Source organism: Schistocerca americana, unplaced genomic scaffold (genome assembly GCF_021461395.2).
Source record: "Schistocerca americana isolate TAMUIC-IGC-003095 unplaced genomic scaffold, iqSchAmer2.1 HiC_scaffold_136, whole genome shotgun sequence".
Classification (NCBI taxonomy): Eukaryota; Metazoa; Arthropoda; class Insecta; order Orthoptera; family Acrididae; genus Schistocerca; species Schistocerca americana.
The window spans coordinates 129,900-199,539 of NW_025725438.1; positions in this window are offsets into that span (position 1 = coordinate 129,900).

The window sequence follows — 69,640 nt, forward strand, 5'->3', positions numbered from 1 at the left end:
AGATTCGGATTGCGGTTTGCCTCGGTCGAGGGGTTGGGTCGGAAGCGGCGAGGGGCGGCGGCGCCTGTTGCGCAGGCGGCGTCCGTTTGCGGCGGGCAATTGTTGAGAAACGGCTGTGAATGTTGGCGGGCGAGAGGAGGAGGACGGCGCGCGATGTGGCCCGACGGCTGCGGGCCGATCGGGAAACGGCGGGAGGGCGACGGAAGGCGATGGGGCGGCGGAGGCGCGTTTGCACGGCCGTCATCGCCGCACGCCTCGGCTTGTGTGGCTGTGGCGCCGGCCGCGCTGGCCGGGCTGCCGCGGCGACGGTGTGGGAGTTTTGCCGAAGGTTTGGCCATTGTGGCGGGTCGTCGGCTGGGGCTGTGGGGGCGGCATTTGGGCGGGGGCGGCGATTCTCGGCGGGCCGACCCAGGCTGTAGCGCGCGGTAGCTGCAGTTTGGCCGTGGTTTGCGGCGCTGCCGTGGCGACTGGTTGGCGACTGTGGTGTGGCTGTGTGTAGCCCCATCCTCGGTGGTTTGAAAGGCGCGGGCGGTTGTGGCGCAGGTTTGGGGCTGCTCCGCACAGGCTGTCGGACGTTGGGCGGTAGCAAGCGCGGGAGGCGCGGCGCGGCGGCGCGCAGAGTGGCGGCCGCTCTCTCGGCCGTCCGCGCCCGCCCGCGACACTGGCTGGGCCTTGTGATTCTCTGCTCTGCTGCTGTGCTGTGCTTGCGTGCCTGCCTGCCGTCCCGCTCGCTCTCGCTCTCGCTGTGTGTTACGCGCGTCGTCGAAATGGCAGATCAGGCGGCTACGAACGAGACTGCTGCGGCACCCGCCGCCACCGGCACTACGAAGAAGGCCAAGTCTGCGTCGTCTGCGAAGAAGCCGCGCGCCAAGCCTGCGCACCCGCGCACCTCTGAGATGGTGACGGCCGCCATCAAGAGTCTGAAGGAGCGCGGCGGGTCGTCGCTGCAGGCGATCAAGAAGTACATAGCCGCGCACTACAAGCTGGACGCGGAGAAGCTGGCGCCGTTTATCAAGAAGTACCTCAAGTCGGCCGTCGTGGCGGGCGAGCTGGTGCAGACGAAGGGGAAGGGCGCGTCCGGCTCGTTCAAGCTTGCCGGCGCCGGCGGCGGGGGGGCGGCCGAGGGCGGCAAGGCTCGTGCTGGCGGTGCCAAGAAGAAGCGCGCCGCTCCGGCCAGCAAGGAGAAGAAGGGCGCCCGTGCGGCCGGCGCAAAGAAGGCTGGTGGCGTGAAGGCGGCGACCGGTCGGAAGGCGGGCGCCGCCAAGAAGGCGTCTGCGGCGTCGGCCGCTCCCGCGGGTGCGAAGAAGGCGGCTGCGGCCAAGCCGGCCAAGGCCAAGTCGCCGTCGAAGGCGAAGAAGGCCGCCAAGGTTCCGACGAAGAAGCCGAAGGCGCCGCGCCCGAAGAAGGCGACGACGCCGTCTAAGGCGAAGGCTTCGCCCAAGAAGAAGAAGTAGAGTAGAGGAGAAAGAGATGGGAGAAAGGAAGGGTTTGGCGCTTGACTCCGTCGTCCCCACCCCCCGTCGTCGTCTAGTGGCGCGCAAGAGACGCGCGGCCCAAAACGGCCCTTCTCAGGGCCATCAAAGCACGTCGGGGAAGGTTTTGATTGTCGTGTTGCGTTTGGTGTGGGTGTCTGTCTGGCGTTTCTGTATGCCCGTGGGGATGCTGTTTGCTTGCCGTGGTGGTTGGATTGCGGGGGTCGGTGGCGGGTGTGGGCGGCGGTAGCGGTAGCGGTAAGCGGTGTTGTTGTTGTCGTGGTTGATTGTCGCCGTGTTTGTGGCGGCGGCCGACGGTTGGTTTTCTGTCACGTTGTTTTGTTTGAATACGTTGGTTGGCTTGCCTGCGTTCGTTCTTCTCGGATGTCTGTCTTGTCTAGTCGTGTCTGGTCTTTGTTTTGTTCCTTTGTGTGTGTTATGTTTTGCAACGGGGGGCACGTTGAGATGTGGAAGGAGTCGGCGGGGATTTCGGTGGCGTGTAGAGAGAGCGAGCGAGCGAGCGCGCCTGCCTGGCCGTTGGCCGTCGGAGTGGAGTGCGGGTTTTTTTTGTTTTCGAAACGAAAGCGGCGGCCGGCCAGCCAGCCACCCGTGCGGTGTGACGTCGGCCGTTGGGTATTGTGCGCTTTGAGCGCCGGGGAGGGATGATGTGTGATTGTTGCGCGCTGCTAGCAGGCAGGCAGGCAGGCAGAGTGAGCGGGTGTGGCGGACGGACGGGAAGTGGTGGTTTTTGTTTTTTTTGGGTTGCGGGGCGAGAGGCAGGCGACCGACAAAGTTTGCTCGCGACGGAGAGATGTTAGTGGCCCTGAAAAGGGCCGTTTTTGTTTGTGCGGTGCGGTGCCGCGGCGCGGTTTAGGCGCGCTCGCCGCGGATGCGGCGCGCGAGCTGGATGTCCTTGGGCATGATGGTGACGCGCTTGGCGTGGATTGCGCACAGGTTGGTGTCTTCGAAGAGGCCGACGAGGTAGGCCTCGCTGGCCTCCTGCAGGGCCATGACTGCGGAGCTCTGGAAGCGCAGGTCGGTCTTGAAGTCCTGGGCGATCTCGCGCACTAGGCGCTGGAATGGCAGCTTGCGGATGAGCAGCTCCGTGCTCTTCTGGTAGCGCCTGATTTCTCGCAGGGCGACGGTGCCCGGCCTGTAGCGGTGGGGCTTCTTGACGCCTCCGGTGGCGGGCGCGCTCTTCCTCGCCGCCTTGGTGGCGAGCTGTTTGCGCGGCGCCTTTCCGCCGGTGGACTTGCGGGCCGTTTGCTTTGTGCGGGCCATGGCGGTAGCGGTAGCGGTAGCGGTAGCGGAGCGGCGTGCGTGGAGGTTAGGTGCGGCGCGGCGTCCGGTGCTGCCTTGACAACGGGCCCGCGCGCCTCCGTGCTGCGCTTATATGCCCTCGGTTGCGCGTGGTGGGGGGAGGGCGGGCCAGAGTCTATATAGGGGGGCGGCGGGCGCGCTGGGCGCAGACCAGACCACTCGAGTTAGCGATGCCGAGCGAGACGGACGCACGCGCCGAGCGCTCCGCTCCCGAGCCCGCTAACATGCATACGACCGCTCCAGCGGACAGGGCCGCGTCCCTGCACGCTACTGGGGTCGAGTCGAGTACGTCAGAGACGCAACCGAGCACCTCTGATAGTACTCCTCCCCCAACGAGCGTCGACGCAAGTGTAATCAACAGTGCACATGCTGTTCGCGTCACCCGCGTTAGTGAGACTGCGTTTTCGATCACGCGCGAGTGTTGTGCATCGATGCAGCAGCCGCTGGAGACGTCTCCGGATGTCCCCACCACGCAGCAGGACAGCGATGAAGCACTGCAGCTCCTTATAGGGCTGATGCCCCATGCAGCCGCTGCTCCCCTCGGCGACGACACCGACAATGAAGAGGAGGAGATGCAGGTGGAACATGCAAAGGTAACCGCCCAAGCCAGTTCGTCACGATCCTCGCGAAAGAGGCAGAAATCGGACGACGAAGCATCAGCTCCGGACGCGCGCAAATTCCGGAAGGAAAACGCGCCAAGCGGCCAAAGAACCGGGACAATGCCGCGCCGCCGCGCGCGTGCCTCAAGGGTGGACAAAGACGGCTTCACGCCAGCGCAGAAGACCGCTAAACCCAGACAACAGCTGACCGCAGCCCCCCTAGGCACAAGCAACTCCTTCGACGCCCTCAGTGACACGGAAAACGAGGACGTGACGCTGCCACCACCGCAACAGCGACAGACGCCGCCGCCGCTCGTGATCAAGTTTGAAGGGCATTTTCGCGAGCTTCAGAATGCTCTTAACTTACTGATTGGCAGGGACAATTATAGTGTTAGTGTTTCAGGCGAGGACCTGCACAGAGTGAAAGTTAAGACCAGTGAACATTTCGTAAAAGTGAGTGAAGAGTGTACCAAACGCGGATGGCACTTCTTCACTTACAGCGCCAACAGGAAGAAGCCTATTAAGGTGGTCTTCCGCAAAATACCTCGCAGCATGAAACCTGCAGAGGTTAAAGAAGACCTCGAACAGATGGGTTATTGCGTTGAGGAGGTGATTAAAATGGGACCTCATCGCACCAAAGGGCGAAACCCTCTATTCCTCGTTATTGCGGCCAACAACGCAGAAAACAGGAAGCTGTTCCAACTGAAAAGAATAGGCAACATCGAGGTGATTGCTGAAGTTCTTCGTAATAAAGCGGCATATACACAGTGCTGCCGATGCCTCGAACTTGGACACTCCATGAAATACTGTGGCATGCCCGCTTTCTGCGTGAAGTGCGGCGAACAGCACGCCACTGAAGGGTGTGAAAAAACGGGAGTCCCGCACAAAGACTTCACACCCAAGTGCAAACTGTGTGGCGAAGAACATTGCGCCAACTACAGAGGTTGCACGAAACATAAAGCGTACGCGGCCCGCGCACGCGGGAACGACGCACAGCAACGCAGAGTTCCGGCGGGAAACTCTCACCCACGTGGAGCCCCAGCGCCCGCCAACAGCCGGACAAAGAGACGACGCGGCCGCAGAGGCCGCGCCACGGGAAGAGCGCATTCCAGAGCGGTCGTCAACCCCGGCCAGCAGCAGGGGAACTCCAACGCCCGGAACAAAGAACCGCAGCGGCCCCACAGGCAGCCGCAGAACTCCGCCCCGGCAGCAAAAGGAAATGGCGGACCTGCTCCGCACGCCGCCATACTCCAGGTACCTGTGCGCCAACCCACTGCCCCTGCAGCAGCTCACCAGGCCGTAGCTCCGCCCTCCCCGCCGCAGCGAGCGGCCATGACGGCGGCGCAGCGGCTGGTAGCCCCGCCTCCTGCGCCCCTGCCACGGCAAGCGGCCCCCCCGGCCGCTCCTCGCCGCAGCCGGGCGGACCAATCAGCGCCGCCCGCCCCGGACCAGGCCAGCATGGCGGACTTCCCCGAACCGCGATGGCGGCTGCAGCGGCCAACCACGGTTCAGCAGCAACCTCCACGGCAGCAGCGGCCAACCACGGTACAGCAGCAAACTCCCGCAGCCCACGTCGACGCCAGCCAACAAAATGGCGGCAACCGGGAGACGGGAAGCGACCATGTTGTCGGCCCCCGACAAGATGGCGACCGCATTGACCGTCTCCTCGACGCAATGCAGCTCATGATGGCTCGCATGTCCGAGCTAATGGCCGCAGTACATCAGGTACTCGCCGTTGCAACATCCTCAGCCCAGCATGCCTGAACACCACAGGAGCATGAGGATCTGCGTGTTCAACGCTAATGGCCTGAGGACGCAAGACGGCGAGTTCCGGCAGTTTCTACGCGACGAAGACATCGACATCTGCCTCGTCGCGGAAACGCACCTGAAGCCTGGCGTACGAGTCGGCGTGGCCAACTACGCCTGCTACCGATACGACCGACCGACTGCAGGGGGCGGCACGGCTGTTTACGTCCGACGCTCCATTCGACACCACCGTGTTCCTGTGCCGGAGCTCACTGCAATGGAAGCAGCCGCCGTTGCAGTCGACACCGTGCACGGAAGAATCACGTTCTGCGCTGTCTACAGGCCACCACGCGGTGCACTGGACGCAGAAGACGTAAACAAGCTCCTGTCCCTCCCAGGTAACATCATACTGGGAGGCGACTGGAACGCTAAGCACGCTGCCTGGAACAGCCGCGTCACTAACACCAGCGGTCGCCGGTTACAACGCGTGGTCGAACGACACGACGCGATAGCCGTGGGACCGCACGAACCGACCATTTACCCGGCAAGAGGGCGTGAGGACGTGCTGGATTTCATTATCCTTAAAGGAATCCGGCAACATGTGGCAGCCAGCACCCGGACGGCACTCTCCTCCGACCACCTGCCGGTAATCTTCACGCTCGACTCGGAGATAATGCCGATGCGACGACACGGACTCGACCTCAGGGGCATCAACTGGGAAGAGTACCGTGAAAACGTCGCAGAAGCACTGGAGACTATTCCCGACGTCGACGCTGAAGGTGCAGAGGTCGCACTGCAACACCTAACACAAGCCATCACGGAGGCAGCAACGGCCGCAACACCCGCCAGGCGCCAGGCGGCAGACGAGCACACGCCGCGCATACTGCCACGTCACATCAGGGACCAGATAGCTGCCAAAAACAGGCTACAACGGGAATGGCAGCTAACCAAGGACCCGAGGACGAAAAGGCAACTCAACAGGTTGCGCCGCCACATCAAGGCAGATGTAGACGCACACAGGAACGCCGAGTGGGCCGCCAAAATTGAAGGGCTGAACACCGAGGACGGGACGGCGTGGAAGTCAATGAAAAGCTTCCTCCGCCGCACTCAGCCCATCCCTCCTCTACAAGTGGGCAACAGATTTGTCAGCGAACCGGACGCCAAGGCAAACGCACTGGCGGACGCGTTCGCTGCAAATTTCACAACAATTGAAGAGCCCGTCGACGAGGAACACTTGCGCCTAGTAGCGGACCGCCTGCCTGTATTTCTCCGCGAACGCGCGGAGGACGACGAGATACAGCCCGTCTCGCCGGAAGAGGTCCAGCTGCAACTTCGCCACCTGCAACGCAAGAAAGCAGGCGGACCAGATAACGTCACCAACATGTTGCTGAAGCAGCTTCCCGACGCCGCAGCACACCATCTTGCGGCAATCTTTAACGGGATACTGCGCACCAGCGTATACCCATCTTGCTGGAAGCATGCGGAGGTAGTTGCCCTTCCCAAGCCAGGGAAGGACACTCGCTTGGCTAAAAACTACCGCCCCATCAGCCTCCTGCCAGCAACATCAAAGGTATTCGAAAGGCTCTACCTGGTCCGCCTGCTGGCCCACGTAAACGCTGAAGGACTTCTCCCCGACGAGCAGTTCGGTTTTCGTCGGGAGCACGCGACGACGCACCAACTGCTGCGCCTGACGGAGGAAGCGTTCGGAGCCGTTGACCGACGTAAGTATTTCGGCGCTCTCTTGCTGGACGTGTCTCGTGCCTTTGACTCCGTGTGGCATGACGGCCTCCTGTACAAGCTTCTTGTGCAGGGGGTACCTGTGTCGCACGTGAGGCTCCTGCAGAGCTATCTGCAGGAAAGGACGTTTCACGTCCGTGCTTCCAGTGGAATTTCCACGGAGCGCCGTATACTTGCGGGTGTACCTCAAGGCTCGGTCATCGGTCCGACGCTGTACTCCCTCTATACCGCCGACCTGCCACGCACGAACCGCGTCCAGACGGCACTCTATGCTGACGACACGGCGATCTACAGCAGCAGCTGGAGCGTCGACGTCCTGCAGCGGCGTCTACAGGCGGCCACCGACGAGCTCACCGAGTGGGCAAAGAAGTGGCGCCTCGCCTACAATGGCGAGAAGAGTCAGGCGATCATCATAGCTAGTCGCCCCTTCCGCCACGACGCGCCAACAGTATCGGTGTGTGGAGTGCCAGTCGAATGGAATGACACAGCCAAATACTTAGGCGTCACTTTAGACCGGCGGCTTACATGGCGGCAACATGTTGAAAACATCAGGGGCAAGGCGCTGGGTAGATTGAGGCTGCTCTACCCGGTGCTCAACCCCACGTCAACGCTGCCAGAAGACGTCGGTCTTACGCTGTACAAGGCCGCCATACGACCGCTGCTGGAATACGCAGCGGTCGTGTGGGGAAACACGGCCGATACAAACCTGAAGCGCCTGCAGACTATCCAAAACAGGGCGCTACGACTGGCACTTCACCTGCCCAAGGACTTCCCCACGGAGGAGCTTCACCGCGTCGCTGCCGTCCAACCCCTACGCCAGAGGTTTAAGGACGCAGCGACAACATTCTACGATAAAGCCGAGAGGTCGACCAACCAACTGGTAAGAAGACTCGGCAGCCGACCACACTGGCGGGCGTCATTACGCTGGCCAGACCTGCTGCGCCGGTAAGAGTGATGCAGCAACCTTAACAACATTTGTCCCCGTGCAGGACAGCTTAGGAACTCATACGCATACCCCATAACTTTCACAAACTTAATGTAGGAAAAATAGCGCTAGGCTATTAAAACCTACACCTTAACCATGTGGAACAAACTAACACCGTTTCACACATTAGCACACAGGCTGGGCGCAGACCGTAGCCGACTCGCCAGCCGCTGCAGCTGCTGTTTGTGCACGTTTTGCTTTGCCCGAGGAAGGAAGGATGACAGGCCGCGGCAAGGGAGGAAAGGGGCTCGGCAAGGGTGGCGCCAAGCGGCACCGCAAGGTGTTGCGCGACAACATCCAGGGCATCACGAAGCCCGCCATCCGCCGCCTGGCTCGCAGGGGCGGCGTGAAGCGCATCTCTGGTCTGATCTACGAGGAGACCCGCGGGGTGCTGAAGGTGTTCCTGGAGAACGTGATCCGCGACGCGGTGACGTACACTGAGCACGCCAAGCGCAAGACTGTGACGGCCATGGACGTGGTGTACGCCCTGAAGAGGCAGGGGCGCACCCTGTACGGTTTCGGCGGTTAGGCTGCGTCGCAGCGGGCGCTGGCCTTCCCGCGGCCGTGCTTGTGGGTGGGAGAGACTAGAAAACGGCCCTTTTCAGGGCCACCACACTGTTCGGAAGTTGAAAAGTGCGAAAGAGTCTGTGTTGTTGCTGCGTGTGTGCGCTGTGTTGTTTGTTTGTTTCTTTCTTTCTTTCCGTTTGAGCGACGTGATGTGACTGGGAGGGGAGAAGGAAAGGAAACGTGTCATGTGGCTGGCTGTGTGTGGAGCTGCTTCGTTTGTGTGTTTGTTATTGTGTGTCTTTGTATCGATCGCGACGGAGATGGCGGGCTGTGTGTTGTTGTGCGAGAGGCGGTGATTATTTGCTTGCGTGGTTTGGCTCTGTGTGTTTGTTTGCGGCGGCGTTGGGGTTTCCGAGGCAAGGCGTGTGGGCATAGGCGGCCGGATCAGCTGTTTCGTTCGTGTCGACGGCCGTTGCGCGCGGGAGTGGAGGGCGGTGTGTCGACACGCCTCCCTTTAACAATGGTCATTATTGCTGCCGTTTGTCGGTTTGGAAGGCGACTGCGACCGTGCAAAATGTGCGTGCGTGTGTGTGTGTGTGTGTGTGTGTGTGTGTGTGTGTGTGTGTGTGTTGGGCCACACGGGCTGTGTGGACGACAAGATGGCGGACGTGCGCCGGCGGCGGCTGTGCTGTGACAGTGCAAAGTTAAAACAAAACAAGGTGCGGCGAGGACGACTGAAATTTTGCTTTGGACGTAGGTGTGTGTGGTGGCCCTGAAAAGGGCCGATTGTTGTGGGCCGAGCCGAGCCGGCAAAGCGCGTTGCGTGCAGGGGAGCACGCGGCGCTGCGATTGCCTGGCCTCCTTTAGGCCTTCTTCTCGGTCTTCTTTGGCAGCAGGACGGCCTGGATGTTGGGCAGGACACCACCCTGTGCGATGGTGACGCCCGACAGGAGCTTGTTGAGCTCCTCGTCGTTGCGGATGGCAAGCTGCAGGTGGCGCGGGATGATGCGCGTCTTCTTGTTGTCGCGGGCCGCGTTTCCGGCCAGCTCGAGCACCTCAGCCGCGAGGTACTCCATGACGGCGGCGAGGTAGACGGGCGCCCCGGCGCCGACGCGCTCTGCGTAGTTTCCCTTGCGCAGGAGGCGGTGGATTCTGCCGACCGGGAACTGGAGCCCAGCCCTGCTTGAGCGGGACTTTGACTTGCCCTTGACTTTGCCTCCCTTTCCGCGTCCGGACATGGCGATGGGCTAGCGACGGTGCACACGAAACGGAAACGAAAACGACCGGTGCGAGCGGCAGCGAGTCGAGCAGCGGAGTGCGTGCCGGCGCAGCCGGGGTGGGGGTGCTTTATGGGCTCGGGTGCGGCGGCCGGTTGCGCGCGCGCCCCATTGGTCGGCGGCCGCAACAGGGCGAGCTGGTAAAGGTGCGGCGGCGGCTGGCGGCGGGTGCCACTGTGTGGGGAGACGCTGACTAGAGCGGAGCGCTTGCTACTGGTGTTGCTGCTGCCGTACGTTGGTTCGAGATGCCGCCCAAGACTAGCGGGAAGGCCGCCAAGAAGGCTGGCAAGGCGCAGAAGAACATTTCGAAGGGCGACAAGAAGAAGAAGCGCAAGAGGAAGGAGAGCTATGCCATCTACATCTACAAGGTGCTGAAGCAGGTGCACCCTGACACGGGCATCTCGTCGAAGGCGATGAGCATCATGAACAGCTTCGTGAACGACATTTTCGAGCGCATTGCGGCCGAGGCTTCTCGCCTGGCGCACTACAACAAGCGCTCGACCATCACGTCCCGCGAGATCCAGACCGCTGTGCGGCTGTTGCTGCCTGGCGAGCTGGCCAAGCACGCCGTGAGCGAGGGCACGAAGGCGGTGACCAAGTACACGAGCTCCAAGTAAGGAGGTGGCTCTGGAATGGAAGGAAGGATGGAGAAGGCTCCTCCGTTGCGAGAGCGGCAAAACGGCCCTTTTCAGGGCCACCAACTTGCCTTTTGCGGGAAGGGCGGAATTGTTGTTGTTGTTGTTGTTGTTTGTGTGGACGGCTGTGATGTATGTGTGCATTTTGATTGTGGGTGGGGGGGGGGGCGCGTCAAAGCGTGTTGCGCGGGGTACGGCCACGAGGTTGGTCGCCGTGGCGTGGAATGGTGGCACGCCTCGTTGGCGTGGTTTTTGACCCATTGGTGTTGTTGGTGTGTGTGTGTTACCCGTCTGCGAGGGGGGGACAGTGTGATCGGCGACTTTTGTGTCACCGTAACGACGGCCGTTTGCGGGTTTGTTTTTTTGCACATCATACATGGCGAGGGTGAAATGTGAAATGTTTTTGTTTGGTTTTTTTTGCCGCCCACTATTCCCTTTGCTGTACGCCGAGTTTGACAATGGTGCGACGTAAGTGCAGCGTGGAGGTGTGTGAGTGACGTTGAAATGAACGTGCCATTAAGACGCATTGTTGTTGTATTGTACTGTACGTGTACGGCGACACGCACGATGATGTACCATTCGACTCTGATGTTTGATAGCCGTGTCTGACTGATTGCGTACGACGCACGCACACCGATGTCGTCATTCAAGATGCACGCTAGACGACGACGACGGCGGCGGCGGCGGTCGTTTGTTTGGCGAATGTCTGTACACGTGTTTGTCTGTGTCCATCCGGTATGTATTTGTTTGTTTGAAAGTGTTTTGTGTGTCGGTGACGTGGTCCGATCCGTCGCCCCCTGAGTAACTGTCGATCGGCGCGATAGACCGGCGTCACGCAACTGAACCGAAGTCTTGGGCACACCCGTCATACTGTTGTACACCGTCGCGCTGAGAACGGTAACGAAAGGTTGACTTTGATCGGTCGAATGTCTGGGCAGAACGTGAGGAATGAGGCAAGAGTGCAAGGAGGGGGGGCAAAAGAGAGAGGAAGGGAAAAAGGGGAGAAACGCATTCGTAGAGCAACGGAACGTTCCCGTGTCGGAGGCGTATTGGAGCCGCACTGAAATGCGTTTAACGGCGGCGCGGCTGCAAGTGTCTGCCGTGGTGAACGTTACCTTTGACGGCTGCATTGGGCTTTGCCTTTGCTTTTGCTTTCATTTCGCTTTCGCTTTCGCGTTCGCTTTCGCTTTCCCGGATGTACGTAACGTTTGTTGATATGGTGCTGAGGAAGAGTGTATGACAGTGCCGTGCCGTCCATGTTCGTGTGCCCTCCCATTGTGTGTATGCTATTGTCTGTGTACTTGAATGATGTATGTAGGTGTTAGTGGACATGTTTTACCAGTGGGGGGAAATGGATCGTCGATAGTTGCCGTCACTCTGTCACGGTCGAGATGACGCACCCTCCGTACAGAAAGGTGTCGAGAAAGTGAGTGAGTGTGTGTGTGTGTGTGTGTGTGTGTGTGTGTGTGCGTCCGTGAATTGGCAGTGTTTGGAGGTGGGCGTGCCCTGGATGTGGCCCGGAAAAGGCTGTTCGTTAGGCGGTAGTGTTGTGTGGACAGGGGAGGGGCATGCGTAACGCTGCTGGCATGGCATTTCGGGAGATGGGAGGGGGCAAACGAGGAGCGGCGGCCAAAGACGGGACGGGGAGGGGCGCGGTGTGGGTGGCTTGCGCCTGTGCTCGGCGTTGTGGTTTGTGCAAAAGAGGAGGAGAAAAACAATGTGAGTTGCCAGGGAGGGGAGCGGTGTTGTGTTGTAGCCGCAGACGCGGCTGTCAGTGAACGTGGCGAGACGGACGGATGCGCGGAGGGGCGGGGGCGGCGCATTTCGCCGGTGCCGTGCCGTGCCGTGCCGTGCCGTGCCTGAAAGCCGCGTGGTCGCTGTGTTGTTGGTGGCGTGGGGGCGAGGAGAGTACCGTACGGGTGTGCTTGTGCGCCGGAAATGGCACACTGCGCCCGCCCGTCTTGGAGGCTGATGATGGCTGTGGTGTGGAAATGGGGCGCGGTGATGTTGAAGCAGTTGAAGAACAGAAAAGAAACCAAGAAAACGGAAGGCGTGATGCGGCGGTGGTGGTGAGAGCGGGAAAAACAAAACAAACAAAAAAAAAAAACAACAAAAAAAAAAGAAGGAAAAACAACAAGAAACAAAAAAGAAAACAAAAAGTCTATCAATATTAAAATGTAAATGGAAATGGACCCAGGTATAACCTCCCTGCACAAATAGCAGAGAGTCCGATGATAATAAAAATGTGCCAGAATGTTAACGTCCCTACAAAACAAACCCAACGATAATATTAATGAAAGAGTGAACCGTATGTAACATTGCAACAGACATAATGAAACCTGATAAATTGTATAAGGGCAGCAGCGTTGACCTTTGGCCCTGTATTCAGAATAAAAAGAGCCAAAGATCGTTACCCCAATGAAAAAGACACTGAAACACGTATGTAACATAGTAGCGATGGCGAGACATTGTAGCATCTGTGACCAGAGAGTTTGCGCTGGACTGCGCGAGTGTTGCGAGCGGTTCTCAGTCAGTCAGTCTGTCAGTAGTCGTTGCGAGTCCGTAGCTCTGTGTAGTTGAGGGCTGTACTCTGTCAGTAGTCGTCGCGTGCAGTACGCTAATAGTCGTCATGCAGAGCGGTCGGTCAGTAGTAGCAGCCGAGTGCGGTTGTGTGATGTAGGCGGTCGGCAACACTGGTCAAGATGGTGAATAAGGTATACTGTTAATTAATATAATCATTAGATAATGAAAAATTGTATTTATTGTAATTATTCTCCAACAAGTTCCCCAATAATAATTTTTATTTCAAAAGCATTTTTCAAACATTTAATTTGTTATTGAACTAAAGAGTTCGTTGCACTTCACATTTCATTCCACTTCTTTGAAGGAAAATGTCACTAAAATCACAAAAAAAGAGAATATTATTATTTGCAAATGCAGTTCCTCCAAGCGCTGCGCAACAACCAGAGCAGAAATGTGACATCCATTTATTCGGAGGTAAGACTTTAATTCTGATTGTTTTGCACAGGGCCAAAGACCGATATTTCGGTTTAATTGAAGTTTCGTGTCACTGAACGGACTTTTTTAAATGTTGTGTGAAGACTTTATATTTGAGTCAGATTGCGAATTTCACATTTGTGTTGCCATTTTCAATACCTCTCATTGTGGGCGAGGTTACAATTAGCGCAATGTCCATTAGCATCCGTAAATAACATTGTCCATTATTTTAAATTTTGCTGGGAGGTTACAACACACACACACACAAAAAAAAACAAAAAAAACAAAAAATTGCATTTATATCCGCTCCTCAATTGTAGATACCCCTTACACAGCTGTGTGCAATGAATGAGTGCTGGCTGGTAATTAATTGCACTCCTTGGAGGGAAATGCCATAGGAAGTGGTCTTTAAAAAGTGAATGTTTTTCGTTAAGAGACAAAAGTTACTTTAGAAAAAAAGTAATAGTGGGGCTTTCGTTGTTGAACAAAATAAGTACAATGAACATACGTTATCAGATTTGCGCAATGCAGCGTCACACCACCTTTTGATTATAACACAATAGACTATACATCGTCCCGAACCGTGACCAGAGTCGCGAGACGAGCAGAGCACGCCGCCGACGCCCGCTCAGTACAACCGTCCACCCGCTACTACTGTCGACCGACTACTACCTGTCCCGACTCGCGCTACAATATATATATAACAACTGTTCCTGGCGACCCGGTGCGTGCCACTACTGTCGTCTGGCGCGGTCCAAGCGCCGACTAGCAGCGATAAAGAACTCTCTGGTCAGACAGAGATGCTGTCATGCCTCGCCATCGCTCTGGTAATGAATACATACGTGTTGCAGCGTGCGTACCACCGGAACACGCAGTGGCGGAGCCAAAGACTGTGTTGTCGAGGTCGAGGTCGAGGTCGAGTGCGAGCGGGAAGAGAGGCAGCGTCGGCACGGAGATGCAAGCGAGCGCGAGACGCACGGGGGCTGCGGCGTGGCGCGTTTGCGGTCGGCGCCTTTGGTGGCAACGGCCGGGACAAGCAGCGGTGTATGGTGTGGTGCGGGGCGGACAGGGGCGGAGGCGGCGCGACGACGGCATGGGGGCGAAAACGGGACGGGGGACGGCGGATGTTGAGAGGCGTCACGCGCGGACAGGACACAGACACAGAGACACACAGATTGGAAAGGGAGGGTGCGCGGTAGTAGTTGGGAATGTGCGTACCGTGCGGGATGGGAGTGGGCGAGGAACACGGTCGTGGCCCCTGTTTTGGGTGCGTGTGATGACGTCGGTGTGTTGTGGGAAGGGAAGGTGCTGTGGCGGCGGCGCGTAATGGGCGTAGGCCGAAAAGAGAAAGGAACGTGGGCAGTGTGTTGGCAAGCGTCGGTTCGACTGCGACGTTGATGGGCAGGGCAGGGCAGGGCAAGGTTAATGGTGGTAGGAGTAGGCGTGTGGGCGCAAAAAATCTGCCGCTGCAGGCGGTGCCGTAACCGCCATGGCGGGAAGGAGAGAGGGCCAAAGAAAGAAAGAAAGAAAGAAGAAAACAAAAAAAAAAAAAAAAAAAAAAAAGGAGGGGGGGGGCGAAAGTGGAGAGGCGGTGGTGTGAGAAGGGCGGGGGCGGAAGGAAGGCAGGAAGGACAAGAGGCGAGGCGACGGCTTGCTTTGTGTATCGGTCGGTCTCTGGCTATGCTTCGTTTTCTGCAGCAGGGTCGGTGCGCGGCGTGGCTCGCGGCAGTGGGAACGCCTGGTGGCTGGACGGCCAGCAATGCGGTTGGATGGGCGGCCACAGCACCGCACCTGTGCCCGAGGAGGAGACGCTGGCGGCGGGCCCTGAGGTGAGGCCGGCTCGGCTGGGGCTGTGGATGTGTAGGTGTGCGCCGCTGCTGCAACAACGAGTAAAACGCGAGAAGGAGGGATGGCGGTAGAGAGAGAAAAAAAAAAAAAAAGGTCGTGTTGTGTTGATGCGCAGGCAGACGCGTACAGAGGGACGAGCCCGGTCTGCAGCAGGGTGTGGCCGTGCCGAGTGCAGAGCAGCGGCGGCTCGGTTCGGTTCGGCCCGGCCCGGCCCGGCCCGGCCCGGCGGGCCGCGCTGTTGTCGCGGACGTGAGCGCCCCCTGGCGGGTGGCCGGAGGCGGCGCGGCGTGTTGGACGTGTGGCTGGTGGCAGTGCACAATTTGCGAGTGGCTGGCGGTGTGGTGTGGCGGTTGGCGCGTCGGGCGGCGGAGAGGTATGTGTTGCGGGCGCCCTTTGCTGCGCTGCGTCGTTGCGTGTGCCGTACAGGGCGGGCGCTTGTCGACTGTGTGGGCGGTGTGGCGAATTGGCGTGAAACGGCTGCCGAGAGGTGTGTGGTAGCGAGCCGGTCGGTGGTGTCAGTGCGAAGGGGAATGTGCGTGCGTGTTTGGCGGTTTCGGTGTGCTTTTTGCGGCGTGAGAGTGGGAATTAGTGGGGCCGGCTGTTGTGTTGGTTCCTTGTGTCTTGTGTCGCGTAGCTTGATGGCAACGTGGAAGGACGCCGGTTTCGTTTTCGTTTCGAGCCTTGCGTGTGGTTGTCGACGTTGACTGGTTGGCGTGTGCCGATGCACGTGCATGTGTGGGTCGCGAGTGCGTTTTTGGCTGGCTGTGTGTGTGTGTGTGTGTGTGTGTGTTTTGGGGGGGAAGGGGGAGGCGGTGGTGAAAGTGCAGTCGTCGGGTGGGGCTGGGGCTGTGCGTCGTGGCGGAAAGGTGGTAGGTTGCGGGAAGCGAGCCCGTCGATGACGGTGTCGCGTGAGTTGTGAATCGAGTGGGGCGCGGGGCGCGGGGCGCGGGACAGGAGCAGCGTGCCGCTGCGTCGTGGTCGTCAGCAGAGGCTGTGCGTGTGCTTGTCCTTTTTGTGGGCGGTTCGTGCGAGGCGTTTTTGTTTTGTGTTGCCCTAGTTGTTAGTTTATTTTGTTTGTGTTTGTTATTTTGAGACGACGACTGGTTGGTGGCGTGCGCGCGAAGTGGCGGTGTGCGCTTCCCGTGTCGTTTGTGTTGTTTGGTTTTTGTGTGTTTTTTTTTGCACTGGGCCCCGGTGGGTGGGTGCGTGTGTGTCGATTGCCGGCTGGCGAAAGGTGCGCCATCGGCGGGGTGGGTCGCCGGCACAAGTGGAGGCGGCGGCGTTGTTGCTGTTGTTGTGTGGTGTTTGTTTTGTTCGGCTGTGTCGGCGAGCTGTGTTGCGGTGCGTGTGAATGGTGGTGCAAAAGTGCTGGCGTTGGGGCTGCGACTGCGACGGCGGCGAGCCGCGGGCGCGCCATTGATAGTGATGTTGTGAACAGCGGCTGTGTACGGTAGTGGTGTTGTTGTAGCACGACGTGCATCCGGGCCGGCGCGGAAAGCGCAGTTGCGGGCGGTTGCCCTTCGGTGCCAGCCATGTCGCGTGAGCGGCGGGTTGCTCTGGTGTCGACACGTGGTGCTCTGGGTTGTTGTGTGGTGCCCTTTGGCCGGTGGGGGTGGTTCGCGTGTGTCTCGTTCGCGCTCGGTGTCTGGTCGTGGTCGTGCTGCTCCCCCGTCTGTCGGCGGTTTCCGACGTCGTCTGTACGTTTTTGTTCGTTTGCGGCGTGCCTGCCGACGTCGTCCCGTCGCGACCTTTCAACCGAAAGTGTGGCGCCCGAAGGTGAACGAACGTAACCCTGACCTCGGCGCTTTACGCTGAGCCGAGCGAACCGAACCGAACCGAACCGAACCTAACCTGTGGTGTGGCGAGGTGAGCTCAGCCTGTGAGCCCCTAACGTCTACGTAAGGTAAGCTGTCCGGCTCACGCCTCACGTTTGAACGCTTTTTTTTAACCTACGTTTGACGCTTCTTAACCTAGCACTGACCCCTTAACCTAACGTGTAACCTAACCTAACCTAACCTAACCTAACCTAACCTCTGACGCCTGACGTGTTTGAATGCTTAACCTAAGTTTGACGCTTAACCTAACCCAAGTCCCCTTAACCTAACCCACGTCCACCTAACCTAACCTAACGTAGACGTGTAAACGTAATGTGTAACGCGTAACGTGTAAGGTCGGCTGTCGTGTGTGCTTGACGGCAGATTGGGTTGGTCTGTAGATTCGGATTGCGGTTTGCCTCGGTCGAGGGGTTGGGTCGGAAGCGGCGAGGGGCGGCGGCGCCTGTTGCGCAGGCGGCGTCCGTTTGCGGCGGGCAATTGTTGAGAAACGGCTGTGAATGTTGGCGGGCGAGAGGAGGAGGACGGCGCGCGATGTGGCCCGACGGCTGCGGGCCGATCGGGAAACGGCGGGAGGGCGACGGAAGGCGATGGGGCGGCGGAGGCGCGTTTGCACGGCCGTCATCGCCGCACGCCTCGGCTTGTGTGGCTGTGGCGCCGGCCGCGCTGGCCGGGCTGCCGCGGCGACGGTGTGGGAGTTTTGCCGAAGGTTTGGCCATTGTGGCGGGTCGTCGGCTGGGGCTGTGGGGGCGGCATTTGGGCGGGGGCGGCGATTCTCGGCGGGCCGACCCAGGCTGTAGCGCGCGGTAGCTGCAGTTTGGCCGTGGTTTGCGGCGCTGCCGTGGCGACTGGTTGGCGACTGTGGTGTGGCTGTGTGTAGCCCCATCCTCGGTGGTTTGAAAGGCGCGGGCGGTTGTGGCGCAGGTTTGGGGCTGCTCCGCACAGGCTGTCGGACGTTGGGCGGTAGCAAGCGCGGGAGGCGCGGCGCGGCGGCGCGCAGAGTGGCGGCCGCTCTCTCGGCCGTCCGCGCCCGCCCGCGACACTGGCTGGGCCTTGTGATTCTCTGCTCTGCTGCTGTGCTGTGCTTGCGTGCCTGCCTGCCGTCCCGCTCGCTCTCGCTCTCGCTGTGTGTTACGCGCGTCGTCGAAATGGCAGATCAGGCGGCTACGAACGAGACTGCTGCGGCACCCGCCGCCACCGGCACTACGAAGAAGGCCAAGTCTGCGTCGTCTGCGAAGAAGCCGCGCGCCAAGCCTGCGCACCCGCGCACCTCTGAGATGGTGACGGCCGCCATCAAGAGTCTGAAGGAGCGCGGCGGGTCGTCGCTGCAGGCGATCAAGAAGTACATAGCCGCGCACTACAAGCTGGACGCGGAGAAGCTGGCGCCGTTTATCAAGAAGTACCTCAAGTCGGCCGTCGTGGCGGGCGAGCTGGTGCAGACGAAGGGGAAGGGCGCGTCCGGCTCGTTCAAGCTTGCCGGCGCCGGCGGCGGGGGGGCGGCCGAGGGCGGCAAGGCTCGTGCTGGCGGTGCCAAGAAGAAGCGCGCCGCTCCGGCCAGCAAGGAGAAGAAGGGCGCCCGTGCGGCCGGCGCAAAGAAGGCTGGTGGCGTGAAGGCGGCGACCGGTCGGAAGGCGGGCGCCGCCAAGAAGGCGTCTGCGGCGTCGGCCGTTCCCGCGGGTGCGAAGAAGGCGGCTGCGGCCAAGCCGGCCAAGGCCAAGTCGCCGTCGAAGGCGAAGAAGGCCGCCAAGGTTCCGACGAAGAAGCCGAAGGCGCCGCGCCCGAAGAAGGCGACGACGCCGTCTAAGGCGAAGGCTTCGCCCAAGAAGAAGAAGTAGAGTAGAGGAGAAAGAGATGGGAGAAAGGAAGGGTTTGGCGCTTGACTCCGTCGTCCCCACCCCCCGTCGTCGTCTAGTGGCGCGCAAGAGACGCGCGGCCCAAAACGGCCCTTCTCAGGGCCATCAAAGCACGTCGGGGAAGGTTTTGATTGTCGTGTTGCGTTTGGTGTGGGTGTCTGTCTGGCGTTTCTGTATGCCCGTGGGGATGCTGTTTGCTTGCCGTGGTGGTTGGATTGCGGGGGTCGGTGGCGGGTGTGGGCGGCGGTAGCGGTAGCGGTAAGCGGTGTTGTTGTTGTCGTGGTTGATTGTCGCCGTGTTTGTGGCGGCGGCCGACGGTTGGTTTTCTGTCACGTTGTTTTGTTTGAATACGTTGGTTGGCTTGCCTGCGTTCGTTCTTCTCGGATGTCTGTCTTGTCTAGTCGTGTCTGGTCTTTGTTTTGTTCCTTTGTGTGTGTTATGTTTTGCAACGGGGGGCACGTTGAGATGTGGAAGGAGTCGGCGGGGATTTCGGTGGCGTGTAGAGAGAGCGAGCGAGCGAGCGCGCCTGCCTGGCCGTTGGCCGTCGGAGTGGAGTGCGGGTTTTTTTTGTTTTCGAAACGAAAGCGGCGGCCGGCCAGCCAGCCACCCGTGCGGTGTGACGTCGGCCGTTGGGTATTGTGCGCTTTGAGCGCCGGGGAGGGATGATGTGTGATTGTTGCGCGCTGCTAGCAGGCAGGCAGGCAGGCAGAGTGAGCGGGTGTGGCGGACGGACGGGAAGTGGTGGTTTTTGTTTTTTTTGGGTTGCGGGGCGAGAGGCAGGCGACCGACAAAGTTTGCTCGCGACGGAGAGATGTTAGTGGCCCTGAAAAGGGCCGTTTTTGTTTGTGCGGTGCGGTGCCGCGGCGCGGTTTAGGCGCGCTCGCCGCGGATGCGGCGCGCGAGCTGGATGTCCTTGGGCATGATGGTGACGCGCTTGGCGTGGATTGCGCACAGGTTGGTGTCTTCGAAGAGGCCGACGAGGTAGGCCTCGCTGGCCTCCTGCAGGGCCATGACTGCGGAGCTCTGGAAGCGCAGGTCGGTCTTGAAGTCCTGGGCGATCTCGCGCACTAGGCGCTGGAATGGCAGCTTGCGGATGAGCAGCTCCGTGCTCTTCTGGTAGCGCCTGATTTCTCGCAGGGCGACGGTGCCCGGCCTGTAGCGGTGGGGCTTCTTGACGCCTCCGGTGGCGGGCGCGCTCTTCCTCGCCGCCTTGGTGGCGAGCTGTTTGCGCGGCGCCTTTCCGCCGGTGGACTTGCGGGCCGTTTGCTTTGTGCGGGCCATGGCGGTAGCGGTAGCGGTAGCGGTAGCGGAGCGGCGTGCGTGGAGGTTAGGTGCGGCGCGGCGTCCGGTGCTGCCTTGACAACGGGCCCGCGCGCCTCCGTGCTGCGCTTATATGCCCTCGGTTGCGCGTGGTGGGGGGAGGGCGGGCCAGAGTCTATATATATATAGGGGGGCGGCGGGCGCGCTGGGCGCAGAAGACCCCCGTCCGAGCAGGGCAGAAGAAGACCCAGAGAGGGAGACGCGCTGGAGACGCCGGCGCGCACGCATCTCTACACGCAGACGAGCGAACATGGCTGGACGCGGGAGGGGCAGCAAGATTGCGGCCGCGCTGGAACTCCTGGTCGATGCGATCGGGACGGACCGCGGACGCAGTCGGCGCCACAGGAAGAAGAAGAGCACGGAGCAGCAATGCTTCAAGTGCCAAAGGATGGGGCACATCGCTAAAGTGTGCAGGGGCACTTTTGCGTGTCTGAAGTGTGCCGAGGCACACGACACACGCAACTGCACCAAGCCCCGCGACGCGGCTGCCAAGTGCGTGAACTGCGGCGGTGCCCACGCCGCAAACTCGCGCAGCTGCGCTTACGTGCGGGGCTACAGATGCAAGATGGCCGCCCCACGCCCTGCCGAGGTACCTGGCGTCGAGACGGACGTCCCACCCCCCCGCTCCCGTGGGGATGGTGGACCATGCCGTCGCGAAGCCACCACGGACGACGCACTGACCGTCTTCCACACCGCCTTTGCGGCCGAAAGGGCCGCCATGAGGGAGGAACTCGTGGCTGTTCACCGCCAGCTGCAACAGCTGCGTGAGGAGCTGCGGGTCCTCAAGAAGACGTCTGCCACCAACGCCAGCTCCGCTGCGAGTCGGCCAGTGGGGGTCGACGCCTCCACCCAGACGGAGCCACCTGCGCCGCCAGTTGATGAAACGGGCGTCGTAGTGGCTCCCATGGACATCGAGGTGGAGCTGCCTGCTCTCCCTCCCGACGGGGAGGTCGAGCCGCGGGCACACGACGAGGTGACGCACATGGAGACACCCACTGCTGCTGCGGCGGAGACAGAATGCCGGGTGCCCCCTTCGGAGCTCATCTCGGACGATGTGCTGCAGACGTTGTTCTCGAACAACGCCTGTCCAGCCACTCAACCCCATAGGACGAAGACCGCTTCTTCACAAGCCGAAGAAGCAGCAACAGACGAAGAGCTGCCCCTCCCGCTCCCAGACGAGCGGAGCGTGCAGCCCTTCCTCAAGAAGATCGCGGCGTCGCTGAAGGACGGGTCGTACCCTCACGGGGATAACCCATATCCCTTCACGCCGGCGCGCGCGAAGCCACCACTGCCTCACGTACCGTGCGATCTCACGCTCATGCGTGACATGTTACGTGAGGCAGTAACGAAGAAGGAGCTGATTCGGCTCAATAGCCGCCCCATCTTCACACCTTCGGACTGGCAACACCTCTGCCGGGTCACACAGAAGTGGGTGATGGAGGAGTGGCGCTCTGGCAGGCGTCAGCCTGCCCCAGAAGACATAGAAATAAACAACTACTTCGCTGGTCTAAAATCAGCGAGGTAGCCGAGGCACATTCCAACGAGAGGCCAAAAGAAGTACGACAACAGAGGAGTAAGGAGGAACAGCAGCACTACTGCTAAGCCTCCACCATCTCCGGACTGAGGAGGTCCGTGATTTTCTAGCGAGCGAGCGCTGGGCGCAGACCGTAGCCGACTCGCCAGCCGCTGCAGCTGCTGTTTGTGCACGTTTTGCTTTGCCCGAGGAAGGAAGGATGACAGGCCGCGGCAAGGGAGGAAAGGGGCTCGGCAAGGGTGGCGCCAAGCGGCACCGCAAGGTGTTGCGCGACAACATCCAGGGCATCACGAAGCCCGCCATCCGCCGCCTGGCTCGCAGGGGCGGCGTGAAGCGCATCTCTGGTCTGATCTACGAGGAGACCCGCGGGGTGCTGAAGGTGTTCCTGGAGAACGTGATCCGCGACGCGGTGACGTACACTGAGCACGCCAAGCGCAAGACTGTGACGGCCATGGACGTGGTGTACGCGCTGAAGAGGCAGGGGCGCACCCTGTACGGTTTCGGCGGTTAGGCTGCGTCGCAGCGGGCGCTGGCCTTCCCGCGGCCGTGCTTGTGGGTGGGAGAGACTAGAAAACGGCCCTTTTCAGGGCCACCACACTGTTCGGAAGTTGAAAAGTGCGAAAGAGTCTGTGTTGTTGCTGCGTGTGTGCGCTGTGTTGTTTGTTTGTTTGTTTCTTTCTTTCCGTTTGAGCGACGTGATGTGACTGGGAGGGGAGAAGGAAAGGAAACGTGTCATGTGGCTGGCTGTGTGTGGAGCTGCTTCGTTTGTGTGTTTGTTATTGTGTGTCTTTGTATCGATCGCGACGGAGATGGCGGGCTGTGTGTTGTTGTGCGAGAGGCGGTGATTATTTGCTTGCGTGGTTTGGCTCTGTGTGTTTGTTTGCGGCGGCGTTGGGGTTTCCGAGGCAAGGCGTGTGGGCATAGGCGGCCGGATCAGCTGTTTCGTTCGTGTCGACGGCCGTTGCGCGCGGGAGTGGAGGGCGGTGTGTCGACACGCCTCCCTTTAACAATGGTCATTATTGCTGCCGTTTGTCGGTTTGGAAGGCGACTGCGACCGTGCAAAATGTGCGTGCGTGTGTGTGTGTGTGTGTGTGTGTGTGTGTGTGTGTGTGTGTGTGTGTGTGTGTGTGTTGGGCCACACGGGCTGTGTGGACGACAAGATGGCGGACGTGCGCCGGCGGCGGCTGTGCTGTGACAGTGCAAAGTTAAAACAAAACAAGGTGCGGCGAGGACGACTGAAATTTTGCTTTGGACGTAGGTGTGTGTGGTGGCCCTGAAAAGGGCCGATTGTTGTGGGCCGAGCCGAGCCGGCAAAGCGCGTTGCGTGCAGGGGAGCACGCGGCGCTGCGATTGCCTGGCCTCCTTTAGGCCTTCTTCTCGGTCTTCTTTGGCAGCAGGACGGCCTGGATGTTGGGCAGGACACCACCCTGTGCGATGGTGACGCCCGACAGGAGCTTGTTGAGCTCCTCGTCGTTGCGGATGGCAAGCTGCAGGTGGCGCGGGATGATGCGCGTCTTCTTGTTGTCGCGGGCCGCGTTTCCGGCCAGCTCGAGCACCTCAGCCGCGAGGTACTCCATGACGGCGGCGAGGTAGACGGGCGCCCCGGCGCCGACGCGCTCTGCGTAGTTTCCCTTGCGCAGGAGGCGGTGGATTCTGCCGACCGGGAACTGGAGCCCAGCCCTGCTTGAGCGGGACTTTGACTTGCCCTTGACTTTGCCTCCCTTTCCGCGTCCGGACATGGCGATGGGCTAGCGACGGTGCACACGAAACGGAAACGAAAACGACCGGTGCGAGCGGCAGCGAGTCGAGCAGCGGAGTGCGTGCCGGCGCAGCCGGGGTGGGGGTGCTTTATGGGCTCGGGTGCGGCGGCCGGTTGCGCGCGCGCCCCATTGGTCGGCGGCCGCAACAGGGCGAGCTGGTAAAGGTGCGGCGGCGGCTGGCGGCGGGTGCCACTGTGTGGGGAGACGCTGACTAGAGCGGAGCGCTTGCTACTGGTGTTGCTGCTGCCGTACGTTGGTTCGAGATGCCGCCCAAGACTAGCGGGAAGGCCGCCAAGAAGGCTGGCAAGGCGCAGAAGAACATTTCGAAGGGCGACAAGAAGAAGAAGCGCAAGAGGAAGGAGAGCTATGCCATCTACATCTACAAGGTGCTGAAGCAGGTGCACCCTGACACGGGCATCTCGTCGAAGGCGATGAGCATCATGAACAGCTTCGTGAACGACATTTTCGAGCGCATTGCGGCCGAGGCTTCTCGCCTGGCGCACTACAACAAGCGCTCGACCATCACGTCCCGCGAGATCCAGACCGCTGTGCGGCTGTTGCTGCCTGGCGAGCTGGCCAAGCACGCCGTGAGCGAGGGCACGAAGGCGGTGACCAAGTACACGAGCTCCAAGTAAGGAGGTGGCTCTGGAATGGAAGGAAGGATGGAGAAGGCTCCTCCGTTGCGAGAGCGGCAAAACGGCCCTTTTCAGGGCCACCAACTTGCCTTTTGCGGGAAGGGCGGAATTGTTGTTGTTGTTGTTGTTGTTTGTGTGGACGGCTGTGATGTATGTGTGCATTTTGATTGTGGGTGGGGGGGGGGGCGCGTCAAAGCGTGTTGCGCGGGGTACGGCCACGAGGTTGGTCGCCGTGGCGTGGAATGGTGGCACGCCTCGTTGGCGTGGTTTTTGACCCATTGGTGTTGTTGGTGTGTGTGTGTTACCCGTCTGCGAGGGGGGGACAGTGTGATCGGCGACTTTTGTGTCACCGTAACGACGGCCGTTTGCGGGTTTGTTTTTTTGCACATCATACATGGCGAGGGTGAAATGTGAAATGTTTTTGTTTGGTTTTTTTTGCCGCCCACTATTCCCTTTGCTGTACGCCGAGTTTGACAATGGTGCGACGTAAGTGCAGCGTGGAGGTGTGTGAGTGACGTTGAAATGAACGTGCCATTAAGACGCATTGTTGTTGTATTGTACTGTACGTGTACGGCGACACGCACGATGATGTACCATTCGACTCTGATGTTTGATAGCCGTGTCTGACTGATTGCGTACGACGCACGCACACCGATGTCGTCATTCAAGATGCACGCTAGACGACGACGACGGCGGCGGCGGCGGTCGTTTGTTTGGCGAATGTCTGTACACGTGTTTGTCTGTGTCCATCCGGTATGTATTTGTTTGCTTGAAAGTGTTTTGTGTGTCGGTGACGTGGTCCGATCCGTCGCCCCCTGAGTAACTGTCGATCGGCGCGATAGACCGGCGTCACGCAACTGAACCGAAGTCTTGGGCACACCCGTCATACTGTTGTACACCGTCGCGCTGAGAACGGTAACGAAAGGTTGACTTTGATCGGTCGAATGTCTGGGCAGAACGTGAGGAATGAGGCAAGAGTGCAAGGAGGGGGGGCAAAAGAGAGAGGAAGGGAAAAAGGGGAGAAACGCATTCGTAGAGCAACGGAACGTTCCCGTGTCGGAGGCGTATTGGAGCCGCACTGAAATGCGTTTAACGGCGGCGCGGCTGCAAGTGTCTGCCGTGGTGAACGTTACCTTTGACGGCTGCATTGGGCTTTGCCTTTGCTTTTGCTTTCATTTCGCTTTCGCTTTCGCGTTCGCTTTCGCTTTCCCGGATGTACGTAACGTTTGTTGATATGGTGCTGAGGAAGAGTGTATGACAGTGCCGTGCCGTCCATGTTCGTGTGCCCTCCCATTGTGTGTATGCTATTGTCTGTGTACTTGAATGATGTATGTAGGTGTTAGTGGACATGTTTTACCAGTGGGGGGAAATGGATCGTCGATAGTTGCCGTCACTCTGTCACGGTCGAGATGACGCACCCTCCGTACAGAAAGGTGTCGAGAAAGTGAGTGAGTGTGTGTGTGTGTGTGTGTGTGTGTGTGTGTGTGCGTCCGTGAATTGGCAGTGTTTGGAGGTGGGCGTGCCCTGGATGTGGCCCGGAAAAGGCTGTTCGTTAGGCGGTAGTGTTGTGTGGACAGGGGAGGGGCATGCGTAACGCTGCTGGCATGGCATTTCGGGAGATGGGAGGGGGCAAACGAGGAGCGGCGGCCAAAGACGGGACGGGGAGGGGCGCGGTGTGGGTGGCTTGCGCCTGTGCTCGGCGTTGTGGTTTGTGCAAAAGAGGAGGAGAAAAACAATGTGAGTTGCCAGGGAGGGGAGCGGTGTTGTGTTGTAGCCGCAGACGCGGCTGTCAGTGAACGTGGCGAGACGGACGGATGCGCGGAGGGGCGGGGGCGGCGCATTTCGCCGGTGCCGTGCCGTGCCGTGCCGTGCCGTGCCTGAAAGCCGCGTGGTCGCTGTGTTGTTGGTGGCGTGGGGGCGAGGAGAGTACCGTACGGGTGTGCTTGTGCGCCGGAAATGGCACACTGCGCCCGCCCGTCTTGGAGGCTGATGATGGCTGTGGTGTGGAAATGGGGCGCGGTGATGTTGAAGCAGTTGAAGAACAGAAAAGAAACCAAGAAAACGGAAGGCGTGATGCGGCGGTGGTGGTGAGAGCGGGAAAAACAAAACAAACAAAAAAAAAAAAACAACAAAAAAAAAAGAAGGAAAAACAACAAGAAACAAAAAAGAAAACAAAAAGTCTATCAATATTAAAATGTAAATGGAAATGGACCCAGGTATAACCTCCCTGCACAAATAGCAGAGAGTCCGATGATAATAAAAATGTGCCAGAATGTTAACGTCCCTACAAAACAAACCCAACGATAATATTAATGAAAGAGTGAACCGTATGTAACATTGCAACAGACATAATGAAACCTGATAAATTGTATAAGGGCAGCAGCGTTGACCTTTGGCCCTGTATTCAGAATAAAAAGAGCCAAAGATCGTTACCCCAATGAAAAAGACACTGAAACACGTATGTAACATAGTAGCGATGGCGAGACATTGTAGCATCTGTGACCAGAGAGTTTGCGCTGGACTGCGCGAGTGTTGCGAGCGGTTCTCAGTCAGTCAGTCTGTCAGTAGTCGTTGCGAGTCCGTAGCTCTGTGTAGTTGAGGGCTGTACTCTGTCAGTAGTCGTCGCGTGCAGTACGCTAATAGTCGTCATGCAGAGCGGTCGGTCAGTAGTAGCAGCCGAGTGCGGTTGTGTGATGTAGGCGGTCGGCAACACTGGTCAAGATGGTGAATAAGGTATACTGTTAATTAATATAATCATTAGATAATGAAAAATTGTATTTATTGTAATTATTCTCCAACAAGTTCCCCAATAATAATTTTTATTTCAAAAGCATTTTTCAAACATTTAATTTGTTATTGAACTAAAGAGTTCGTTGCACTTCACATTTCATTCCACTTCTTTGAAGGAAAATGTCACTAAAATCACAAAAAAAGAGAATATTATTATTTGCAAATGCAGTTCCTCCAAGCGCTGCGCAACAACCAGAGCAGAAATGTGACATCCATTTATTCGGAGGTAAGACTTTAATTCTGATTGTTTTGCACAGGGCCAAAGACCGATATTTCGGTTTAATTGAAGTTTCGTGTCACTGAACGGACTTTTTTAAATGTTGTGTGAAGACTTTATATTTGAGTCAGATTGCGAATTTCACATTTGTGTTGCCATTTTCAATACCTCTCATTGTGGGCGAGGTTACAATTAGCGCAATGTCCATTAGCATCCGTAAATAACATTGTCCATTATTTTAAATTTTGCTGGGAGGTTACAACACACACACACACAAAAAAAAACAAAAAAAACAAAAAATTGCATTTATATCCGCTCCTCAATTGTAGATACCCCTTACACAGCTGTGTGCAATGAATGAGTGCTGGCTGGTAATTAATTGCACTCCTTGGAGGGAAATGCCATAGGAAGTGGTCTTTAAAAAGTGAATGTTTTTCGTTAAGAGACAAAAGTTACTTTAGAAAAAAAGTAATAGTGGGGCTTTCGTTGTTGAACAAAATAAGTACAATGAACATACGTTATCAGATTTGCGCAATGCAGCGTCACACCACCTTTTGATTATAACACAATAGACTATACATCGTCCCGAACCGTGACCAGAGTCGCGAGACGAGCAGAGCACGCCGCCGACGCCCGCTCAGTACAACCGTCCACCCGCTACTACTGTCGACCGACTACTACCTGTCCCGACTCGCGCTACAATATATATATAACAACTGTTCCTGGCGACCCGGTGCGTGCCACTACTGTCGTCTGGCGCGGTCCAAGCGCCGACTAGCAGCGATAAAGAACTCTCTGGTCAGACAGAGATGCTGTCATGCCTCGCCATCGCTCTGGTAATGAATACATACGTGTTGCAGCGTGCGTACCACCGGAACACGCAGTGGCGGAGCCAAAGACTGTGTTGTCGAGGTCGAGGTCGAGGTCGAGTGCGAGCGGGAAGAGAGGCAGCGTCGGCACGGAGATGCAAGCGAGCGCGAGACGCACGGGGGCTGCGGCGTGGCGCGTTTGCGGTCGGCGCCTTTGGTGGCAACGGCCGGGACAAGCAGCGGTGTATGGTGTGGTGCGGGGCGGACAGGGGCGGAGGCGGCGCGACGACGGCATGGGGGCGAAAACGGGACGGGGGACGGCGGATGTTGAGAGGCGTCACGCGCGGACAGGACACAGACACAGAGACACACAGATTGGAAAGGGAGGGTGCGCGGTAGTAGTTGGGAATGTGCGTACCGTGCGGGATGGGAGTGGGCGAGGAACACGGTCGTGGCCCCTGTTTTGGGTGCGTGTGATGACGTCGGTGTGTTGTGGGAAGGGAAGGTGCTGTGGCGGCGGCGCGTAATGGGCGTAGGCCGAAAAGAGAAAGGAACGTGGGCAGTGTGTTGGCAAGCGTCGGTTCGACTGCGACGTTGATGGGCAGGGCAGGGCAGGGCAAGGTTAATGGTGGTAGGAGTAGGCGTGTGGGCGCAAAAAATCTGCCGCTGCAGGCGGTGCCGTAACCGCCATGGCGGGAAGGAGAGAGGGCCAAAGAAAGAAAGAAAGAAAGAAGAAAACAAAAAAAAAAAAAAAAAAAAAAAAAAGGAGGGGGGGGGCGAAAGTGGAGAGGCGGTGGTGTGAGAAGGGCGGGGGCGGAAGGAAGGCAGGAAGGACAAGAGGCGAGGCGACGGCTTGCTTTGTGTATCGGTCGGTCTCTGGCTATGCTTCGTTTTCTGCAGCAGGGTCGGTGCGCGGCGTGGCTCGCGGCAGTGGGAACGCCTGGTGGCTGGACGGCCAGCAATGCGGTTGGATGGGCGGCCACAGCACCGCACCTGTGCCCGAGGAGGAGACGCTGGCGGCGGGCCCTGAGGTGAGGCCGGCTCGGCTGGGGCTGTGGATGTGTAGGTGTGCGCCGCTGCTGCAACAACGAGTAAAACGCGAGAAGGAGGGATGGCGGTAGAGAGAGAAAAAAAAAAAAAAAAGGTCGTGTTGTGTTGATGCGCAGGCAGACGCGTACAGAGGGACGAGCCCGGTCTGCAGCAGGGTGTGGCCGTGCCGAGTGCAGAGCAGCGGCGGCTCGGTTCGGTTCGGCCCGGCCCGGCCCGGCCCGGCCCGGCGGGCCGCGCTGTTGTCGCGGACGTGAGCGCCCCCTGGCGGGTGGCCGGAGGCGGCGCGGCGTGTTGGACGTGTGGCTGGTGGCAGTGCACAATTTGCGAGTGGCTGGCGGTGTGGTGTGGCGGTTGGCGCGTCGGGCGGCGGAGAGGTATGTGTTGCGGGCGCCCTTTGCTGCGCTGCGTCGTTGCGTGTGCCGTACAGGGCGGGCGCTTGTCGACTGTGTGGGCGGTGTGGCGAATTGGCGTGAAACGGCTGCCGAGAGGTGTGTGGTAGCGAGCCGGTCGGTGGTGTCAGTGCGAAGGGGAATGTGCGTGCGTGTTTGGCGGTTTCGGTGTGCTTTTTGCGGCGTGAGAGTGGGAATTAGTGGGGCCGGCTGTTGTGTTGGTTCCTTGTGTCTTGTGTCGCGTAGCTTGATGGCAACGTGGAAGGACGCCGGTTTCGTTTTCGTTTCGAGCCTTGCGTGTGGTTGTCGACGTTGACTGGTTGGCGTGTGCCGATGCACGTGCATGTGTGGGTCGCGAGTGCGTTTTTGGCTGGCTGTGTGTGTGTGTGTGTGTGTGTGTGTTTTGGGGGGGAAGGGGGAGGCGGTGGTGAAAGTGCAGTCGTCGGGTGGGGCTGGGGCTGTGCGTCGTGGCGGAAAGGTGGTAGGTTGCGGGAAGCGAGCCCGTCGATGACGGTGTCGCGTGAGTTGTGAATCGAGTGGGGCGCGGGGCGCGGGGCGCGGGACAGGAGCAGCGTGCCGCTGCGTCGTGGTCGTCAGCAGAGGCTGTGCGTGTGCTTGTCCTTTTTGTGGGCGGTTCGTGCGAGGCGTTTTTGTTTTGTGTTGCCCTAGTTGTTAGTTTATTTTGTTTGTGTTTGTTATTTTGAGACGACGACTGGTTGGTGGCGTGCGCGCGAAGTGGCGGTGTGCGCTTCCCGTGTCGTTTGTGTTGTTTGGTTTTTGTGTGTTTTTTTTTGCACTGGGCCCCGGTGGGTGGGTGCGTGTGTGTCGATTGCCGGCTGGCGAAAGGTGCGCCATCGGCGGGGTGGGTCGCCGGCACAAGTGGAGGCGGCGGCGTTGTTGCTGTTGTTGTGTGGTGTTTGTTTTGTTCGGCTGTGTCGGCGAGCTGTGTTGCGGTGCGTGTGAATGGTGGTGCAAAAGTGCTGGCGTTGGGGCTGCGACTGCGACGGCGGCGAGCCGCGGGCGCGCCATTGATAGTGATGTTGTGAACAGCGGCTGTGTACGGTAGTGGTGTTGTTGTAGCACGACGTGCATCCGGGCCGGCGCGGAAAGCGCAGTTGCGGGCGGTTGCCCTTCGGTGCCAGCCATGTCGCGTGAGCGGCGGGTTGCTCTGGTGTCGACACGTGGTGCTCTGGGTTGTTGTGTGGTGCCCTTTGGCCGGTGGGGGTGGTTCGCGTGTGTCTCGTTCGCGCTCGGTGTCTGGTCGTGGTCGTGCTGCTCCCCCGTCTGTCGGCGGTTTCCGACGTCGTCTGTACGTTTTTGTTCGTTTGCGGCGTGCCTGCCGACGTCGTCCCGTCGCGACCTTTCAACCGAAAGTGTGGCGCCCGAAGGTGAACGAACGTAACCCTGACCTCGGCGCTTTACGCTGAGCCGAGCGAACCGAACCGAACCGAACCGAACCGAACCTAACCTGTGGTGTGGCGAGGTGAGCTCAGCCTGTGAGCCCCTAACGTCTACGTAAGGTAAGCTGTCCGGCTCACGCCTCACGTTTGAACGCTTTTTTTTAACCTACGTTTGACGCTTCTTAACCTAGCACTGACCCCTTAACCTAACGTGTAACCTAACCTAACCTAACCTAACCTAACCTAACCTCTGACGCCTGACGTGTTTGAATGCTTAACCTAAGTTTGACGCTTAACCTAACCCAAGTCCCCTTAACCTAACCCACGTCCACCTAACCTAACCTAACGTAGACGTGTAAACGTAATGTGTAACGCGTAACGTGTAAGGTCGGCTGTCGTGTGTGCTTGACGGCAGATTGGGTTGGTCTGTAGATTCGGATTGCGGTTTGCCTCGGTCGAGGGGTTGGGTCGGAAGCGGCGAGGGGCGGCGGCGCCTGTTGCGCAGGCGGCGTCCGTTTGCGGCGGGCAATTGTTGAGAAACGGCTGTGAATGTTGGCGGGCGAGAGGAGGAGGACGGCGCGCGATGTGGCCCGACGGCTGCGGGCCGATCGGGAAACGGCGGGAGGGCGACGGAAGGCGATGGGGCGGCGGAGGCGCGTTTGCACGGCCGTCATCGCCGCACGCCTCGGCTTGTGTGGCTGTGGCGCCGGCCGCGCTGGCCGGGCTGCCGCGGCGACGGTGTGGGAGTTTTGCCGAAGGTTTGGCCATTGTGGCGGGTCGTCGGCTGGGGCTGTGGGGGCGGCATTTGGGCGGGGGCGGCGATTCTCGGCGGGCCGACCCAGGCTGTAGCGCGCGGTAGCTGCAGTTTGGCCGTGGTTTGCGGCGCTGCCGTGGCGACTGGTTGGCGACTGTGGTGTGGCTGTGTGTAGCCCCATCCTCGGTGGTTTGAAAGGCGCGGGCGGTTGTGGCGCAGGTTTGGGGCTGCTCCGCACAGGCTGTCGGACGTTGGGCGGTAGCAAGCGCGGGAGGCGCGGCGCGGCGGCGCGCAGAGTGGCGGCCGCTCTCTCGGCCGTCCGCGCCCGCCCGCGACACTGGCTGGGCCTTGTGATTCTCTGCTCTGCTGCTGTGCTGTGCTTGCGTGCCTGCCTGCCGTCCCGCTCGCTCTCGCTCTCGCTGTGTGTTACGCGCGTCGTCGAAATGGCAGATCAGGCGGCTACGAACGAGACTGCTGCGGCACCCGCCGCCACCGGCACTACGAAGAAGGCCAAGTCTGCGTCGTCTGCGAAGAAGCCGCGCGCCAAGCCTGCGCACCCGCGCACCTCTGAGATGGTGACGGCCGCCATCAAGAGTCTGAAGGAGCGCGGCGGGTCGTCGCTGCAGGCGATCAAGAAGTACATAGCCGCGCACTACAAGCTGGACGCGGAGAAGCTGGCGCCGTTTATCAAGAAGTACCTCAAGTCGGCCGTCGTGGCGGGCGAGCTGGTGCAGACGAAGGGGAAGGGCGCGTCCGGCTCGTTCAAGCTTGCCGGCGCCGGCGGCGGGGGGGCGGCCGAGGGCGGCAAGGCTCGTGCTGGCGGTGCCAAGAAGAAGCGCGCCGCTCCGGCCAGCAAGGAGAAGAAGGGCGCCCGTGCGGCCGGCGCAAAGAAGGCTGGTGGCGTGAAGGCGGCGACCGGTCGGAAGGCGGGCGCCGCCAAGAAGGCGTCTGCGGCGTCGGCCGCTCCCGCGGGTGCGAAGAAGGCGGCTGCGGCCAAGCCGGCCAAGGCCAAGTCGCCGTCGAAGGCGAAGAAGGCCGCCAAGGTTCCGACGAAGAAGCCGAAGGCGCCGCGCCCGAAGAAGGCGACGACGCCGTCTAAGGCGAAGGCTTCGCCCAAGAAGAAGAAGTAGAGTAGAGGAGAAAGAGATGGGAGAAAGGAAGGGTTTGGCGCTTGACTCCGTCGTCCCCACCCCCCGTCGTCGTCTAGTGGCGCGCAAGAGACGCGCGGCCCAAAACGGCCCTTCTCAGGGCCATCAAAGCACGTCGGGGAAGGTTTTGATTGTCGTGTTGCGTTTGGTGTGGGTGTCTGTCTGGCGTTTCTGTATGCCCGTGGGGATGCTGTTTGCTTGCCGTGGTGGTTGGATTGCGGGGGTCGGTGGCGGGTGTGGGCGGCGGTAGCGGTAGCGGTAAGCGGTGTTGTTGTTGTCGTGGTTGATTGTCGCCGTGTTTGTGGCGGCGGCCGACGGTTGGTTTTCTGTCACGTTGTTTTGTTTGAATACGTTGGTTGGCTTGCCTGCGTTCGTTCTTCTCGGATGTCTGTCTTGTCTAGTCGTGTCTGGTCTTTGTTTTGTTCCTTTGTGTGTGTTATGTTTTGCAACGGGGGGCACGTTGAGATGTGGAAGGAGTCGGCGGGGATTTCGGTGGCGTGTAGAGAGAGCGAGCGAGCGAGCGCGCCTGCCTGGCCGTTGGCCGTCGGAGTGGAGTGCGGGTTTTTTTTGTTTTCGAAACGAAAGCGGCGGCCGGCCAGCCAGCCACCCGTGCGGTGTGACGTCGGCCGTTGGGTATTGTGCGCTTTGAGCGCCGGGGAGGGATGATGTGTGATTGTTGCGCGCTGCTAGCAGGCAGGCAGGCAGGCAGAGTGAGCGGGTGTGGCGGACGGACGGGAAGTGGTGGTTTTTGTTTTTTTTGGGTTGCGGGGCGAGAGGCAGGCGACCGACAAAGTTTGCTCGCGACGGAGAGATGTTAGTGGCCCTGAAAAGGGCCGTTTTTGTTTGTGCGGTGCGGTGCCGCGGCGCGGTTTAGGCGCGCTCGCCGCGGATGCGGCGCGCGAGCTGGATGTCCTTGGGCATGATGGTGACGCGCTTGGCGTGGATTGCGCACAGGTTGGTGTCTTCGAAGAGGCCGACGAGGTAGGCCTCGCTGGCCTCCTGCAGGGCCATGACTGCGGAGCTCTGGAAGCGCAGGTCGGTCTTGAAGTCCTGGGCGATCTCGCGCACTAGGCGCTGGAATGGCAGCTTGCGGATGAGCAGCTCCGTGCTCTTCTGGTAGCGCCTGATTTCTCGCAGGGCGACGGTGCCCGGCCTGTAGCGGTGGGGCTTCTTGACGCCTCCGGTGGCGGGCGCGCTCTTCCTCGCCGCCTTGGTGGCGAGCTGTTTGCGCGGCGCCTTTCCGCCGGTGGACTTGCGGGCCGTTTGCTTTGTGCGGGCCATGGCGGTAGCGGTAGCGGTAGCGGTAGCGGTAGCGGAGCGGCGTGCGTGGAGGTTAGGTGCGGCGCGGCGTCCGGTGCTGCCTTGACAACGGGCCCGCGCGCCTCCGTGCTGCGCTTATATGCCCTCGGTTGCGCGTGGTGGGGGGAGGGCGGGCCAGAGTCTATATAGGGGGGCGGCGGGCGCGCTGGGCGCAGACCGTAGCCGACTCGCCAGCCGCTGCAGCTGCTGTTTGTGCACGTTTTGCTTTGCCCGAGGAAGGAAGGATGACAGGCCGCGGCAAGGGAGGAAAGGGGCTCGGCAAGGGTGGCGCCAAGCGGCACCGCAAGGTGTTGCGCGACAACATCCAGGGCATCACGAAGCCCGCCATCCGCCGCCTGGCTCGCAGGGGCGGCGTGAAGCGCATCTCTGGTCTGATCTACGAGGAGACCCGCGGGGTGCTGAAGGTGTTCCTGGAGAACGTGATCCGCGACGCGGTGACGTACACTGAGCACGCCAAGCGCAAGACTGTGACGGCCATGGACGTGGTGTACGCCCTGAAGAGGCAGGGGCGCACCCTGTACGGTTTCGGCGGTTAGGCTGCGTCGCAGCGGGCGCTGGCCTTCCCGCGGCCCGTGCTTGTGGGTGGGAGAGACTAGAAAACGGCCCTTTTCAGGGCCACCACACTGTTCGGAAGTTGAAAAGTGCGAAAGAGTCTGTGTTGTTGCTGCGTGTGTGCGCTGTGTTGTTTGTTTGTTTCTTTCTTTCTTTCCGTTTGAGCGACGTGATGTGACTGGGAGGGGAGAAGGAAAGGAAACGTGTCATGTGGCTGGCTGTGTGTGGAGCTGCTTCGTTTGTGTGTTTGTTATTGTGTGTCTTTGTATCGATCGCGACGGAGATGGCGGGCTGTGTGTTGTTGTGCGAGAGGCGGTGATTATTTGCTTGCGTGGTTTGGCTCTGTGTGTTTGTTTGCGGCGGCGTTGGGGTTTCCGAGGCAAGGCGTGTGGGCATAGGCGGCCGGATCAGCTGTTTCGTTCGTGTCGACGGCCGTTGCGCGCGGGAGTGGAGGGCGGTGTGTCGACACGCCTCCCTTTAACAATGGTCATTATTGCTGCCGTTTGTCGGTTTGGAAGGCGACTGCGACCGTGCAAAATGTGCGTGCGTGTGTGTGTGTGTGTGTGTGTGTGTGTGTGTGTGTGTGTGTGTGTTGGGCCACACGGGCTGTGTGGACGACAAGATGGCGGACGTGCGCCGGCGGCGGCTGTGCTGTGACAGTGCAAAGTTAAAACAAAACAAGGTGCGGCGAGGACGACTGAAATTTTGCTTTGGACGTAGGTGTGTGTGGTGGCCCTGAAAAGGGCCGATTGTTGTGGGCCGAGCCGAGCCGGCAAAGCGCGTTGCGTGCAGGGGAGCACGCGGCGCTGCGATTGCCTGGCCTCCTTTAGGCCTTCTTCTCGGTCTTCTTTGGCAGCAGGACGGCCTGGATGTTGGGCAGGACACCACCCTGTGCGATGGTGACGCCCGACAGGAGCTTGTTGAGCTCCTCGTCGTTGCGGATGGCAAGCTGCAGGTGGCGCGGGATGATGCGCGTCTTCTTGTTGTCGCGGGCCGCGTTTCCGGCCAGCTCGAGCACCTCAGCCGCGAGGTACTCCATGACGGCGGCGAGGTAGACGGGCGCCCCGGCGCCGACGCGCTCTGCGTAGTTTCCCTTGCGCAGGAGGCGGTGGATTCTGCCGACCGGGAACTGGAGCCCAGCCCTGCTTGAGCGGGACTTTGACTTGCCCTTGACTTTGCCTCCCTTTCCGCGTCCGGACATGGCGATGGGCTAGCGACGGTGCACACGAAACGGAAACGAAAACGACCGGTGCGAGCGGCAGCGAGTCGAGCAGCGGAGTGCGTGCCGGCGCAGCCTCCTACTGCACTTTGATGCTTCCTCTACTTGAGGGTGGCTGCGTGTGGAGTGTGTTGTCCTAGAGACATTTACTCCAACTGGGTTGGGTGATTTTTTTTTTTTTTTAATTTTTGCTTGTCTTTGTGGTAGGTCTTATTTCTGTAGTGCATTTATTTGTATTACTTAACTGCCCTAATTGGGGGCTGATTTGGATGATGGTGAAGTGATGTGGTTGTTTGATGATTTGGATGATGGTGATATGGTGATGTTAGATGATTTAATGGGTGGTTTGTCTTACTAGTCATAAAAGATCGATTTCGGTCTTTTATGCCTGTCTCTAGTTGGGTCGTATTGTCCCAGCCTGTTGATCAGGTTGTTTGTGGACCTAGATGCTGTGTCATAGAAGGTTTCCGCCAGTTCTTGAAACCTTTCTATTAGTGGCATGACTTCTGCCGCCTCGTGTAGATCGGCCGTTGGGAACCGTGAGGGGGACATGTAGCGCTCGTCTCAGCGCCCTGTTTTGTACACGCTGGAGTTTTGCGATGTGAGTTTTGGCAGCATAACCCCAGATGGGGCATGCGTACTCCATGATGGGGCGGATGAGTGAACAGTACACTCTCACACCTCAGCGAGCTTCCTGTATTGAGAACAGGGTACAAGAGGCTCATTCTGGCGCTGGCTTTGAGTCTTAGGTCCTCAATGTGTGGTTTCCATGTGAGGCGTTTGTCAAGTATCACTCCTAGGTATTTGGCCGTTTGCCTCCACGGAAGCTCCTGGCCATTTAGCCTAAGGTGTAGTGGTGGTCTTCTTTGTGGCCCGCGCTTGCCTAATCGGCGGGTTATGAGCATCGCCTGTGTTTTCTCACTATTGATGGTGATGCGCCATTTCTTTGCCCATTGTTCTGTGTCGTTTAGGACTGTCTGTAGTCGTCTGGTGACCAGATCCCTGTTGGCGTTGCGTGTGAAGAACGCTGTATCATCCGCATACTGCGCTGTGTGCACCAGGGGCGCGGTGGGCGTGTCTGCAGTGTATAGACTATACAGGACAGGCCCTAGCACCGAACCCTGGGGCACTCCGGCGCGCACGCGTCTTCTCGTCGAGAATGAAGAGTCAACCCTAACGGAGAAAGTTCTGTTCGAGAGATAGCTTTTCAGTAGTTTGACTATCGTCCCGGGGAAGCCCTGTGTGTATAGTTTGTATAGTAACCCAGTGTGCCATACGGTGTCGAAGGCTTTGGCTACGTCAAGTAGCACTATCCCACAGTAGCCTCTTCGATTGAAAGCTTCGGTTGCTGCTTCGACCACTCTCATGATTTGTTGTGGGGCTGAATGTTTCTGCCTGAAACCGAACTGGAAGTTTGGTAGAATTTGCTCTCTTGATATATGTTGCTCGATGGGTATGAGCAGGAGGCGCTCGTAAATTTTACTGAGAGTGGGTAGGAGGCTTATCGGCCTGTGGTGCTGTGGGAATACTGGGTCTTTACCTGGTTTGGCTATCGCGACCACTTCCGCGTGTTTCCAGCACGCTGGAAACTCGCGGGCACGAGATATCTCGTTGAAGACGTCCGCGATGTGTGTGATTGCCAGTGGCGGGAGATGTTTTATTAGTTGGTTCGTGAGCCGGTCGTGGCCTGGGGCCTTTTTGTTGGGGAGAGACTTGATTACTTTTGCCACGTCTTCTGGGGCGAAAAGTGGTGGGTCTTCGTTTTCGTCATCTTCAGCTGCAAGGAAGACTGCAAGCTGTCGACGGACTGTGTTTTCATGGTCTCTATCCTGTGCTTCCGCCGGTTTGAACTGCTGTTCAAATGCGTCGGCGAGCGCGTTGGCCTTGTCAGCTGCGCTGTAGACCATGCCACGCTCGCCGTGCAGCGGCGGCATTCTAGCGCGTCTTTTCGTAAATTGTTTCGTCGCTTGCCATAGGCTGTTATCGTCTACTTTGAGGGCTGAGAGGCGTGCAGACCATTGCTGGTTGCGGTGCTCAGCGAGTGCGGCTTTCAGCTCTCTCTGTAGTCTGTTGAGCAGCCTCCTAGTGTTTGGGTTTCGTGTTATTTTCCACTCCTTTGCGGTCCTGTTTTTGTGCCGAATTTGCGCAAGCAGGTGCTCCGGGAGTCGTATTTGAGGAGGCGGGCCTTCCCGCTGTCGGGGTGTGGCCTCCTCAGCAGCCTGCAGGATCGTGTTAGTGAGGTCTTGAAGCGCCTGTTCTGCTGTATTTGCAGTTGGAGGCGGGGCGCGAGCAATTTCTGATGCGACGTTATCTTGGAATTGCTCCCAGTTTGTGCGTTTGTATGTCGCCTGGTGTTGTGGAAGAGCTACCCACTCTCCCACGTCGACCTCTAGTATAACAGGGTTGTGATCGGAGGACATTCGGTTGACTGTCCTCGCTGTCACGAACCCCGTTATCCTTCTTGTGAGAGCTATATCGAGGACGTCCGGCCTACCTCCGTTCTTTGGGAAGTGAGTCGGCTCCTCTGGGCCCCATATGTCGAATTGTAGATTGCGCGCGAGTCGTTGCAGTTGACGACCTGCTCTGTTAGTGTATCGCGAGTGCCAGTCTGCGTGCTTGGCGTTGAGGTCTCCTCCTACTAGGAGCTTGCCTCTAATCTGCCCTAATGCGGTTATATCTTCCTCTACTAGTAATGGGGTAGGGGGGCGATATACTGCAACGACTGTCAGGGGTCCTGTGGCTGTGGCTATTTCCACTGCCACAGTTTCTAACTGTTGGGTAGCTGGAATATAGACCTGGTGGTGGGGGATCCCTCTTTTGATGAATATGGCTACCCCGCCTCCGGCGGTTAGCCTGTCTTTTCTATAACAATTGTAATTGGGGACTGTCGCTCTTACTCCCGGTTTTAGATGGGTTTCGGCCACCATGCAGACGTCGATATTGACTTCTTTCATGAATTCGCGGAATTCCATGACTTGCCCGACGATTCCGTCGGCGTTGAATATGCTTATTGACAGGCCTTGAATATGTGGGCGTCTATCCATGTTTGGCCGTTGGTGCTGCTGGGGAAATCGCTGAGGGCTGCGATTGCTTGGCTGCCACTTGGAGAGCGGCGAGGATTTGTGCGTTTTGTTGTTGTATCTCACGCATCATTTGCGTGAGGAGACTGAGAGTCTGTGTCATGAGCCCTAGCACTGGGTCTGCAGAGGAAGGCGTCGTGGTAGCTTCACTCTCTACTTGGGCGGTGTGCTGACCGTCATCTGTTTGACGGTCTGCTGCTGCCGCTTTTCGCAGACTGGGCTTTGGTGTGGGGTGCAGTGCTTCCCTAGAACTTTCCTCGTTAGGCGGGATCTGGCCGGGTTCTGTCGTGTCCTGAGTTGCTTCCGTGTGTGCCTGGTTGTCCTCCTCTGCGTCCGCCGCAGCCGGCAGGGGCCCACTGGGTAGCTGCCCCATGCCGACGGTGACGTTCGCGTAGGTCGCGCCATCAACTTCCCCGGGTTTGGCCCGATAGGCCGGCCTGTCCGGTCTTGTTTGGTTTTCAGGACGGCTAGCGGGCTTGGCTCGGGGTTTGTCCGGCGGTTTTTGTGCCTCCTTTATGCCTCTGGCACGTTGGACGTAGCTTTTGTGCACTTTGCAGCCCAGGTAGCTGGAGACATGGCCTTCGCCGCAAAGCGCACACTTTATGCTTGGGTCGTCCTTTTTCTTTATTGTACACGTTCTAGAGTCGTGTCCCCCCGCGCATTTCCTGCATCGGGGGGGCATGTCACAGTGTGTGGCGATGTGCCCGAGTCCCTGGCACTTAAAGCACTGAACAGATTTATTTTTCTTTCGCAGTAGTTCAGTGGTTACTGGGACAGATAGAACTTCTGTGATTTGTCTCCTGTTTTGGGGGGTGTCCGGTATTACTGCTGTGTATAGTGGCCATTTATAATCGGACCCAGGTTGCCTCATCTGGGTTACCGATTTGACCTCGTAACCTTGGCGCATCAGGTCGTTTTTGATGGCCTTGGGAGAGAGTTTACGAGGCAGGTCACGGATTACAATGTTGAGGTTGCGTGTTCTGTCTGTTGGGAAGGTGTAGTGGGGAATTCGCTTCTCCACTAGCACCTGCTTTACCTCCTTGTAGTCGTCGAGGTTGTGGAGGACTAACTTTATCTTGTCGCCTCCCGCAGGCTTCGCCTTAAATGGTCTGTCCCCTAGTGTCGATTTCATTAGGTCGTACAATTCCTTGTAGTCCCTATCGAATTCGGCAACTATTGGGGGCAGTTGGACGCGTTTCTGCTTGCGCGTTTCCCCCTGTTGGTTTTGGGGCGCATCACCATCTGCGGGCTCGTCTGAGGGCTCGTCTGAAATACTAGCGAAGCGGTTAGTCGTGGGGGCTATCTCCCTGGCTGGTGGGGGAGTGGGCTGGCGGACAGTGTTTCTTGCTAGTTCGAAACCGTTCTGGTCGGGACCACCCTCTTGTTCCGCGACGTCATTTCCGTCCTGGGGCCCTGTCTCATCGATCACGAGAGCGCCCTCTGAGTCAGAGTCGCAATTTGGCGACTCATCTTCAGCGGTCTTGGCTCTTTCGAGGATCTTGGCTCTGTGATTTCTGCGCTTGCACCTGTTTTTCTTTTGGGTCCTCGACAGCTTGACACGGGGGGAAGGGGAGCGGGTGAATTTCACCTTGCTGGAGAGTTTGCTGGTGGTTTTGGGTTGTGCTATTGATGGTGGTTTGGGAAGAATTTTTACTGGGATGTGATTGTTTTCACGCTTGCGCTTAAGGAATGGTATTAGCGCATCTTGAGCGTTTGCTAGAAGGAGCTGATCTATGAATGGGGAGGGGGTAGCTATAGTACTGCACTTACTAACGACGTAAGTCGCTGTGCTTGATGTCTGCGATATGGCGTTAGGCGCCGTATTATATACGCTGGATGGGGGGGCAAAGTCAAAGGCTGCCACGGGGGTGCCAGTCGCTGCCTTGGTTGCCGACACCGTTAGGTTTCCGGCAGACGACTCTGGCCCTAACAAACTAGCATGCGCGGGTGACTGGCCATCGACCAGGCCCTGACATGCAGATTCCCTATCGCTAGGAGGAGCAGAGCATGGCTCTGCGGCAGCTGAAGTACTCGAACCGCTCGGAAAAGCGGCGCGCGACATCGAGGAGACGACATCGACGCCGCCAACAGCAAGCTGCTGGGGCCCCGAATCGTCGCCGCAGCTTGAATCCGCACACGACAATTTGCTCATTGTGCACCTTGGCCGTGCTGCGCTTCGTTGTGTGCGCCCGTCAACGCTTTAATAAAAGCGAAGCCGAAGTCGCACCTGGTTTTTCACCCGTACAAGCGGGGGCCTATGGCTTCGCGTCACAGACTGACGGAGACTAGCTCAACGCCCGACTGCCGCTCGGCGAATCACCGGCGCAGCCGGGGTGGGGGTGCTTTATGGGCTCGGGTGCGGCGGCCGGTTGCGCGCGCGCCCCATTGGTCGGCGGCCGCAACAGGGCGAGCTGGTAAAGGTGCGGCGGCGGCTGGCGGCGGGTGCCACTGTGTGGGGAGACGCTGAGTAGAGCGGAGCGCTTGCTACTGGTGTTGCTGCTGCCGTACGTTGGTTCGAGATGCCGCCCAAGACTAGCGGGAAGGCCGCCAAGAAGGCTGGCAAGGCGCAGAAGAACATTTCGAAGGGCGACAAGAAGAAGAAGCGCAAGAGGAAGGAGAGCTATGCCATCTACATCTACAAGGTGCTGAAGCAGGTGCACCCTGACACGGGCATCTCGTCGAAGGCGATGAGCATCATGAACAGCTTCGTGAACGACATTTTCGAGCGCATTGCGGCCGAGGCTTCTCGCCTGGCGCACTACAACAAGCGCTCGACCATCACGTCCCGCGAGATCCAGACCGCTGTGCGGCTGTTGCTGCCTGGCGAGCTGGCCAAGCACGCCGTGAGCGAGGGCACGAAGGCGGTGACCAAGTACACGAGCTCCAAGTAAGGAGGTGGCTCTGGAATGGAAGGAAGGATGGAGAAGGCTCCTCCGTTGCGAGAGCGGCAAAACGGCCCTTTTCAGGGCCACCAACTTGCCTTTTGCGGGAAGGGCGGAATTGTTGTTGTTGTTGTTGTTGTTTGTGTGGACGGCTGTGATGTATGTGTGCATTTTGATTGTGGGTGGGGGGGGGGCGCGTCAAAGCGTGTTGCGCGGGGTACGGCCACGAGGTTGGTCGCCGTGGCGTGGAATGGTGGCACGCCTCGTTGGCGTGGTTTTTGACCCATTGGTGTTGTTGGTGTGTGTGTGTTACCCGTCTGCGAGGGGGGGACAGTGTGATCGGCGACTTTTGTGTCACCGTAACGACGGCCGTTTGCGGGTTTGTTTTTTTGCACATCATACATGGCGAGGGTGAAATGTGAAATGTTTTTGTTTGGTTTTTTTTGCCGCCCACTATTCCCTTTGCTGTACGCCGAGTTTGACAATGGTGCGACGTAAGTGCAGCGTGGAGGTGTGTGAGTGACGTTGAAATGAACGTGCCATTAAGACGCATTGTTGTTGTATTGTACTGTACGTGTACGGCGACACGCACGATGATGTACCATTCGACTCTGATGTTTGATAGCCGTGTCTGACTGATTGCGTACGACGCACGCACACCGATGTCGTCATTCAAGATGCACGCTAGACGACGACGACGGCAGCGGCGGCGGTCGTTTGTTTGGCGAATGTCTGTACACGTGTTTGTCTGTGTCCATCCGGTATGTATTTGTTTGTTTGAAAGTGTTTTGTGTGTCGGTGACGTGGTCCGATCCGTCGCCCCCTGAGTAACTGTCGATCGGCGCGATAGACCGGCGTCACGCAACTGAACCGAAGTCTTGGGCACACCCGTCATACTGTTGTACACCGTCGCGCTGAGAACGGTAACGAAAGGTTGACTTTGATCGGTCGAATGTCTGGGCAGAACGTGAGGAATGAGGCAAGAGTGCAAGGAGGGGGGGCAAAAGAGAGAGGAAGGGAAAAAGGGGAGAAACGCATTCGTAGAGCAACGGAACGTTCCCGTGTCGGAGGCGTATTGGAGCCGCACTGAAATGCGTTTAACGGCGGCGCGGCTGCAAGTGTCTGCCGTGGTGAACGTTACCTTTGACGGCTGCATTGGGCTTTGCCTTTGCTTTTGCTTTCATTTCGCTTTCGCTTTCGCGTTCGCTTTCGCTTTCCCGGATGTACGTAACGTTTGTTGATATGGTGCTGAGGAAGAGTGTATGACAGTGCCGTGCCGTCCATGTTCGTGTGCCCTCCCATTGTGTGTATGCTATTGTCTGTGTACTTGAATGATGTATGTAGGTGTTAGTGGACATGTTTTACCAGTGGGGGGAAATGGATCGTCGATAGTTGCCGTCACTCTGTCACGGTCGAGATGACGCACCCTCCGTACAGAAAGGTGTCGAGAAAGTGAGTGTGTGTGTGTGTGTGTGTGTGTGTGTGTGTGTGTGTGCGTCCGTGAATTGGCAGTGTTTGGAGGTGGGCGTGCCCTGGATGTGGCCCGGAAAAGGCTGTTCGTTAGGCGGTAGTGTTGTGTGGACAGGGGAGGGGCATGCGTAACGCTGCTGGCATGGCATTTCGGGAGATGGGAGGGGGCAAACGAGGAGCGGCGGCCAAAGACGGGACGGGGAGGGGCGCGGTGTGGGTGGCTTGCGCCTGTGCTCGGCGTTGTGGTTTGTGCAAAAGAGGAGGAGAAAAACAATGTGAGTTGCCAGGGAGGGGAGCGGTGTTGTGTTGTAGCCGCAGACGCGGCTGTCAGTGAACGTGGCGAGACGGACGGATGCGCGGAGGGGCGGGGGCGGCGCATTTCGCCGGTGCCGTGCCGTGCCGTGCCGTGCCGTGCCTGAAAGCCGCGTGGTCGCTGTGTTGTTGGTGGCGTGGGGGCGAGGAGAGTACCGTACGGGTGTGCTTGTGCGCCGGAAATGGCACACTGCGCCCGCCCGTCTTGGAGGCTGATGATGGCTGTGGTGTGGAAATGGGGCGCGGTGATGTTGAAGCAGTTGAAGAACAGAAAAGAAACCAAGAAAACGGAAGGCGTGATGCGGCGGTGGTGGTGAGAGCGGGAAAAACAAAACAAACAAAAAAAAAAAACAACAAAAAAAAAAGAAGGAAAAACAACAAGAAACAAAAAAGAAAACAAAAAGTCTATCAATATTAAAATGTAAATGGAAATGGACCCAGGTATAACCTCCCTGCACAAATAGCAGAGAGTCCGATGATAATAAAAATGTGCCAGAATGTTAACGTCCCTACAAAACAAACCCAACGATAATATTAATGAAAGAGTGAACCGTATGTAACATTGCAACAGACATAATGAAACCTGATAAATTGTATAAGGGCAGCAGCGTTGACCTTTGGCCCTGTATTCAGAATAAAAAGAGCCAAAGATCGTTACCCCAATGAAAAAGACACTGAAACACGTATGTAACATAGTAGCGATGGCGAGACATTGTAGCATCTGTGACCAGAGAGTTTGCGCTGGACTGCGCGAGTGTTGCGAGCGGTTCTCAGTCAGTCAGTCTGTCAGTAGTCGTTGCGAGTCCGTAGCTCTGTGTAGTTGAGGGCTGTACTCTGTCAGTAGTCGTCGCGTGCAGTACGCTAATAGTCGTCATGCAGAGCGGTCGGTCAGTAGTAGCAGCCGAGTGCGGTTGTGTGATGTAGGCGGTCGGCAACACTGGTCAAGATGGTGAATAAGGTATACTGTTAATTAATATAATCATTAGATAATGAAAAATTGTATTTATTGTAATTATTCTCCAACAAGTTCCCCAATAATAATTTTTATTTCAAAAGCATTTTTCAAACATTTAATTTGTTATTGAACTAAAGAGTTCGTTGCACTTCACATTTCATTCCACTTCTTTGAAGGAAAATGTCACTAAAATCACAAAAAAAGAGAATATTATTATTTGCAAATGCAGTTCCTCCAAGCGCTGCGCAACAACCAGAGCAGAAATGTGACATCCATTTATTCGGAGGTAAGACTTTAATTCTGATTGTTTTGCACAGGGCCAAAGACCGATATTTCGGTTTAATTGAAGTTTCGTGTCACTGAACGGACTTTTTTAAATGTTGTGTGAAGACTTTATATTTGAGTCAGATTGCGAATTTCACATTTGTGTTGCCATTTTCAATACCTCTCATTGTGGGCGAGGTTACAATTAGCGCAATGTCCATTAGCATCCGTAAATAACATTGTCCATTATTTTAAATTTTGCTGGGAGGTTACAACACACACACACACAAAAAAAAACAAAAAAAACAAAAAATTGCATTTATATCCGCTCCTCAATTGTAGATACCCCTTACACAGCTGTGTGCAATGAATGAGTGCTGGCTGGTAATTAATTGCACTCCTTGGAGGGAAATGCCATAGGAAGTGGTCTTTAAAAAGTGAATGTTTTTCGTTAAGAGACAAAAGTTACTTTAGAAAAAAAGTAATAGTGGGGCTTTCGTTGTTGAACAAAATAAGTACAATGAACATACGTTATCAGATTTGCGCAATGCAGCGTCACACCACCTTTTGATTATAACACAATAGACTATACATCGTCCCGAACCGTGACCAGAGTCGCGAGACGAGCAGAGCACGCCGCCGACGCCCGCTCAGTACAACCGTCCACCCGCTACTACTGTCGACCGACTACTACCTGTCCCGACTCGCGCTACAATATATATATAACAACTGTTCCTGGCGACCCGGTGCGTGCCACTACTGTCGTCTGGCGCGGTCCAAGCGCCGACTAGCAGCGATAAAGAACTCTCTGGTCAGACAGAGATGCTGTCATGCCTCGCCATCGCTCTGGTAATGAATACATACGTGTTGCAGCGTGCGTACCACCGGAACACGCAGTGGCGGAGCCAAAGACTGTGTTGTCGAGGTCGAGGTCGAGGTCGAGTGCGAGCGGGAAGAGAGGCAGCGTCGGCACGGAGATGCAAGCGAGCGCGAGACGCACGGGGGCTGCGGCGTGGCGCGTTTGCGGTCGGCGCCTTTGGTGGCAACGGCCGGGACAAGCAGCGGTGTATGGTGTGGTGCGGGGCGGACAGGGGCGGAGGCGGCGCGACGACGGCATGGGGGCGAAAACGGGACGGGGGACGGCGGATGTTGAGAGGCGTCACGCGCGGACAGGACACAGACACAGAGACACACAGATTGGAAAGGGAGGGTGCGCGGTAGTAGTTGGGAATGTGCGTACCGTGCGGGATGGGAGTGGGCGAGGAACACGGTCGTGGCCCCTGTTTTGGGTGCGTGTGATGACGTCGGTGTGTTGTGGGAAGGGAAGGTGCTGTGGCGGCGGCGCGTAATGGGCGTAGGCCGAAAAGAGAAAGGAACGTGGGCAGTGTGTTGGCAAGCGTCGGTTCGACTGCGACGTTGATGGGCAGGGCAGGGCAGGGCAAGGTTAATGGTGGTAGGAGTAGGCGTGTGGGCGCAAAAAATCTGCCGCTGCAGGCGGTGCCGTAACCGCCATGGCGGGAAGGAGAGAGGGCCAAAGAAAGAAAGAAAGAAAGAAGAAAACAAAAAAAAAAAAAAAAAAAAAAAAAAAGGAGGGGGGGGGCGAAAGTGGAGAGGCGGTGGTGTGAGAAGGGCGGGGGCGGAAGGAAGGCAGGAAGGACAAGAGGCGAGGCGACGGCTTGCTTTGTGTATCGGTCGGTCTCTGGCTATGCTTCGTTTTCTGCAGCAGGGTCGGTGCGCGGCGTGGCTCGCGGCAGTGGGAACGCCTGGTGGCTGGACGGCCAGCAATGCGGTTGGATGGGCGGCCACAGCACCGCACCTGTGCCCGAGGAGGAGACGCTGGCGGCGGGCCCTGAGGTGAGGCCGGCTCGGCTGGGGCTGTGGATGTGTAGGTGTGCGCCGCTGCTGCAACAACGAGTAAAACGCGAGAAGGAGGGATGGCGGTAGAGAGAGAAAAAAAAAAAAAAAGGTCGTGTTGTGTTGATGCGCAGGCAGACGCGTACAGAGGGACGAGCCCGGTCTGCAGCAGGGTGTGGCCGTGCCGAGTGCAGAGCAGCGGCGGCTCGGTTCGGTTCGGCCCGGCCCGGCCCGGCCCGGCCCGGCGGGCCGCGCTGTTGTCGCGGACGTGAGCGCCCCCTGGCGGGTGGCCGGAGGCGGCGCGGCGTGTTGGACGTGTGGCTGGTGGCAGTGCACAATTTGCGAGTGGCTGGCGGTGTGGTGTGGCGGTTGGCGCGTCGGGCGGCGGAGAGGTATGTGTTGCGGGCGCCCTTTGCTGCGCTGCGTCGTTGCGTGTGCCGTACAGGGCGGGCGCTTGTCGACTGTGTGGGCGGTGTGGCGAATTGGCGTGAAACGGCTGCCGAGAGGTGTGTGGTAGCGAGCCGGTCGGTGGTGTCAGTGCGAAGGGGAATGTGCGTGCGTGTTTGGCGGTTTCGGTGTGCTTTTTGCGGCGTGAGAGTGGGAATTAGTGGGGCCGGCTGTTGTGTTGGTTCCTTGTGTCTTGTGTCGCGTAGCTTGATGGCAACGTGGAAGGACGCCGGTTTCGTTTTCGTTTCGAGCCTTGCGTGTGGTTGTCGACGTTGACTGGTTGGCGTGTGCCGATGCACGTGCATGTGTGGGTCGCGAGTGCGTTTTTGGCTGGCTGTGTGTGTGTGTGTGTGTGTGTGTTTTGGGGGGGAAGGGGGAGGCGGTGGTGAAAGTGCAGTCGTCGGGTGGGGCTGGGGCTGTGCGTCGTGGCGGAAAGGTGGTAGGTTGCGGGAAGCGAGCCCGTCGATGACGGTGTCGCGTGAGTTGTGAATCGAGTGGGGCGCGGGGCGCGGGGCGCGGGACAGGAGCAGCGTGCCGCTGCGTCGTGGTCGTCAGCAGAGGCTGTGCGTGTGCTTGTCCTTTTTGTGGGCGGTTCGTGCGAGGCGTTTTTGTTTTGTGTTGCCCTAGTTGTTAGTTTATTTTGTTTGTGTTTGTTATTTTGAGACGACGACTGGTTGGTGGCGTGCGCGCGAAGTGGCGGTGTGCGCTTCCCGTGTCGTTTGTGTTGTTTGGTTTTTGTGTGTTTTTTTTTGCACTGGGCCCCGGTGGGTGGGTGCGTGTGTGTCGATTGCCGGCTGGCGAAAGGTGCGCCATCGGCGGGGTGGGTCGCCGGCACAAGTGGAGGCGGCGGCGTTGTTGCTGTTGTTGTGTGGTGTTTGTTTTGTTCGGCTGTGTCGGCGAGCTGTGTTGCGGTGCGTGTGAATGGTGGTGCAAAAGTGCTGGCGTTGGGGCTGCGACTGCGACGGCGGCGAGCCGCGGGCGCGCCATTGATAGTGAAGTTGTGAACAGCGGCTGTGTACGGTAGTGGTGTTGTTGTAGCACGACGTGCATCCGGGCCGGCGCGGAAAGCGCAGTTGCGGGCGGTTGCCCTTCGGTGCCAGCCATGTCGCGTGAGCGGCGGGTTGCTCTGGTGTCGACACGTGGTGCTCTGGGTTGTTGTGTGGTGCCCTTTGGCCGGTGGGGGTGGTTCGCGTGTGTCTCGTTCGCGCTCGGTGTCTGGTCGTGGTCGTGCTGCTCCCCCGTCTGTCGGCGGTTTCCGACGTCGTCTGTACGTTTTTGTTCGTTTGCGGCGTGCCTGCCGACGTCGTCCCGTCGCGACCTTTCAACCGAAAGTGTGGCGCCCGAAGGTGAACGAACGTAACCCTGACCTCGGCGCTTTACGCTGAGCCGAGCGAACCGAACCGAACCGAACCGAACCTAACCTGTGGTGTGGCGAGGTGAGCTCAGCCTGTGAGCCCCTAACGTCTACGTAAGGTAAGCTGTCCGGCTCACGCCTCACGTTTGAACGCTTTTTTTTAACCTACGTTTGACGCTTCTTAACCTAGCACTGACCCCTTAACCTAACGTGTAACCTAACCTAACCTAACCTAACCTAACCTAACCTCTGACGCCTGACGTGTTTGAATGCTTAACCTAAGTTTGACGCTTAACCTAACCCAAGTCCCCTTAACCTAACCCACGTCCACCTAACCTAACCTAACGTAGACGTGTAAACGTAATGTGTAACGCGTAACGTGTAAGGTCGGCTGTCGTGTGTGCTTGACGGCAGATTGGGTTGGTCTGTAGATTCGGATTGCGGTTTGCCTCGGTCGAGGGGTTGGGTCGGAAGCGGCGAGGGGCGGCGGCGCCTGTTGCGCAGGCGGCGTCCGTTTGCGGCGGGCAATTGTTGAGAAACGGCTGTGAATGTTGGCGGGCGAGAGGAGGAGGACGGCGCGCGATGTGGCCCGACGGCTGCGGGCCGATCGGGAAACGGCGGGAGGGCGACGGAAGGCGATGGGGCGGCGGAGGCGCGTTTGCACGGCCGTCATCGCCGCACGCCTCGGCTTGTGTGGCTGTGGCGCCGGCCGCGCTGGCCGGGCTGCCGCGGCGACGGTGTGGGAGTTTTGCCGAAGGTTTGGCCATTGTGGCGGGTCGTCGGCTGGGGCTGTGGGGGCGGCATTTGGGCGGGGGCGGCGATTCTCGGCGGGCCGACCCAGGCTGTAGCGCGCGGTAGCTGCAGTTTGGCCGTGGTTTGCGGCGCTGCCGTGGCGACTGGTTGGCGACTGTGGTGTGGCTGTGTGTAGCCCCATCCTCGGTGGTTTGAAAGGCGCGGGCGGTTGTGGCGCAGGTTTGGGGCTGCTCCGCACAGGCTGTCGGACGTTGGGCGGTAGCAAGCGCGGGAGGCGCGGCGCGGCGGCGCGCAGAGTGGCGGCCGCTCTCTCGGCCGTCCGCGCCCGCCCGCGACACTGGCTGGGCCTTGTGATTCTCTGCTCTGCTGCTGTGCTGTGCTTGCGTGCCTGCCTGCCGTCCCGCTCGCTCTCGCTCTCGCTGTGTGTTACGCGCGTCGTCGAAATGGCAGATCAGGCGGCTACGAACGAGACTGCTGCGGCACCCGCCGCCACCGGCACTACGAAGAAGGCCAAGTCTGCGTCGTCTGCGAAGAAGCCGCGCGCCAAGCCTGCGCACCCGCGCACCTCTGAGATGGTGACGGCCGCCATCAAGAGTCTGAAGGAGCGCGGCGGGTCGTCGCTGCAGGCGATCAAGAAGTACATAGCCGCGCACTACAAGCTGGACGCGGAGAAGCTGGCGCCGTTTATCAAGAAGTACCTCAAGTCGGCCGTCGTGGCGGGCGAGCTGGCAGACGAAGGGGAAGGGCGCGTCCGGCTCGTTCAAGCTTGCCGGCGCCGGCGGCGGGGGGGCGGCCGAGGGCGGCAAGGCTCGTGCTGGCGGTGCCAAGAAGAAGCGCGCCGCTCCGGCCAGCAAGGAGAAGAAGGGCGCCCGTGCGGCCGGCGCAAAGAAGGCTGGTGGCGTGAAGGCGGCGACCGGTCGGAAGGCGGGCGCCGCCAAGAAGGCGTCTGCGGCGTCGGCCGCTCCCGCGGGTGCGAAGAAGGCGGCTGCGGCCAAGCCGGCCAAGGCCAAGTCGCCGTCGAAGGCGAAGAAGGCCGCCAAGGTTCCGACGAAGAAGCCGAAGGCGCCGCGCCCGAAGAAGGCGACGACGCCGTCTAAGGCGAAGGCTTCGCCCAAGAAGAAGAAGTAGAGTAGAGGAGAAAGAGATGGGAGAAAGGAAGGGTTTGGCGCTTGACTCCGTCGTCCCCACCCCCCGTCGTCGTCTAGTGGCGCGCAAGAGACGCGCGGCCCAAAACGGCCCTTCTCAGGGCCATCAAAGCACGTCGGGGAAGGTTTTGATTGTCGTGTTGCGTTTGGTGTGGGTGTCTGTCTGGCGTTTCTGTATGCCCGTGGGGATGCTGTTTGCTTGCCGTGGTGGTTGGATTGCGGGGGTCGGTGGCGGGTGTGGGCGGCGGTAGCGGTAGCGGTAAGCGGTGTTGTTGTTGTCGTGGTTGATTGTCGCCGTGTTTGTGGCGGCGGCCGACGGTTGGTTTTCTGTCACGTTGTTTTGTTTGAATACGTTGGTTGGCTTGCCTGCGTTCGTTCTTCTCGGATGTCTGTCTTGTCTAGTCGTGTCTGGTCTTTGTTTTGTTCCTTTGTGTGTGTTATGTTTTGCAACGGGGGGCACGTTGAGATGTGGAAGGAGTCGGCGGGGATTTCGGTGGCGTGTAGAGAGAGCGAGCGAGCGAGCGCGCCTGCCTGGCCGTTGGCCGTCGGAGTGGAGTGCGGGTTTTTTTTGTTTTCGAAACGAAAGCGGCGGCCGGCCAGCCAGCCACCCGTGCGGTGTGACGTCGGCCGTTGGGTATTGTGCGCTTTGAGCGCCGGGGAGGGATGATGTGTGATTGTTGCGCGCTGCTAGCAGGCAGGCAGGCAGGCAGAGTGAGCGGGTGTGGCGGACGGACGGGAAGTGGTGGTTTTTGTTTTTTTTGGGTTGCGGGGCGAGAGGCAGGCGACCGACAAAGTTTGCTCGCGACGGAGAGATGTTAGTGGCCCTGAAAAGGGCCGTTTTTGTTTGTGCGGTGCGGTGCCGCGGCGCGGTTTAGGCGCGCTCGCCGCGGATGCGGCGCGCGAGCTGGATGTCCTTGGGCATGATGGTGACGCGCTTGGCGTGGATTGCGCACAGGTTGGTGTCTTCGAAGAGGCCGACGAGGTAGGCCTCGCTGGCCTCCTGCAGGGCCATGACTGCGGAGCTCTGGAAGCGCAGGTCGGTCTTGAAGTCCTGGGCGATCTCGCGCACTAGGCGCTGGAATGGCAGCTTGCGGATGAGCAGCTCCGTGCTCTTCTGGTAGCGCCTGATTTCTCGCAGGGCGACGGTGCCCGGCCTGTAGCGGTGGGGCTTCTTGACGCCTCCGGTGGCGGGCGCGCTCTTCCTCGCCGCCTTGGTGGCGAGCTGTTTGCGCGGCGCCTTTCCGCCGGTGGACTTGCGGGCCGTTTGCTTTGTGCGGGCCATGGCGGTAGCGGTAGCGGTAGCGGTAGCGGAGCGGCGTGCGTGGAGGTTAGGTGCGGCGCGGCGTCCGGTGCTGCCTTGACAACGGGCCCGCGCGCCTCCGTGCTGCGCTTATATGCCCTCGGTTGCGCGTGGTGGGGGGAGGGCGGGCCAGAGTCTATATAGGGGGGCGGCGGGCGCGCTGGGCGCAGACCGTAGCCGACTCGCCAGCCGCTGCAGCTGCTGTTTGTGCACGTTTTGCTTTGCCCGAGGAAGGAAGGATGACAGGCCGCGGCAAGGGAGGAAAGGGGCTCGGCAAGGGTGGCGCCAAGCGGCACCGCAAGGTGTTGCGCGACAACATCCAGGGCATCACGAAGCCCGCCATCCGCCGCCTGGCTCGCAGGGGCGGCGTGAAGCGCATCTCTGGTCTGATCTACGAGGAGACCCGCGGGGTGCTGAAGGTGTTCCTGGAGAACGTGATCCGCGACGCGGTGACGTACACTGAGCACGCCAAGCGCAAGACTGTGACGGCCATGGACGTGGTGTACGCCCTGAAGAGGCAGGGGCGCACCCTGTACGGTTTCGGCGGTTAGGCTGCGTCGCAGCGGGCGCTGGCCTTCCCGCGGCCGTGCTTGTGGGTGGGAGAGACTAGAAAACGGCCCTTTTCAGGGCCACCACACTGTTCGGAAGTTGAAAAGTGCGAAAGAGTCTGTGTTGTTGCTGCGTGTGTGCGCTGTGTTGTTTGTTTGTTTCTTTCTTTCTTTCCGTTTGAGCGACGTGATGTGACTGGGAGGGGAGAAGGAAAGGAAACGTGTCATGTGGCTGGCTGTGTGTGGAGCTGCTTCGTTTGTGTGTTTGTTATTGTGTGTCTTTGTATCGATCGCGACGGAGATGGCGGGCTGTGTGTTGTTGTGCGAGAGGCGGTGATTATTTGCTTGCGTGGTTTGGCTCTGTGTGTTTGTTTGCGGCGGCGTTGGGGTTTCCGAGGCAAGGCGTGTGGGCATAGGCGGCCGGATCAGCTGTTTCGTTCGTGTCGACGGCCGTTGCGCGCGGGAGTGGAGGGCGGTGTGTCGACACGCCTCCCTTTAACAATGGTCATTATTGCTGCCGTTTGTCGGTTTGGAAGGCGACTGCGACCGTGCAAAATGTGCGTGCGTGTGTGTGTGTGTGTGTGTGTGTGTGTGTGTGTGTGTGTTGGGCCACACGGGCTGTGTGGACGACAAGATGGCGGACGTGCGCCGGCGGCGGCTGTGCTGTGACAGTGCAAAGTTAAAACAAAACAAGGTGCGGCGAGGACGACTGAAATTTTGCTTTGGACGTAGGTGTGTGTGGTGGCCCTGAAAAGGGCCGATTGTTGTGGGCCGAGCCGAGCCGGCAAAGCGCGTTGCGTGCAGGGGAGCACGCGGCGCTGCGATTGCCTGGCCTCCTTTAGGCCTTCTTCTCGGTCTTCTTTGGCAGCAGGACGGCCTGGATGTTGGGCAGGACACCACCCTGTGCGATGGTGACGCCCGACAGGAGCTTGTTGAGCTCCTCGTCGTTGCGGATGGCAAGCTGCAGGTGGCGCGGGATGATGCGCGTCTTCTTGTTGTCGCGGGCCGCGTTTCCGGCCAGCTCGAGCACCTCAGCCGCGAGGTACTCCATGACGGCGGCGAGGTAGACGGGCGCCCCGGCGCCGACGCGCTCTGCGTAGTTTCCCTTGCGCAGGAGGCGGTGGATTCTGCCGACCGGGAACTGGAGCCCAGCCCTGCTTGAGCGGGACTTTGACTTGCCCTTGACTTTGCCTCCCTTTCCGCGTCCGGACATGGCGATGGGCTAGCGACGGTGCACACGAAACGGAAACGAAAACGACCGGTGCGAGCGGCAGCGAGTCGAGCAGCGGAGTTTTTTTTTTTTTTTTTTTTTTTTTTTTTTTTTTTTTTTTTTTTTTTTTTTTTTTTTTTTTTAACTTTCATTCCCTCCACCGGAAGGGTGGGGCGGGCTCATGGAGGGCTTAATGCCGCTTTGGAGCCTTATCTTATTCTTATGTTATTCTGTTGTGGCACTTTTTTTCTTTTTCTGCTACTGCAGGAGTAGCGACTTGGGTCTGTTATATCTCTGCCTATGGGGTTCGTATTGCCCAAGGGTGTTGATTAATTCGTTTTCTGACTTCCGCGCCGTGGCGTAGAACACTTCTGCCAGGGCGCGGAATCTTGTGGTGATTGGCTCTATGTCTGCGGCTTCGTGCAAATCTGCCGTGGGGAAGCGCGTGGGGACGTGTAGGGCTCGTCTTAACGCTCTGTTTTGAGTCTTTTGTAAGCGATCTATCGTCGATCTGGCTGCGTAGCCCCATACAGGGCACGCATATTCCAGTATCGGTCGAATTAGACTTCGATAGATCGCTACTCCTGTTGCGGGGTCGAGGGAACTGGTGCTGTTCAAGACAGGGTACAGAATCTGCATCCTGGCGTGAGCCTTTCTGCGAAGCTCCTCTATGTGGCACTTCCATGTCAGGCGTCTGTCAAGTGTGACACCGAGGTACTTCGCAGAATTTCTCCATGGCAAATTCTGCCCCTGCAATCTCAGCAGTTGGTATGGTCTTCTTGGGGGTCGGCGTTTCCCATAGCGTCTGGTGAGCAGCATGGCTTGTGTTTTCTCAGAGTTAATTGAGATGCGCCACTGCTTTGCCCAGTTTTCCGTCCTGTTTAGGGCGGTTTGCAGACGCCTTGTAACCAGGTTCCTGTTTGTCGAGCAGGAGAAGAATGCAGTGTCGTCTGCGTACTGTGCAGTGTTTACATGCTGAGTCGTAGGGATGTCAGCAGTGTAGACACTGTAGAGGACGGGTCCCAGGACTGAGCCCTGGGGCACGCCTGCACCGGTTCTTCTCCTGGTCGACAGGGATCCATCGATCTTGACTGAGAAAGTCCTACCGGAGAGATAGTTTTTAACGATTTTGACTATCTTTCCGGGGAAGCCTAGGGTGTACATCTTGTGTAATATCCCGGTGTGCCAGACTGAGTCGAAGGCTTTTGCTACGTCTAACAAGACAAGCCCGCAGTAGCCCTTTCGGTTGAAGCTGTCTGTGGCTGCTTCAACCACCCTCATGATTTGCTGGGGGGCGGAGTGTCTTTGCCTAAATCCGAATTGGAATTTCGGCAGAATCTGCTCTCTTGTGATATAGTCCTGTATGGGGGTTAGTAGGAGGCGCTCGTAAAGTTTACTGAGGGTAGGCAGTAGACTAATTGGTCTATAGTGTTGCGGGAACACCGGGTCTTTTCCTGGTTTCGCGATCGCAATAACTTCTGCGTGCTTCCACTGCGCCGGGAATTTTTGTGATCGCGTCAGTTCATTAACTATATCGGTCAGGTGGGTGATTGCCAGAGGCGGGAGGAGTTTCAGCAATTCATTTGTGACCTGGTCGTGACCCGGGGTTTTCCTGGTGGGCAGGGACTTGATGCAGCGCGCCACATCTTCAGTATTGAAGAGTGGCGTGTAGTCATCTTCGTCGTCTGCTTCCAGGAACACGGCCAGTTCTCTGCGGACTGTTGCGACGTGTTCTCTGTCCTGTACTTCTGCTGGTCTGAACTGTTTTTCGAACACGTCGGCTAGTGCGTTAGCTTTGTCGATGGGGCTGAACTGCAGTCCGCGTTCGCCATGGAGTGGTGGCATTTTTGCGCGTCTTTTTGTGTACTGTTTGGTGGCTTGCCATAAACTATTGTCGTCTAGTTTGAGAGCTGAGAGCCTTGCCGACCATTGTTGGTTGCGGTACTCATTGAGATCGGCTTTCAGCTCTCTCTGTAGCCTATTGAGTAGCCTCCGTGTATCCCTATTTCTGGTGAGCTTCCACTCTTTGGCGATCCTGTTTTTGTGCCGTATTTGCGCAAGCAAGTGCGGGGGGAGTTGCCTGGAGCGGGGGGGCCCCGCAGGAGGCGGTGTGGCTCCCTCAGCAGCTTGTAGGATCGCTCTTGTGAGGTCGTCTAGTGCCTGTTCTGCTGTCTCTGCAGTTGGAGGCGGGGTCTGGGCAAGTTCAGCTGCTACTGCATTGCTGAATTGCTCCTTATTGATGCGCTTGTATGTCGCATGCCGTTGTGGGCTAGAGAGCCATTCTCCCATGTCGACCTCGAAAATCACGGGATTGTGGTCCGACGACATTCTGTTTACCGATGTCGCGGATACAAAGCCCACCAGATTCTTTGTGATGGCTATGTCGAGGACGTCCGGTCTTCCTCCGTTCTTTGGGAAGTGTGTCGGTTCCTCTGGGCCCCATATTGGTAACTGGTGTGTGCGCGCGAGTCGTTGCAGTTGTTGACCAGCTTGATTTCGGCGTCTCGAGTTCCAGTCCGCGTGCTTGGCATTTAGGTCCCCTGCTATTAGTAGTTTGCCTCTAATGCGACTTAGTGCAGCTATGTCGTCCTCTTCTAGTCTTTGGGAAGGGGGGCGATACACTGCAACGACTGTTAGGGGGCCAGTTACTGTAGCCACTTCGATTGCCGCTGTTTCTATTTCTGCTGTATTGGGGGGGTATATTTGATGGTGTCTGATACCTTTTTTGACATATACCGCTACCCCGCCTCCGTGAGTGGGTCGGTCGTTTCTGTAACAAATGTAGTTTGGTACAGAAACTCTTAGTCCTGGTTTGAGGAATGTTTCTCCCACTAGGCATATGTCAACTTTTTCTTCCTGTATGAATTCTCTAAACTCCGTGGGTTGGCGAGTAAGGTTGTCTGCGTTAAACGCGCATATTTTGAGACCTTGTATATTAGGTCTCCTATCCATGGTGGGGGACAATTTTTCCTGTGGCTGTCGCTGCTACAGGCGACTGCTGTGCTGCCGATCTGAGGTCGGCGGGGAGCTGCGTCAATGTTGCTAGAATGCCCACTAGCTGGGTCATCTGTGCCTGTAGCAGTCGGATGGACGACGCGAGTTGCTGGATTGCAGCAGACTCGACTGCTTCTCGCGGACTGGTTTGTGGATGGCGTGGTGGACTGACTTCCCTAGGGCTTCCATCAGCTTGAGGAACCTGTTTACTGGTGTGTGGTGGTGGTGGTAGGTGGTTCGGCGGGTCGGGTGGGTCACCGGTAAGTGCACGGGAATATTTGGTAGATGCGAAGACCTGTGTTCTTACTGTGTCCTGGTTTCTTCTCTGGGGTGGTGGGGGGGGTGGCCTGGGTGCTGGCATGCTCCTATTGTGATTCGGGGTTTTATTGATAGCTTTGCCCCTCTGCCTGTCCCTTGCAGCTCTGTACTCAGGACATCCTAAGTAGCTGGCTGGGTTCGCTCCCCTGCAATTGGCGCACTTTTCTTTTCCCTCCCCCCTTGGCAGTTTGCACTGCTCGTAAGTGTGGTGTTCAGTGCATCTGACGCACACCACTGGCATCGTGCAGTCTCGCGCGATGTGTCCTAGGGCCTGGCAGTTATAGCAGCGGCCTGGTCCCGATCTCTTTTTGAGCTTCTCGGGAGTGACCGTTAGCGCCAGTATCCTTTTGACCTCCCAGATCTTTCGGTTTTGGGCAGAGTCTGGGAGGGTGACCGTATGAAGGGGCCAGGGTCGGTTCGGTCGCGTCAACACCACCGAACTAACCTCGAAACCTTCCTCCTGAAGGAACTGTTTGATGTCCGCAGTGTCGGTGGTATGTGGTACACCGCGGAACACCAGTCTAATCGGCCTTCTCGCTGCTAGTGGGAAGGTGTAGAAATGAAGTTTCCGCTCCTCTAGCACCTTCCTCACTGCCTTGTAGTCGTCGACGTTTCTAAGAGTGATCTTTACTTTGTCACCGCCAGTTGTTTTGGCGGTGAATCTGTCTTGCCCTACCGTGTTCGTGATGACATCGTACAGTGCTTTATAGTCACTTTCGAATTGCACGACTATGGGCGGGATTCTGAGGGATTTGTGTTGTTCGTTTCCCTCAGTGTCATCTGCTTCTGGCGGTGCATTTTGCGCAGATTCTCCCACCGCGTCGAATCTGTTGGCGGTGTGTATTGGGGCTGGTGTGTCTAAGACGGGGGATCGTCTGGCGGTTTTACGTGCCAGCTGGAATCCCTCGTCGTCAATTTCCTGCGTGGCGATCTCTGCGCTGCTTCCGCATCGCTCGCTCCCCTCAGCGCACACCCCAGCAACGCTCCGAGGTTCCTCCGCTCCGGCATTCCCCCGCGGTGGCGAGCCCGCGCCGGCGGTATCGGTTTCCTTCCGCCGCCCGCGCGCACCCGCCTCCGCGCCTTCGTGCTTTTGCGCATTCACCTCGGGGCGCAGCCGCCCGGCCGCCTCGGGGGGCGCGCTAGCCGTCACAGCGCAGGCGCTTTGTTCCGCTGCTACCTGGCCCTGCTGGCCGCCGCTGCACGTGGCCCGGTCGGCCTTTGTGTTGGCAGGCGCGGTCGGCCCAGGCGCGGCCGACCCGGCCGCGTCCGCCACTTCCGGCCGCCGCGCAGCGACGGTTTTACGCGAGGTGGTCTTTCGCTTCTTTACCGGTGACCCTGGTTTGACTTTGTTGCGTTTCGGTGACTTCTTTGACTTCGCCTTGATTAGACGGGCACTTGGTGGTGTTCTGTCACCCTTGGGCAATATCGGTGGTTCTTTCCACGCTCTTTCGAGCTTCTTCTCATATTTACGTCTGTCCCTACCGGTGAGACCCGCGATTGCGTTGAGCAACAGCAATCGCGAGCTCGGGCTCATCCCGCCCTGGCTGCCCGTTAGGTCCGTCCTGTTGACCTCGTAGCAGCCAGGGGAATTTTCTTTCTCTATAATCGTGAGTTTCACTGGGGTGTCCATGTTCAGACTCGGAAGGATGGCTGCCAGGGGGTGTCGGTGTCTGCTTTCGGTTGGCACCGTTAGGTATCAGGCAGAACAGTCCGACCCTAACAGTTCTAACACGCGCGGGTATCTGGCCGTTGACCAGGCCCTGACGTGCAATTTCCCTACTCTTGGGGGGGAGCAGAGCTAGTCTCTGCGGCAGCAGGAGTACCTGTCGCAGCCGAAGTGCTCGAACCGGCCGAAAAAGCGAACCGCGGCAGCAAGAAGACGCGCACCAAGACGCGCCAACCCACAGCTCACAACCCGCAACGACAATTTGCTCAACAGCTGCCGACAATTCAGCTGCTCGCCCCGCAATCTTCTTGCAACTCCGCTCCCGATTTGAAAAAATCAGGAGCTCGGAAGCCTTAGTGCCGAACCGTCCAGCTACAGCGCTAGGACAATCAGCGACTAATCCCGCAAGCGGGTTCCTATGGCTGAGTAGCAACGAAGAGGGAGAGTACTAGCGCAGCCCCGCACACGCGTCCGCACTCTCCAGAAGCTACTCAGCGAATGCCGGCGCAGCCGGGGTGGGGGTGCTTTATGGGCTCGGGTGCGGCGGCCGGTTGCGCGCGCGCCCCATTGGTCGGCGGCCGCAACAGGGCGAGCTGGTAAAGGTGCGGCGGCGGCTGGCGGCGGGTGCCACTGTGTGGGGAGACGCTGACTAGAGCGGAGCGCTTGCTACTGGTGTTGCTGCTGCCGTACGTTGGTTCGAGATGCCGCCCAAGACTAGCGGGAAGGCCGCCAAGAAGGCTGGCAAGGCGCAGAAGAACATTTCGAAGGGCGACAAGAAGAAGAAGCGCAAGAGGAAGGAGAGCTATGCCATCTACATCTACAAGGTGCTGAAGCAGGTGCACCCTGACACGGGCATCTCGTCGAAGGCGATGAGCATCATGAACAGCTTCGTGAACGACATTTTCGAGCGCATTGCGGCCGAGGCTTCTCGCCTGGCGCACTACAACAAGCGCTCGACCATCACGTCCCGCGAGATCCAGACCGCTGTGCGGCTGTTGCTGCCTGGCGAGCTGGCCAAGCACGCCGTGAGCGAGGGCACGAAGGCGGTGACCAAGTACACGAGCTCCAAGTAAGGAGGTGGCTCTGGAATGGAAGGAAGGATGGAGAAGGCTCCTCCGTTGCGAGAGCGGCAAAACGGCCCTTTTCAGGGCCACCAACTTGCCTTTTGCGGGAAGGGCGGAATTGTTGTTGTTGTTGTTGTTGTTTGTGTGGACGGCTGTGATGTATGTGTGGATTTTGATTGTGGGTGGGGGGGGGGGCGCGTCAAAGCGTGTTGCGCGGGGTACGGCCACGAGGTTGGTCGCCGTGGCGTGGAATGGTGGCACGCCTCGTTGGCGTGGTTTTTGACCCATTGGTGTTGTTGGTGTGTGTGTGTTACCCGTCTGCGAGGGGGGGACAGTGTGATCGGCGACTTTTGTGTCACCGTAACGACGGCCGTTTGCGGGTTTGTTTTTTTGCACATCATACATGGCGAGGGTGAAATGTGAAATGTTTTTGTTTGGTTTTTTTTGCCGCCCACTATTCCCTTTGCTGTACGCCGAGTTTGACAATGGTGCGACGTAAGTGCAGCGTGGAGGTGTGTGAGTGACGTTGAAATGAACGTGCCATTAAGACGCATTGTTGTTGTATTGTACTGTACGTGTACGGCGACACGCACGATGATGTACCATTCGACTCTGATGTTTGATAGCCGTGTCTGACTGATTGCGTACGACGCACGCACACCGATGTCGTCATTCAAGATGCACGCTAGACGACGACGACGGCGGCGGCGGCGGTCGTTTGTTTGGCGAATGTCTGTACACGTGTTTGTCTGTGTCCATCCGGTATGTATTTGTTTGTTTGAAAGTGTTTTGTGTGTCGGTGACGTGGTCCGATCCGTCGCCCCCTGAGTAACTGTCGATCGGCGCGATAGACCGGCGTCACGCAACTGAACCGAAGTCTTGGGCACACCCGTCATACTGTTGTACACCGTCGCGCTGAGAACGGTAACGAAAGGTTGACTTTGATCGGTCGAATGTCTGGGCAGAACGTGAGGAATGAGGCAAGAGTGCAAGGAGGGGGGGCAAAAGAGAGAGGAAGGGAAAAAGGGGAGAAACGCATTCGTAGAGCAACGGAACGTTCCCGTGTCGGAGGCGTATTGGAGCCGCACTGAAATGCGTTTAACGGCGGCGCGGCTGCAAGTGTCTGCCGTGGTGAACGTTACCTTTGACGGCTGCATTGGGCTTTGCCTTTGCTTTTGCTTTCATTTCGCTTTCGCTTTCGCGTTCGCTTTCGCTTTCCCGGATGTACGTAACGTTTGTTGATATGGTGCTGAGGAAGAGTGTATGACAGTGCCGTGCCGTCCATGTTCGTGTGCCCTCCCATTGTGTGTATGCTATTGTCTGTGTACTTGAATGATGTATGTAGGTGTTAGTGGACATGTTTTACCAGTGGGGGGAAATGGATCGTCGATAGTTGCCGTCACTCTGTCACGGTCGAGATGACGCACCCTCCGTACAGAAAGGTGTCGAGAAAGTGAGTGAGTGTGTGTGTGTGTGTGTGTGTGTGTGTGTGTGTGCGTCCGTGAATTGGCAGTGTTTGGAGGTGGGCGTGCCCTGGATGTGGCCCGGAAAAGGCTGTTCGTTAGGCGGTAGTGTTGTGTGGACAGGGGAGGGGCATGCGTAACGCTGCTGGCATGGCATTTCGGGAGATGGGAGGGGGCAAACGAGGAGCGGCGGCCAAAGACGGGACGGGGAGGGGCGCGGTGTGGGTGGCTTGCGCCTGTGCTCGGCGTTGTGGTTTGTGCAAAAGAGGAGGAGAAAAACAATGTGAGTTGCCAGGGAGGGGAGCGGTGTTGTGTTGTAGCCGCAGACGCGGCTGTCAGTGAACGTGGCGAGACGGACGGATGCGCGGAGGGGCGGGGGCGGCGCATTTCGCCGGTGCCGTGCCGTGCCGTGCCGTGCCGTGCCTGAAAGCCGCGTGGTCGCTGTGTTGTTGGTGGCGTGGGGGCGAGGAGAGTACCGTACGGGTGTGCTTGTGCGCCGGAAATGGCACACTGCGCCCGCCCGTCTTGGAGGCTGATGATGGCTGTGGTGTGGAAATGGGGCGCGGTGATGTTGAAGCAGTTGAAGAACAGAAAAGAAACCAAGAAAACGGAAGGCGTGATGCGGCGGTGGTGGTGAGAGCGGGAAAAACAAAACAAACAAAAAAAAAAAACAACAAAAAAAAAAGAAGGAAAAACAACAAGAAACAAAAAAGAAAACAAAAAGTCTATCAATATTAAAATGTAAATGGAAATGGACCCAGGTATAACCTCCCTGCACAAATAGCAGAGAGTCCGATGATAATAAAAATGTGCCAGAATGTTAACGTCCCTACAAAACAAACCCAACGATAATATTAATGAAAGAGTGAACCGTATGTAACATTGCAACAGACATAATGAAACCTGATAAATTGTATAAGGGCAGCAGCGTTGACCTTTGGCCCTGTATTCAGAATAAAAAGAGCCAAAGATCGTTACCCCAATGAAAAAGACACTGAAACACGTATGTAACATAGTAGCGATGGCGAGACATTGTAGCATCTGTGACCAGAGAGTTTGCGCTGGACTGCGCGAGTGTTGCGAGCGGTTCTCAGTCAGTCAGTCTGTCAGTAGTCGTTGCGAGTCCGTAGCTCTGTGTAGTTGAGGGCTGTACTCTGTCAGTAGTCGTCGCGTGCAGTACGCTAATAGTCGTCATGCAGAGCGGTCGGTCAGTAGTAGCAGCCGAGTGCGGTTGTGTGATGTAGGCGGTCGGCAACACTGGTCAAGATGGTGAATAAGGTATACTGTTAATTAATATAATCATTAGATAATGAAAAATTGTATTTATTGTAATTATTCTCCAACAAGTTCCCCAATAATAATTTTTATTTCAAAAGCATTTTTCAAACATTTAATTTGTTATTGAACTAAAGAGTTCGTTGCACTTCACATTTCATTCCACTTCTTTGAAGGAAAATGTCACTAAAATCACAAAAAAAGAGAATATTATTATTTGCAAATGCAGTTCCTCCAAGCGCTGCGCAACAACCAGAGCAGAAATGTGACATCCATTTATTCGGAGGTAAGACTTTAATTCTGATTGTTTTGCACAGGGCCAAAGACCGATATTTCGGTTTAATTGAAGTTTCGTGTCACTGAACGGACTTTTTTAAATGTTGTGTGAAGACTTTATATTTGAGTCAGATTGCGAATTTCACATTTGTGTTGCCATTTTCAATACCTCTCATTGTGGGCGAGGTTACAATTAGCGCAATGTCCATTAGCATCCGTAAATAACATTGTCCATTATTTTAAATTTTGCTGGGAGGTTACAACACACACACACACAAAAAAAAACAAAAAAAACAAAAAATTGCATTTATATCCGCTCCTCAATCGTAGATACCCCTTACACAGCTGTGTGCAATGAATGAGTGCTGGCTGGTAATTAATTGCACTCCTTGGAGGGAAATGCCATAGGAAGTGGTCTTTAAAAAGTGAATGTTTTTCGTTAAGAGACAAAAGTTACTTTAGAAAAAAAGTAATAGTGGGGCTTTCGTTGTTGAACAAAATAAGTACAATGAACATACGTTATCAGATTTGCGCAATGCAGCGTCACACCACCTTTTGATTATAACACAATAGACTATACATCGTCCCGAACCGTGACCAGAGTCGCGAGACGAGCAGAGCACGCCGCCGACGCCCGCTCAGTACAACCGTCCACCCGCTACTACTGTCGACCGACTACTACCTGTCCCGACTCGCGCTACAATATATATATAACAACTGTTCCTGGCGACCCGGTGCGTGCCACTACTGTCGTCTGGCGCGGTCCAAGCGCCGACTAGCAGCGATAAAGAACTCTCTGGTCAGACAGAGATGCTGTCATGCCTCGCCATCGCTCTGGTAATGAATACATACGTGTTGCAGCGTGCGTACCACCGGAACACGCAGTGGCGGAGCCAAAGACTGTGTTGTCGAGGTCGAGTGCGAGCGGGAAGAGAGGCAGCGTCGGCACGGAGATGCAAGCGAGCGCGAGACGCACGGGGGCTGCGGCGTGGCGCGTTTGCGGTCGGCGCCTTTGGTGGCAACGGCCGGGACAAGCAGCGGTGTATGGTGTGGTGCGGGGCGGACAGGGGCGGAGGCGGCGCGACGACGGCATGGGGGCGAAAACGGGACGGGGGACGGCGGATGTTGAGAGGCGTCACGCGCGGACAGGACACAGACACAGAGACACACAGATTGGAAAGGGAGGGTGCGCGGTAGTAGTTGGGAATGTGCGTACCGTGCGGGATGGGAGTGGGCGAGGAACACGGTCGTGGCCCCTGTTTTGGGTGCGTGTGATGACGTCGGTGTGTTGTGGGAAGGGAAGGTGCTGTGGCGGCGGCGCGTAATGGGCGTAGGCCGAAAAGAGAAAGGAACGTGGGCAGTGTGTTGGCAAGCGTCGGTTCGACTGCGACGTTGATGGGCAGGGCAGGGCAGGGCAAGGTTAATGGTGGTAGGAGTAGGCGTGTGGGCGCAAAAAATCTGCCGCTGCAGGCGGTGCCGTAACCGCCATGGCGGGAAGGAGAGAGGGCCAAAGAAAGAAAGAAAGAAAGAAGAAAACAAAAAAAAAAAAAAAAAAAAAAAAAAGGAGGGGGGGGGCGAAAGTGGAGAGGCGGTGGTGTGAGAAGGGCGGGGGCGGAAGGAAGGCAGGAAGGACAAGAGGCGAGGCGACGGCTTGCTTTGTGTATCGGTCGGTCTCTGGCTATGCTTCGTTTTCTGCAGCAGGGTCGGTGCGCGGCGTGGCTCGCGGCAGTGGGAACGCCTGGTGGCTGGACGGCCAGCAATGCGGTTGGATGGGCGGCCACAGCACCGCACCTGTGCCCGAGGAGGAGACGCTGGCGGCGGGCCCTGAGGTGAGGCCGGCTCGGCTGGGGCTGTGGATGTGTAGGTGTGCGCCGCTGCTGCAACAACGAGTAAAACGCGAGAAGGAGGGATGGCGGTAGAGAGAGAAAAAAAAAAAAAAAGGTCGTGTTGTGTTGATGCGCAGGCAGACGCGTACAGAGGGACGAGCCCGGTCTGCAGCAGGGTGTGGCCGTGCCGAGTGCAGAGCAGCGGCGGCTCGGTTCGGTTCGGCCCGGCCCGGCCCGGCCCGGCCCGGCGGGCCGCGCTGTTGTCGCGGACGTGAGCGCCCCCTGGCGGGTGGCCGGAGGCGGCGCGGCGTGTTGGACGTGTGGCTGGTGGCAGTGCACAATTTGCGAGTGGCTGGCGGTGTGGTGTGGCGGTTGGCGCGTCGGGCGGCGGAGAGGTATGTGTTGCGGGCGCCCTTTGCTGCGCTGCGTCGTTGCGTGTGCCGTACAGGGCGGGCGCTTGTCGACTGTGTGGGCGGTGTGGCGAATTGGCGTGAAACGGCTGCCGAGAGGTGTGTGGTAGCGAGCCGGTCGGTGGTGTCAGTGCGAAGGGGAATGTGCGTGCGTGTTTGGCGGTTTCGGTGTGCTTTTTGCGGCGTGAGAGTGGGAATTAGTGGGGCCGGCTGTTGTGTTGGTTCCTTGTGTCTTGTGTCGCGTAGCTTGATGGCAACGTGGAAGGACGCCGGTTTCGTTTTCGTTTCGAGCCTTGCGTGTGGTTGTCGACGTTGACTGGTTGGCGTGTGCCGATGCACGTGCATGTGTGGGTCGCGAGTGCGTTTTTGGCTGGCTGTGTGTGTGTGTGTGTGTGTGTGTGTGTGTTTTGGGGGGGAAGGGGGAGGCGGTGGTGAAAGTGCAGTCGTCGGGTGGGGCTGGGGCTGTGCGTCGTGGCGGAAAGGTGGTAGGTTGCGGGAAGCGAGCCCGTCGATGACGGTGTCGCGTGAGTTGTGAATCGAGTGGGGCGCGGGGCGCGGGGAGCGGGACAGGAGCAGCGTGCCGCTGCGTCGTGGTCGTCAGCAGAGGCTGTGCGTGTGCTTGTCCTTTTTGTGGGCGGTTCGTGCGAGGCGTTTTTGTTTTGTGTTGCCCTAGTTGTTAGTTTATTTTGTTTGTGTTTGTTATTTTGAGACGACGACTGGTTGGTGGCGTGCGCGCGAAGTGGCGGTGTGCGCTTCCCGTGTCGTTTGTGTTGTTTGGTTTTTGTGTGTTTTTTTTTGCACTGGGCCCCGGTGGGTGGGTGCGTGTGTGTCGATTGCCGGCTGGCGAAAGGTGCGCCATCGGCGGGGTGGGTCGCCGGCACAAGTGGAGGCGGCGGCGTTGTTGCTGTTGTTGTGTGGTGTTTGTTTTGTTCGGCTGTGTCGGCGAGCTGTGTTGCGGTGCGTGTGAATGGTGGTGCAAAAGTGCTGGCGTTGGGGCTGCGACTGCGACGGCGGCGAGCCGCGGGCGCGCCATTGATAGTGATGTTGTGAACAGCGGCTGTGTACGGTAGTGGTGTTGTTGTAGCACGACGTGCATCCGGGCCGGCGCGGAAAGCGCAGTTGCGGGCGGTTGCCCTTCGGTGCCAGCCATGTCGCGTGAGCGGCGGGTTGCTCTGGTGTCGACACGTGGTGCTCTGGGTTGTTGTGTGGTGCCCTTTGGCCGGTGGGGGTGGTTCGCGTGTGTCTCGTTCGCGCTCGGTGTCTGGTCGTGGTCGTGCTGCTCCCCCGTCTGTCGGCGGTTTCCGACGTCGTCTGTACGTTTTTGTTCGTTTGCGGCGTGCCTGCCGACGTCGTCCCGTCGCGACCTTTCAACCGAAAGTGTGGCGCCCGAAGGTGAACGAACGTAACCCTGACCTCGGCGCTTTACGCTGAGCCGAGCGAACCGAACCGAACCGAACCGAACCGAACCTAACCTGTGGTGTGGCGAGGTGAGCTCAGCCTGTGAGCCCCTAACGTCTACGTAAGGTAAGCTGTCCGGCTCACGCCTCACGTTTGAACGCTTTTTTTTAACCTACGTTTGACGCTTCTTAACCTAGCACTGACCCCTTAACCTAACGTGTAACCTAACCTAACCTAACCTAACCTAACCTAACCTCTGACGCCTGACGTGTTTGAATGCTTAACCTAAGTTTGACGCTTAACCTAACCCAAGTCCCCTTAACCTAACCCACGTCCACCTAACCTAACCTAACGTAGACGTGTAAACGTAATGTGTAACGCGTAACGTGTAAGGTCGGCTGTCGTGTGTGCTTGACGGCAGATTGGGTTGGTCTGTAGATTCGGATTGCGGTTTGCCTCGGTCGAGGGGTTGGGTCGGAAGCGGCGAGGGGCGGCGGCGCCTGTTGCGCAGGCGGCGTCCGTTTGCGGCGGGCAATTGTTGAGAAACGGCTGTGAATGTTGGCGGGCGAGAGGAGGAGGACGGCGCGCGATGTGGCCCGACGGCTGCGGGCCGATCGGGAAACGGCGGGAGGGCGACGGAAGGCGATGGGGCGGCGGAGGCGCGTTTGCACGGCCGTCATCGCCGCACGCCTCGGCTTGTGTGGCTGTGGCGCCGGCCGCGCTGGCCGGGCTGCCGCGGCGACGGTGTGGGAGTTTTGCCGAAGGTTTGGCCATTGTGGCGGGTCGTCGGCTGGGGCTGTGGGGGCGGCATTTGGGCGGGGGCGGCGATTCTCGGCGGGCCGACCCAGGCTGTAGCGCGCGGTAGCTGCAGTTTGGCCGTGGTTTGCGGCGCTGCCGTGGCGACTGGTTGGCGACTGTGGTGTGGCTGTGTGTAGCCCCATCCTCGGTGGTTTGAAAGGCGCGGGCGGTTGTGGCGCAGGTTTGGGGCTGCTCCGCACAGGCTGTCGGACGTTGGGCGGTAGCAAGCGCGGGAGGCGCGGCGCGGCGGCGCGCAGAGTGGCGGCCGCTCTCTCGGCCGTCCGCGCCCGCCCGCGACACTGGCTGGGCCTTGTGATTCTCTGCTCTGCTGCTGTGCTGTGCTTGCGTGCCTGCCTGCCGTCCCGCTCGCTCTCGCTCTCGCTGTGTGTTACGCGCGTCGTCGAAATGGCAGATCAGGCGGCTACGAACGAGACTGCTGCGGCACCCGCCGCCACCGGCACTACGAAGAAGGCCAAGTCTGCGTCGTCTGCGAAGAAGCCGCGCGCCAAGCCTGCGCACCCGCGCACCTCTGAGATGGTGACGGCCGCCATCAAGAGTCTGAAGGAGCGCGGCGGGTCGTCGCTGCAGGCGATCAAGAAGTACATAGCCGCGCACTACAAGCTGGACGCGGAGAAGCTGGCGCCGTTTATCAAGAAGTACCTCAAGTCGGCCGTCGTGGCGGGCGAGCTGGTGCAGACGAAGGGGAAGGGCGCGTCCGGCTCGTTCAAGCTTGCCGGCGCCGGCGGCGGGGGGGCGGCCGAGGGCGGCAAGGCTCGTGCTGGCGGTGCCAAGAAGAAGCGCGCCGCTCCGGCCAGCAAGGAGAAGAAGGGCGCCCGTGCGGCCGGCGCAAAGAAGGCTGGTGGCGTGAAGGCGGCGACCGGTCGGAAGGCGGGCGCCGCCAAGAAGGCGTCTGCGGCGTCGGCCGCTCCCGCGGGTGCGAAGAAGGCGGCTGCGGCCAAGCCGGCCAAGGCCAAGTCGCCGTCGAAGGCGAAGAAGGCCGCCAAGGTTCCGACGAAGAAGCCGAAGGCGCCGCGCCCGAAGAAGGCGACGACGCCGTCTAAGGCGAAGGCTTCGCCCAAGAAGAAGAAGTAGAGTAGAGGAGAAAGAGATGGGAGAAAGGAAGGGTTTGGCGCTTGACTCCGTCGTCCCCACCCCCCGTCGTCGTCTAGTGGCGCGCAAGAGACGCGCGGCCCAAAACGGCCCTTCTCAGGGCCATCAAAGCACGTCGGGGAAGGTTTTGATTGTCGTGTTGCGTTTGGTGTGGGTGTCTGTCTGGCGTTTCTGTATGCCCGTGGGGATGCTGTTTGCTTGCCGTGGTGGTTGGATTGCGGGGGTCGGTGGCGGGTGTGGGCGGCGGTAGCGGTAGCGGTAAGCGGTGTTGTTGTTGTCGTGGTTGATTGTCGCCGTGTTTGTGGCGGCGGCCGACGGTTGGTTTTCTGTCACGTTGTTTTGTTTGAATACGTTGGTTGGCTTGCCTGCGTTCGTTCTTCTCGGATGTCTGTCTTGTCTAGTCGTGTCTGGTCTTTGTTTTGTTCCTTTGTGTGTGTTATGTTTTGCAACGGGGGGCACGTTGAGATGTGGAAGGAGTCGGCGGGGATTTCGGTGGCGTGTAGAGAGAGCGAGCGAGCGAGCGCGCCTGCCTGGCCGTTGGCCGTCGGAGTGGAGTGCGGGTTTTTTTTGTTTTCGAAACGAAAGCGGCGGCCGGCCAGCCAGCCACCCGTGCGGTGTGACGTCGGCCGTTGGGTATTGTGCGCTTTGAGCGCCGGGGAGGGATGATGTGTGATTGTTGCGCGCTGCTAGCAGGCAGGCAGGCAGGCAGAGTGAGCGGGTGTGGCGGACGGACGGGAAGTGGTGGTTTTTGTTTTTTTTGGGTTGCGGGGCGAGAGGCAGGCGACCGACAAAGTTTGCTCGCGACGGAGAGATGTTAGTGGCCCTGAAAAGGGCCGTTTTTGTTTGTGCGGTGCGGTGCCGCGGCGCGGTTTAGGCGCGCTCGCCGCGGATGCGGCGCGCGAGCTGGATGTCCTTGGGCATGATGGTGACGCGCTTGGCGTGGATTGCGCACAGGTTGGTGTCTTCGAAGAGGCCGACGAGGTAGGCCTCGCTGGCCTCCTGCAGGGCCATGACTGCGGAGCTCTGGAAGCGCAGGTCGGTCTTGAAGTCCTGGGCGATCTCGCGCACTAGGCGCTGGAATGGCAGCTTGCGGATGAGCAGCTCCGTGCTCTTCTGGTAGCGCCTGATTTCTCGCAGGGCGACGGTGCCCGGCCTGTAGCGGTGGGGCTTCTTGACGCCTCCGGTGGCGGGCGCGCTCTTCCTCGCCGCCTTGGTGGCGAGCTGTTTGCGCGGCGCCTTTCCGCCGGTGGACTTGCGGGCCGTTTGCTTTGTGCGGGCCATGGCGGTAGCGGTAGCGGTAGCGGTAGCGGAGCGGCGTGCGTGGAGGTTAGGTGCGGCGCGGCGTCCGGTGCTGCCTTGACAACGGGCCCGCGCGCCTCCGTGCTGCGCTTATATGCCCTCGGTTGCGCGTGGTGGGGGGAGGGCGGGCCAGAGTCTATATAGGGGGGCGGCGGGCGCGCTGGGCGCAGACCGTAGCCGACTCGCCAGCCGCTGCAGCTGCTGTTTGTGCACGTTTTGCTTTGCCCGAGGAAGGAAGGATGACAGGCCGCGGCAAGGGAGGAAAGGGGCTCGGCAAGGGTGGCGCCAAGCGGCACCGCAAGGTGTTGCGCGACAACATCCAGGGCATCACGAAGCCCGCCATCCGCCGCCTGGCTCGCAGGGGCGGCGTGAAGCGCATCTCTGGTCTGATCTACGAGGAGACCCGCGGGGTGCTGAAGGTGTTCCTGGAGAACGTGATCCGCGACGCGGTGACGTACACTGAG